Source organism: Nerophis lumbriciformis, linkage group LG24, assembly GCF_033978685.3.
Source record: "Nerophis lumbriciformis linkage group LG24, RoL_Nlum_v2.1, whole genome shotgun sequence".
Lineage (NCBI taxonomy): Eukaryota > Metazoa > Chordata > Actinopteri > Syngnathiformes > Syngnathidae > Nerophis > Nerophis lumbriciformis.
This window is the reverse complement of record NC_084571.2, coordinates 10,205,240-10,277,328: the sequence shown is the minus strand read 5'-3', so window position 1 is coordinate 10,277,328 and position 72,089 is coordinate 10,205,240. Positions and strand designations below refer to the sequence as shown.

At 39.8% G+C, this 72,089-nt stretch overlaps 4 protein-coding genes across 5 annotated transcripts in view; all 4 read right to left on the bottom strand.

Annotated features, from left to right (window-relative positions):
- Positions 1–678, bottom strand: part of LOC133620247 (rho GDP-dissociation inhibitor 1-like) — a 34,443-nt gene extending 33,765 nt beyond the window's left edge. The window contains exon 1 of the mRNA XM_061981569.2: positions 514–678. The gene's annotated coding sequence lies outside the window, so the exon portion shown is untranslated. The remainder of the gene's footprint in view (positions 1–513) is intronic.
- A 652-nt stretch (positions 679–1,330) lies between these two features.
- On the bottom strand, positions 1,331–8,365 carry alyref (Aly/REF export factor). The gene is made up of 6 exons (XM_061981560.2): positions 7,943–8,365; positions 6,668–6,823; positions 6,445–6,592; positions 1,971–2,034; positions 1,706–1,892; positions 1,331–1,630 (listed from the first exon to the last, which is right to left on the bottom strand). Exons 1-6 carry the CDS (start codon positions 8,189–8,191, stop codon positions 1,616–1,618), a joined length of 819 nt encoding a protein of 272 aa, XP_061837544.1. The 5' UTR covers positions 8,192–8,365; the 3' UTR covers positions 1,331–1,615.
- A 5,090-nt stretch (positions 8,366–13,455) lies between these two features.
- On the bottom strand, positions 13,456–20,533 carry mcrip1 (MAPK regulated corepressor interacting protein 1). 2 transcript variants are annotated; one of them, XM_061982177.2, is made up of 5 exons: positions 20,394–20,533; positions 19,687–19,781; positions 19,460–19,578; positions 14,214–14,318; positions 13,456–14,111 (listed from the first exon to the last, which is right to left on the bottom strand). In XM_061982177.2, the coding sequence occupies exons 2-5, from the start codon at positions 19,692–19,694 to the stop codon at positions 14,047–14,049; spliced, it is 297 nt and encodes a 98-aa protein (XP_061838161.1). In that variant the 5' UTR covers positions 19,695–19,781; positions 20,394–20,533; the 3' UTR covers positions 13,456–14,046. The 2 variants fall into 2 exon arrangements, with proteins under 2 accessions (XP_061838161.1, XP_061838162.1); XM_061982178.2 differs by having other exon boundaries at positions 19,460–19,563.
- Positions 20,534–25,849: 5,316 nt separating this feature from the next.
- ppp1r27a (protein phosphatase 1, regulatory subunit 27a) lies at positions 25,850–43,661 on the bottom strand. Its single transcript, XM_061982176.2, has 3 exons — positions 43,124–43,661; positions 35,895–36,045; positions 25,850–26,380 (listed from the first exon to the last, which is right to left on the bottom strand). The coding sequence occupies exons 1-3, from the start codon at positions 43,542–43,544 to the stop codon at positions 26,260–26,262; spliced, it is 693 nt and encodes a 230-aa protein (XP_061838160.2). The 5' UTR covers positions 43,545–43,661; the 3' UTR covers positions 25,850–26,259.
- Positions 43,662–72,089: the final 28,428 nt, after the last annotated feature.

The window sequence follows — 72,089 nt, the reverse complement described above, 5'->3', positions numbered from 1 at the left end:
GTTTGGGTGTGAGGAAAAAGTTGAGATCCAGGAAGTGACATATTACACCTAATACAATACAATGGTCGACTTATTCAACTTGAATTAACTAATTACTTGTTATATTAAAAAAATAAAAACAAGCGTATTATTGTGAAAAAACAATAAAAGGTGGTCGCCATGATTCCTTCTAGAACTTTCTAGACCAGTTTTTACACCCGGAAATGAAAAAAGGTAGGGTTTACGCAAAACACGCTGCTTAATGAATAATTCAAGAGAAGACTTCATCAAGTTTGGTGAACAAATATCACAAAAAACACATTAAACGTCTCTATATTGGCAGTAATGGTTATTGTAAAACTCCCTCGCAACAGGAAGTTGATCTTTGCCCAACTAAAATGGGTCATTATTTCTCGGGTAGAGCGGGCAGACATTCCCCTACAAAAACTCGCTAAATGCACCAAAGCAACATTGACTAGTGATAAAACAAAGCGACTTTCGCGAGAGTTTATCGAATGTTTCATTGAATCTTACCGTGTATACCTCCGGAAGGCTGGAAACTGTTGAGTACGTCGGCGAGAGAGAGGTGAAGTGGAGTGACACAGGAAAATGTGAGCGTTCCCGCGGACGGGCGAAACAACGTCCGGTGGATTAACTTCAAAATAAAAGTAACGCTCCTTGGTCAAGAAAAAAGTGTGGTTTCCACAGGCCATGACGACCTACTGAGATTTGTTGTTTCATGTTTTTTTTCTTCACAAAAATGATTTACTGTAGTAGAAAGTGATATACGCTTAGCACAATTGCATGGATGCTACAACCGGAAGTACTATACCATTTACACGACAACACTTAGGAAAACTATACATATTGTAGTGTACACGTAACTATGAAGCAAAATGTAAGAACACGTCATAAGTTGAGGGGATAGTATGTGATTTAGGCTTTTGTTCGTATTTATTGAGCCTTACGTGGTACTATTTTGCGGAAACGTTTATTTTTAGTTACATCTAATTTCCCTTCCGCAAACGATTGACCACGTGGGGATATCTAGTGGCCAATCTGTATTACTGCATGGACGTATAACAATCTAGTGTACCTATTGTGTGCATGTTTGTACTAATACTTTACTAAAAACTGCACTGCAACCAAATCTCAAATGCGTGATAAATTAATGTTCCTTCAGTATATACTGTATGTCTATAATCATCAAATATTGCGTGGCATTCTATAGCATTACAATCCAATATTGAACCTTGCACATCCCCTAAAAAGTACAATTAGACTAAATAAGTAAATATTAATGACTATATTCTAGTTTTCATCACACAGAAATGACACAAATGAAACATGATCTGGTTAATATACACTGCAGGTTTTATTACAAGTTTCATTTACTACAAGTTTGGAGGAATGGACTTGGAAATGTCAACTTTCAATCTACAGACAAAACCATTTTCATCAGAAAAGGAGGAGAAAAAAAAAAGTATAAAACACTTCAGAGCAGTTAAAAGAGGCTGGAGCAATCAATGACCAAAATCACATCAGGACAACCATGTGTAAAACAATCTGCACTATTGTAACAGACATCCTTCTGTGCAGCCAGGATAGGATGACCACGGGACAGCAGCAAGACGTCTTAGCTGGTGTCCATCTGAGAAACACAGAAACAATATGAATACATGTATTTTTTTTTTAAATCAAGCAGCACATAAACTGATGCACTCACTCTAGCATTGTAGGCGTCTAACTGGGCGTCGAGTTCTTCTGCCGAGAGCGACTGCTTGTTACCGGCACCTCGGCCGCCTCGCCCTCGTCCTCTGAAGCTACCGCCAGCCCCGCGTCCACCACGACCCCTCTGCATGCCGCCATAGTTGCCCCCGCGGGTTCTGTTCATTCCGCCGCCTCTGTTCATGCTGGAAAGATTAAAAACAATTAAATACAATTCTCATACACTAAGGCTTGGGGGGTCTTGACAAAAAAACTAAACTTACCCCTGCATCGGCCGCCTCTGTGTGTCGATCTGTGATGTGACGAGCTGTATGTTCATGGGCCTCCCTGCACAGACAAAACATGGAGGTTTACCGCTAGGAAACTGGCATACGCGGAGTGTCAATCTTTGGACACCCAATGATTCGGTACAGAATTAATTCTCACAATTCATTATTTGGTATAATAATTAAAATAAAACATTTTTTAGAACAGGTTCGAAAAACTTCTGGATGCATGAATAGGTCCTAAAAATGTATTTTCAATAAGGAATCTGCATATACAAATGTCTTTAAAAAATTATTCCTAGAAAATAGATTTTTTTCTAAATCAAAATATGGATTGTTTTATAATCGGAATAAATAGGAATTGCGATTCGGGAGTGAATTGACTTTGTTCACCCCTGGTCCGTGTATGTCACAGCCATTTGTTTTGTTTGGAAAAGAAAAATGTTGAACATAAATATCAATTTATCCCCCTTTTTGGTTGATAAAAAAAAAACGGCAAGTGGATGGATAGCCATTATCCTAAAATGGTAATTAAAACGAGTGGAAAACTATTTTCTCTATTCCCCGTTTGGACATAAAGGTAGATGCGGGGAAGGGAGCACCCTTTGAGAAAAAAAAAGAAGATTTCTATAAACATGAAGTGCTTTCACACCAACCCAAAAGAAAATGTTGAAAAACAAGAGTACATTTTCTGAAATTGTGTGCATATCTACATTATATTTTACCTTTAGTTTTATTCTCATCCACCAACCTTCTTTGGCTGTCTTTCATAATGTACCAGTGAATCTTCAGGCTTTTTAGTCGATCATTTACTAACATTACTGAAAACGTAACGCAAAAGTCTAAAACAGGCAGGCAAAGAACTCAAAACATTTCCCATTTGGCCACGCCCCCTCAAAACTTCCGGTGTTGGGACCTCAGTTTACAGTCACATCAAAAATATACCTTGTCCCTGGCTACTAATAACATCTCTAAAACAGTGGTTTTCTAACTTTTTTCAACAAAGCACCACCTCAGAAAAAACTTTGCTCTCCAAGTACCACCATAATGACCAACATTAAAATACAGTAGCGTAGTAAACCAAAATACTCATTGAAAACAAGGCAGGTTTATTTTATTTTAAGTATATTTTTGGCCACGATAACATTACACAGTTTGAACAGTAACACTGTCAATATCAGAAAGTAAAACATTAATCACTTAAGTGATTCTTTGGCATACCAATGGATGGAGCCCACGTACCACAGTTTGAGAATCACAAAAAACCTGGAAGTGATATTTTTGACAAGAATATCCATGTTTAAAAATGCTGCTTCCCGCGTTTTTGCGAAATTTTACATGCCTTTAGGTTGCACATGTGCAGTGTCTCTTGTCAGTGTCCTCATCTGTGAATGACGCAGAGCAAAAACAGAAGAGTGACTGACGTACACCAACCGGTTTGCCTGCTCGATAGAGCCAATAAAAAGTGTCACTTTTAGGGCCGGCCGATATAGCAGTATTATGAGTTCTACAGCTATTTATAGAAAGTGATAAGTATTTAAGTACAATATTGTCAGTGATCTTTTAATAATGCTTTTTTTATGGCCATTTACTCTTCTCTGCGCCGCAAGTGGACAAAACTCAACATGTCTGACAACAAAGGTATGTTAATGGCATTAGCCCCGTAACACTAGTAGCTTTGTAATGTGGTTAGCTTTTAATATAAATGTGGCCAATTAAAACCCTTGCTAGGTATCTTATGTGGATGCAATGTTCGGGTTGCATATGTCACAATTTTCTATTTTCTCAATAACTAATTAATCTAAATCTAAACTTCACAATTGCTCCACTCTCATCCTGATAATGTTGCTTTTATCGTCAAAGCTGGCGTCTTTTTTTATGCGTGTCAAATAACTGTTCGGTTGGCTTGCTCGCTGCGCTGAGATCAACACAAATAGCATGAAAGTCACACTTACCTACATGTCAACAATCATAAATATTCCTTCTAAATCAGACATTAACACAAACATTTTTAAAGGCTATAATTGTGTGCATTCCAATAAGATTTGTTTTGTTATTTGCACAGGTCTTTATTAAACCTATTTTCATGTACCGTATTTTCCGCACCATAAGGCGCCCTGGGTTAAAAGCCGCGCCTTCAATGAACGGCATATTTCAAAACTTTGTCCACCTATAAGCCGCCCGGTGTTGTAAGCCGCATCTAACTGCGCTAAAGGAATGTCAAAAAAAACAGTCAGATAGGTCAGTCAAACTTTAATAATATATTAAAAACCAGCGTTCTAACAACTCTGTTCACTCCCAAAATGTACGCAAATGTGCAATCACAAACATAGTAAAATTCAAAATAGTGCAGAGCAATAGCAACATAATGTTGCTCGAACGTTAATGTCACAACACACAAAATAAACATAACGCTCACTTTCTGAAGTTATTCTTCATTCATAAATCCCTCGAATTATTCTCCTTCGTGTCCGAATTGAAAAGTTGGGCGAATGTGGGATCCAAAATGTCGTCTGGCGCTGTCTCCCTGCCTCCCTGTCTTGGTGAACGTCACGTGTGTTCGCCTTCTGTCATCCACTGTTCCCACGCAGTTAGCAGTCTAGCTTCGAATGCCCTGTTGACACCAATATCTAGCGGCTGGAGGTCTTTTGTCAATCCACCCGGAATGACGGCGAGTATTGAATTAAGCGCGTAAGCGTGTCTCTTAATGTGATGTTATGAGCTAGCAAATATAACAACTACACTACCCAGCATGCAACGATAGTGACGAGCATGCGCGGTAGCCCTGAGAAGCGTTGTTGTATGCTGGGAGTTAGAATGTGGTTATGAGCACGCTGTTAGTAAACGTTGAGAACTCAGTTAACACGCCTCGTCTGCATTATTTATAATTAGACAGACAACACACTTAATAGGAGCCATTTTGGGGTCTTTACATAAACACACAAATGGAAATGAAACGTCACATATCCCAGCATGCACCGCGCGCTTCTTCTACGGGGAAAAAAGATGGCGGCTGTTTACCGAAGTTGCGAGACCGAAACTTTATGAAAATGAATCTTAATATTTATCCATATATAAAGCGCACCGGGTTATAAGGCGCACTGTCAGCTTTTGAGAAAATTTGTGGTTTTTAGGTGCGCCTTATAGTGCGGAAAATACGGTAATACTATGAAGTTGTAGGTCTAGGTTTCCTGCCAGAGTAAGCATGTTTTTCTTTACATTAGTTATTTGCACAGCTGTAGGTTTTGTTTTTAAATGTAGGCTATTTGTGTAACAGATTTCATAAATGTTCAAATAATACTGTACACTTGTTTATAATTCTGTTACCTGCACAGTTGTGCTTTGTTGAGCAGAAAGTGGAACATGTGGTGTTGAGTTTAAACTAAACACTTTGCACATTTTGTTTCAGATACAGATACATATCGTTTATTGCCATTCGGTCTAAAAATACAGAGATATCAGTTTTGGTCCATATCGCCCCCGCCTTTGTCACTTTCCAGGTCCCTGGGGATTAAAACAGCAGAAGGGAACTCTTGTCCGTGACACGTTTGTTTTCTGTTGTGGTTTCAGGTCACTTACTAGCTGTGTTCTCATTACCCCTAGAAAATATGCAAGACCTAAATATTGCAATAAGAAACTGGTAATAGGATAGGATGGACTTTTATTTATACCACAACGGGGGAATTTATGCGGGATAATGGAATCACATGTTTTGAAAAACCTCTCAAATATGGCTAAAACACAAGGTGGTTTTTTAAACGTTTCGATATTAAAGTGTTTCGCAAAAGCATGATGGAAACACTTTTCATCACTATGCAGGTAAATTAGGGCAGACTTGGTCTCGCTTCCAAGTCGGCCGGAGGAAGCGGCACCGAACAACGTCGAGGGGGCCCTTGAACCCACTATTTGTTAATCCTTCATTCACAACTCTCCTTTAAAAATGCCTTATTCGTGGCCACTGCCATACGCGAGGATGTTGCCTTTGAGCGATCACCCGCTGCCTCCGTCACCTAATGACTTCACGGCTGCAATATCTTCCTCAAAATGGATTTTACGAGAATTACGGCTCATGGCGCAAAAAACACTTTTAATGGAAACACCTACAAGTCGCAAATGTAGTTTATCAAAATTATAGAAATAGTGCTTTAATTTTGCTAAAAACTACAATAGAAACAAGGATACTGGCAAGAGACACTGAGCATGTGCAATCTACATTTATGTCCAAATGACACTGGGTAACAATTATTTAATTATTTGTCAATTTATGAATGTTTGTTTATGTAAAACGGTTTATTTTGTTGACCACTGACCGAAGAAATAACTAACACCGGATAACAATCTGTTTACCGTTTTTGTTTTTGAATTATCCCACCAAAAAAACGCCCGCAGAAAATAGTTTGTTAAATCACTTTTGCATTCCTAATGAAGAACGAATACACGGACCATAATACAAACTGAAGAAAGTTCTTACCATCCAGCGGGATGCCATTGTACTGTTTCATGGCTTTGAGCGCATCTGCCCTTCTTTCAAAGTGGACATCGGCCGTCCCAAGACTTCTTCCCGAGCGATCGTAATGGACCGCTGCCTTTTTCAACGTCCCAAACTCGGCAAAGAGTTCCTGGAAAAGCAAAGACAAAAAAACTCAGCCTTTTTCTTTTTTTAACACAAACGCAACCCGGGGAGACAAGTGTACCTGAATGTCCGCGTCTGAAACGCCAAAGTCAAGGTTAGAGACGAGGAGCTTCCCTCCGGTTTCCACGCCGGCTCCGCCGCCGCCCGCCGTGCCGTTGAAGCTGCTGTAGCCGTTGTCGAACATGTCGTGTTGCCACTTATCTGGGAGCTGTTTGGGCTGCAACAGACGAGAGAACGCACCTGCTGACTTCAGGAATCCCGCTTGCCTGTCAATCACCGAGTCCACACGGCTGGGTGTTGGGGCAAGCAGACGCTCCACTTCCAACAGGGCCGGGGGTCCCGCCATTATCCCCTTGCCCACCCCGTCACGACAAGCAATGTATTCATATATCTCTGGGCTGTATCGCTTTAACACATGCATAAGCTAGCAAAGATGCATTTTATACATATCGTCCCCAACTCACACTATCTCTATGCTACAGGCTAACATCAACTCCTCCACCCCAGGCTATCCAGAAATGATCTTCTGGGTGGGCTCCTCCTGAAGTTGCCTCCTGCTGTGGCCAAATGTTTCCAGGCCTGATCAAAAGTTCTTTAAAAGCCAAGGGGACGGCTTTTATTGGATGGGGGGGGGGATATGTCATAAGTCCATGATGCATGTGGATGGATCAGAAAACAACCAGAGGCAATTATGGCATCCATTTTGAGAACACGCCATTTTGAACCAGGGCTTTGTCTGCGGTGTTTCTACAGAAATACAAGACGATGGTGGCGGTTAGCTTTATTGGGACACTATAGAGGGGGTTGAAGTCCTCGGATCCATCCACCACACCGGGGAAAGACGAAAGGGGGCCTCGACGTGGAGCCCGCCAGCCAATCCCGGGACAAAGGACGTCCTGGTCACTGATAAAGAACGGTGCTCCTTTCGCGATGACAAAAATCATTACTGGGTGCTCTCTTGATGAATTGGAAGATTTCCCACTCCGCCGAAAAGAAACTTTGGACAAAAAGCACAGATACTGGCCCTGGACGAAAAATAGATTGTCGTCGTTGATTCAAAATGGCGACGACAAGCCCTTCCACGAGCCACCTGGAGCTAACAGGCTAGCACATTAGCTCTTTAAAAAAAGAGGGCATCTTCTTGTGGGGGGAAAAAAACAATTTAAGGGTGTTTCGGGGAGGGACAGATAAACTATGCAAACACTTTCCGTTAATGCTCAAGCGCTCGTGTAAACGGCTCTCCACGGAGAGAATTGTGGCGACCATTTTATTGGCTGTTAGCTAGCTAGCTAGGTGGAGCGCTAGCAAGCTGGCTGGAGTATACGCAGCTTCATACCCTGCTGTACGGCGTCGGTCTGCCTCTTGCGCGGTTCAGGTTTTGACGGCTCCTCATGGGGCCAGATCCTCCGCCTCGGCCTCCATATCCACCGCCGCCTACTCCTCCAAGGCGCCCAGCGCCACCTCCTCCTCCTCGGCCGCCGCCAGAGCCTCCGCGGCCTCGGCCTCTTCCGCCCCTGCCGCCACCTCTCTGCTGCCTGTTCTGCTTGATAATGTCGTCTAAAGACATATCCATTTTGTCGGTCATAATGCTCTTTCAAAAAGGTCTAACTGTTGAAGAAATTATTTGTCTTTTAAAAAAAAAAATAACACCCACGCCCTACGCTGTTTCGTCTTGCTGTACTGCCTTCACACAACCGAAGCCAACTGGTCCTGGTTAACACAAAGGACTTAAGAGGTTTGTGGACATGACGTCATTACGCAACGTACGTAATTACGCCACACACACGGTGACTCTTCTTCACGTACTGTACTGTATTTACTCATTTATCGCTATCTCATAATTTTGACTTTCCTATCTCACAATTATGATTTTTTTATCTCATAATTAAAATTTATCTAAAGATGTAACTATTTGTTATCACATAATTATGACTTTTTAATCCCATAATTTCGACGTTTTATCTCACAATTACTTATTATCACATTTCGACATTTCATCACATATTTATGACTTTCTATATCATAATTTTATCTCAAAATTATTCATTTTAATTCATAATTATGATTTATGTAATAATTATGACTTTTTATCTAATTATTTCGGCTTTTTCAGATTTTAATGACTTCTTATCTCATAATTCCGACTCTATTCATAATTATTAGTTTTTATCTCAAAATTTCGATTTATCTTAGATTTTTTTTAATCTCACAACTATGGCTTTTTACCTTATACCGGTAATTTCAATTTGATCTCAAATTTTCGATATATGCTTTTTAAAAATCTCATAATTATGACTTTTGTCTCATAATTATGACTTTGTATCTCATAATTGAAATTTTTTGTCTCATAATTAAAACATTTTTGTCTCATAATTGACTTTTTATCTCAAAATTTCAACGTTTATCTCACAAATATGACTTTTGAATCTCATAATTTCAATTTCCTCATCTCAAAATTTAGATTTTTTTAATCTAGTTTCGACGTTATATCTCAAAATTATGACTTTTTATAGCATAATTTCCATTTTTTAATTTATAATCCGCCCCTGCCGCCACCTCTCTGCTGCCTGTTCTGCTTGATAATGTCATCTAAGGAATCTGAAAATGCTTTTCAAAAAGGTCTAACTGGTGAAGAAATAATTTGTCTTTTTAAAAAAATAAAAAAACACCCACGCCCTACGCTGATTTGTCTTGCTGTACTGCCCTCACACAACCGAAGCCAACTAGTCCTGGTTAACACAAAGAGGTTTGTCGATATGACGTCATCACGAAACGTACGTAATTACGTCACACACCCTTCTTCACGTACTGTACTACATATCCTCATTTATCGATATCTCATAATTTTGACTTTCCTATCTCACAATTATGAATTTGTATCTCATAATTTAAATTTATCTAAAGATTTAACTATTTCGTGTCACACAATTATAACTTTTCAATCTCAAAATTCATACATTTTATTTCACGATTTTTTTTGACTAATCTCATAATTATTACTTTTAGCTCATAATTATTACTTTTTTCCCCACAAAATTTCGACATTTCATCACATATTTGACTTTCTATATCATAATTCCGACATCTTATCTCAAAATGATTCATTTAAATTCATAATTATGACTTTTTATGTAATAATTATGAATTTTAATCTCATTATTTCGGCTTTCTCAGATTTTCGAATTTTTAATTTCCATTTTTTTCAATCTCATAATGATTTATCAATGATTTGTTTTTAATCTCATAACTATGGCTATTTACCTTGTAATTTCGACTTTATCTCAAATTTTCGATTTTAGAAAAAAAATCTCATAATTATGACTTTTCACTTTAATCGATTGACTTTTTTCTCATAATTATGACTTATCTCAGAATTTATTTATTTTTTGTCTCATAGTTATGACCTTATCAAAAATTTCAAATTTTTGTCTCATAATTATGACTTATCTCCTATTTATCACTATTTAATCTCATAATTAAAACATTTTTATCTCATATTTATTACCTTTTATCTCATAATTTCTATTTTTTAAATTTATAACTATGACTTTTCATCTCATAATTTCAATTTTTTTTAAATCTCATGTTTATTACCTTTTATCTCAAAATTTCAACTTCAATCTGATATGAAAAGTCATAATTGACGTATAATCTCATAACCATGACTTTTTATCTCATAATTATGACATTTTGTTACATCATTTTGATTTTTTAATCTCACAATTTCAACTTTATCTCAAAATGTCGACTCTATATCACATAATTATTACTTTCCATTGGAGTTTTTTTTATTTTGTTAGTGGCAAAAACTGGCTTCCATAAAAAATATCAAAATGGCCGAAGCATTTTTTTTATTGTGCGCTCCTCAGAGAAAAAGGTTAAGACTACGGATTAAATCATTCATTGAATTATAAAAAATATTCATATTCTGTTGCTCCGCAATCATTTTGAGTATAACTAATATAAATTCATAAAATGCGGCCTGCATGGAGTGCCTGGAACTTGAAATAAGTGGAAACCGTTTCTGTACACACATTGTGATCTGTGGGGCAGCAATTGGCAGTTTCTTTTTTTAAATAATACATGCACACCTGTTTAAAGGGCAATGTCAATGTTGATGATGTGTATTTATTAGGTGGAAAAGGAGATTATGGAAAGCAGAAAGGTCGTTTTCCTTTTACTATACATTGAAACTATAAGCTGTGTTGTCCGATTAATCGATTACTAAAATGATCGATAGCTGCAGCAAACCCCTGCTGTACAGTACAGTAGTCATGACAGTATTATTACTCCTCTGCATTCACTCATTATTATCACGCTTGATAGCTGAAGATTTGATGAAATCCTTTTAAAAAATCAGGATGGGTGACTATTGTCAACATTAAAATTACTGGACTTTTTATATTTGACTTTACCTTAAAGATCATTGATGATGTTAATATGGTCAGTGACATGCTATACCAGCGCTTCAGTCATTTTCTATTATAAAAAAAAAAAAAGTATTTAAACTGTAAAAAATTTTTTGACCGACTTGAACTTTTTGAAACGCAGTAAATAATAATACATTAAAATTGTTCAGGAACATTAAGTCAGGAGCACAATATAAAAACACTGTAATCTACGAATCAAAACTTAATAAAACAATTTGTGCTCGTTTTGTTTGAACAAAAAGAAGACGTCAGTATTAATGGCTACAATGACCACGTTTTGTCGTTCATTTTTTCAAATCATGATACTGATAAAGTATATTAATCAAGGTTATACGCCCTCCGTCCCATTTGAGAACAAAACACACTTTTTAGGCTCGATGTGATTTTTCGGCTTGCCATAACCTTCACTCACCTTTACCGTCTGCATAAATAAAATGAGACTTAGGGCACCCAAACACCACCGCTCTCATGACCCATCTGTGTATTTAAAATTCCAGGCAAACCATGCGGTCACAATTGCATTAATTAACCGATTAATCAAATCGATTAATTGTTGCAGCCCTACCTCAATTAATTTCTTTGGCATTAAAGCACAGGTGTCAAACGCAAGGCCTTGGGATGGTTGATGTTTTTACCGTATTACTGTAAATGGAAAAAACGTACATTTATTTTACTCTAAAAAAAACGGCCGCAGTTGCCAGTATTATTACAAACAGCTGTTATTCCATTTACAGTAATACTACATGGTAAAAATCTACTGTAGTTTATACAGTAAAAAAACTGGCAACTCAGTCACCAGAATTCTACTGAAAAATATACAGAAAAAAACAGTACATTTCACAGTAAAATTGTGGCAACCGAGTCGCCAGTGCGGCCATTTTTTACGGAAAAAGCTGGCAGCTTAGTCGCCGGAATTTTACTGTAAAAATTAGCGGTTTTACTATATTTTACAGTAGAATTCTGGTGCCTGTGTTCAGTTTTTTACTGTTAAATCGAGAGTAGATTTTTTTTTAAGTGTACTTAAAAAATACTTAATCAGGGCTGTCAGAAATAACACAAAAATATTATATTAATAATTTATATATGCAGATTAATAATGAAATTTATTTTGACTCTACCGTTATTATAGGTCAGTGATTAGGTGAATGTATAAATTTAAATAAAAATTAAACAAATTATAAAAACATAAATAAAATTAAAAAAACTAACATATAAATATAATTTAATTTTTTTTTAACTATGATAAAAAATAAAATACATTTGATGCATACATCAGTGCAATGATGAATGCTGGCAGATTTTACTCCCAAATGCACCGACTGGACTTTTATAAAGTTTTGAACAAATAAATGACGTACATTGAAGTAAAACATTTAAATAGATGTTCCTGTATGACATTCTGATTTTAAAAAATGGCATCTGTGTCCAAATATTGGTGTCTTTTTAAACTTATGTCAAATTACGCATTCAAGTGATAACCTGTGATTAATCATTATTAATTAATTAATCCCAATTCAAAAGTGTAATGAATCTGATTTTAAAAGAAATTATAATTTGACAGCACTAATAATAATCAAATGCAAATTCATAAATGATTCGCTATGATTGCGATGAGTTTGACACCTCTGCATTAAAGCTACAGTAAGGGTGTCCGAACTTTTTGTCTTGGGGGTCGCATTAGGCTAAACAAATCTGGTCGAGGGCTGAAAGCCGACTGCATGTAAAGTAACTGTAATATATATATATACACATATATATAACGGATATATAATAAATAATTAATATAATTGGGTATTAAGAGTATGTAAAAGTTTCACTTTTACCTTGTTTAATTCCGTGAAAACCTCCTTAAAGTTTTGTGATCAATCAGAAACAACAAGCAGCTAAAATGCGCCAAACATGGGTAAATGTGGAGAGTGTTTTGCATTTTGCATCATGCTTTGTAATGGATTTAAATGTGTGTCATTTTTTTACGGTGCATGGGCATTTTTTATAATGCCCACAACGTTCAGTGAGCAGGGTGTTATGTTTTACCATGTCTGTTGGATTGTTATTATTTTTTGCACAATGACTAGGGAAGGTTGTTTGCATTGGGTCATACATGTAAAGGCTGCACATCTATTTAATCAAAGATAATTTACCTGAATTACTGACATTGTCAGACTATTAAAAAGAATGCAATCTCCCCGTGGATAACATTTCTTGTTTAAACTCATGAAGCCTTGCGAGCCAGATTGAAGACGTTGGCAGACCGCACTTGGCTAGTGGGCCGTAGTTTGGATACCCCTGAGCTACAGCCTCCACATACTGTTTGGGAAAATAATGCGATTTCATGTTTAAAATGAATACACCTGAAATGGATGCAATCTGACCTGGAATGGGGGAAATGTCCACATCCTGGGTGGGTAAATACAAGAGGTAATGTAAAAATTTTATTCAGCATTGTTTCAAGGCTTTGGGAAGAGGTGTTAATTGAGGGGCAGCATACTTTGGGAGGATTCTTCTAAGCAATAAAAGTAAACACCAATTGGGTTAAGATTCTTGGCCTTGTGTATTTGGCTTCCACAATATGCTGATGAAATGCTTTACGAGACAATTTGCTGACTTCTACACTGGATCTAACTGCCTTCCTACGTAACAAAATATAAGTCAGCCCTTTCTCATTGTTCTCGCAGGTCGAAGTAGTAGTAGTAGTAGTAGTACTAGTAAAGACCGCAGTCTTCCGTGTCAACAGTTTGTCAGACGCCAGCGACAACTGAGGAAAGTGTATCAGTCCTCTTCATACAGCGTGGCCTTTAAAATGAACCCGGAGAGGGGGACTTAATTTAAACTTGGGGGAATCCAGCCTATCTTCCTCGCTGGGAAATGGCCCGCTGTGGCTCAACGTTCACAGAAAATCGCTTGGCATTCCGCCCTAGACTGGCAAAGTAAGGCTGACTTTGGAGGTCAGAGGAAAAGTTCTCGAGGGTGGGTGGAGAAAAGAAGAGTGCTTAGACCACCTCGAGGAGGACTAGGACTTCTTGGAGTCCTGTGTGTTACGTTTCTTGAGGTCGGTCAGGTCCACTGGCGTGAAAGCTGGAGGATCACAAGGAGGGAAAATGTCAGCTGTTGCATTCCGTATTATTATTCATCCTTTAGCAGCGACTAGGAAGTACATTTGATTGCAGTTCAACATACAATGCAGGTTGGGGTTTGGGTTCTTCTCCACGTATTCCTGTGGTCCACGGTCATTCCGTTCACTGTTTTGTGTTGATCGGATGTCTCTGAGCACACACTGCCATGCTGTAAAACATGCACAACAAGTATCTTACTTAAAGGGGATTCATGATTATTATAAATGTTATACACCGTATTTTCCGCACTATAAGCCGCACCGGGTTATAAGCCGCACCTTCAATGAATGGCATATTTCAAAACTTTGTTCACCTTTAAGCCGCACCGGGTTATAAGCCGCACCTACACTGCGCTAAAGGGAATGTCAAAAAAACAGTCCGATAGGTCAGTCAAACTTTAATAATATATTACAAACCAGCGTTCTAACAACTCTGTTCACTCCCAAAATGTAATGTGCAAATGTGCAATCACAAAAATAGTAACACTCAAAATAGTGCAGAGCAATAGCAACATCAATAACTCAACGTTGCTCGAACGTTAATGTTAAACAACACACAAAATAAACATTTAAAGCTCACTTTCTGAAGTTATTCCTCATCCATAAATCCCTCGAATTCTTCTTCTTCGGTGTCTGAATTAAAAAGTTGGGTTGAATTCTGCGTTGTACGCGTGTCTCTTAGTAGGAGCCATTTTGTGGTCTTTACAGAAACACACAAATGAAATGAAACGTAATATCCGCGCGCTTCTTCTATGGGGGCGGGTGCTTACCTTGGCGGTTGCTTACCGTAGAAGAAGAAGCGCTTCCTCTTCTACGGGGGCGGGTGTTTACCTTGGCGATTGCTTATCGTAGAAGAAGAAGCGCTTCCTCTTCTACGGGGAAAAAAGATGGCGGCTGTTTACCGTAGTTGCGAGACCTAAACTTTATGAAAATGAATATTAATCCATATATAAGGCGCACCGGGTTATAAGCCGCACTGTCAGCTTTTGAGAAAATTTGTGGTTTTTAGGTGCGGCTTATAGTGCGGAAAATACGGTATATATATATAATATATATTGTGATACAGACATGTTATCAATATCAATAAGAAATGTGTTTGATATTTTTTTCCCCCTTTGTCGGAAGAAAGCGGAAATATGGGAGCAAGGTTGGTTGCATGAAAAAAGGCGCTCGCTCTCTGGAGCAACACAGGAAGTGATCGCTGATCAATCGGAGTGACACGCTAACAGCCAATCAGGTAACAGTATCAACTGTCAAGTTTGGTTGTCTGGCGGTTGATCTTTGCATGTAGTGAGAAGAGAAAGTCAAAACGAAGAAATTGTGGATATAAGAGGAAAAGTCACCTGAACATAGGGCTGGGCGATATATCGAATATACTCGATATATCGTGGGTTTGTCTCTGTGCGATGTAGAAAATGACTATTTCGTGAGTATTCGAGTATACGTTCTCAGGCAGTTGCTTTTAGCTGCGGGTATAACACTACAGGCTCTTCTCACTCTTTCTTGTATCTCCTTCTCACAGAGACATAAAACAAGCGCACCTTCTTACATACGTCACATACTGTCACGCGTGCAACGTCATACGCCCTCGCGGAGCAGAGAGGTAGCGGCATGGGTAAGGTTAGCTGTGGCAGGTGGTGCAAGCAGAGCGGTGCGAGTGGTAATATGAGAGAGAGAAGGTGCGAATCTGGTAACAAATGAAGGAAGATTTCCCAAGAAAAACAGCACGGGGTCCATCGTCTGTCGGTGGTTTGGCTTCCAGCGGAAAGATGTTGAACAGACAACCGTAATATGTCAAGTATGCGGCAAAAGTGTTGCTACAAAAAGTAGCAGCACTACTAATTTGTAATATAATTTGAAAAGTCACCCGCTATAGAATGAAGAGTGCTTGAAACTCTGCATGTCAACATCTCCGGCCGGTGCCACACCCAACAAAATGCAGAAGCAACCAGCACTGACCCAATTGAGCCTGGCGTCTTCCATTTCCACATCAACACCTTATGAAAAAAATAGTCTACAACAGAAGGAGATAACGTCCGCAGTAACCTACCACATAGCAAAGGACATACACTATTTGATGTCCTATTATGCAGCTAATTTTTATTTGACAGTTATTGAAATATCTTGTGTGACATCATGCACAAAAGTGCACTTTATTTGTTTTAAAATATTGTAATGGCATTCTGTACAAAAAGTGCACTTTAATTTAGTGTTGTTTTGATATGTCATCTTAGTGACATCATGCACAAAAGTGCACTCATAGCTTGCTTTAAAATGTCTCTGACAATCTTGCACTTTCTGTTTTGGAATGACATGAATGTTTGTGCCACTGCTTAATAACTGTTTAATAAATACTGTTTTGGTAAATTGACCTAGTTGTGATTTCCCTCTCTACATGAAAGTTTCAAATGAGCATATATTAATGCAGTATGAACAATAATGTTTTAATGTAGACACACATAATCATCATACTGGTGTGATTATACTGTATGCATCAAGTGTTCATTCAAGGCTAAGGCAAATTATTGAGATATATGTTGTGTATCGTGACATGGCCTAAAAATATCGAGATATTGATAAAAGGACATACTGCCCAGTCCTACCTGAACAGTATACCACTTTTTTGGATTTTTCCAAAGGGACCGTAGTCACACCAATGTGGTCTTGAAATGATGCAAGGCACTCGTCCCCACCAAAACTGCTGATGCCACACCACCTTAGCCGCCCGCGCTCACCCATTAACTAACTTCCTTCCCGGCACTAAATCAACAGAAAATAGTACATTCTTTTGGGGGAATTTTGCCTATCATTCACAGTCATTATGAGAGACAAGAACACACATCTTTTTTTTTAATTAGAATTTTCTCAGGGCATTCAATCAATCGCAACTGGACTGTTTGATTTGTGTTAGAAGACGTTTCACCCCTCATCCGAGTAGGCTTCATCAGTTCATGTTCATAGACTCAGATTAGTCAGATCAAGTCTGACTAGATCTGACCAATCTAAACAGCAGCTTTAGTGTAGAATCTCAAATACTTTTCAGAGCACCATTCTGCTGGTTACTGTGCAGTTTGGTCTTTATCTTTAGCACAATGAACAGTGTCGAAGATGCTGTGATTACCTCGCAAAGTTGTGGCTACGTTGGGGCTGGAAGTCTTTCAAATCAGCATCCTTGCCTTGCGAGTTGGTAGCTCTGCTAGCATTAGCATCCCTAGCTCCCTAGCTAGTGTCTTCATGTCGTCACAACAGGTGGGTGCTCAAATTATAGCTGCTTTCCAAACATTACAAATAATAAAAAAAGAAAAAATCCTAACGTTTACCGCACTTAAGGTTGTGCATTGTTCGTAAAACTCTTTTGGTGCTGTCTGCCATGCTTTCAGTCGCAAACGAGAACATTACTCCCATATTACCTCATCAAAGAAGTCTTGCAAGATTAATGTGGCCATATTTTGCAGCAGAGCGCCAACCAACCGATTAATGACTTTCCAACCGGACATCGACCTATTCATACGAGATATAGATCGATCCAGAGGCTCGCCAACGATGTATTCATATCTCTAAAGTTAAAATCAGTTTTTGATTTGTACCGATCACTTTTTACACCCCTAATATACATACGTACATACATATATACAGTATACAGTGAGGTCCGCAAGTATTTGCACACCCTGCAATTTTGCAAGTTCTCCCACTTAGAAATTAGGGAGAGGTCTGAAATGTTCATCATAGATGTATTTCCACCGTTAGAGACATAATCTAAAAAGAAAAATCCAGAAATCACATTGTATGATTTTTTAATGATTTATTTGTATGTTACTGGGGTTCATAAGTATTTGCACACATGAGAATCAGCAATAATTATGACTCTCAAAGAGCTGTCAGTCTACCTTTAAAAAAGTTCACCTTTACCCCACAACTAATCACCCACCCACCACCCCTTTGAGCTCATTAAAGTCACCTGTGCAGCCCACAGTCAGTCAACGTCCAACTGCTACCATGGGCAAGAACAAAGAGCTGTCAAAAGAGATCAGAGACAAAATTGTAGAGCTCCACAAAGCTGGAAAAGGCTACGGGTTAATTGGGAAGCAGCTTGGTGAGAATAGATCAACTTTTGCAGCAATTGTTAGAAAATGAAAGTGGCTAAACATGACTGCTAATCTACCTCGGACTGGGGCTCCATGTAAGATCTTTCCTGGTGGGGCATCACTCATGGTAAGAAAAGTGAGGAATCAGGCCAGAACTACACGGCAGGAGCTGGTGAATGACCTGAAGAGAGTTGGGACCACTGTTTCCAAGGCTACTATCAGTGGTTTAAAATCATGCATCGCACGGAAGGTTCCCCTGCTTAAGTCAGCCCATGTCCAGGCCCGTCTGAAGTTTGCCAATGGCCATCTGGATGATCCAGATGGGAGAAAGTCATGTGGTCAGATGAGACCCAAATATAACTTTTTGGTATAAACTCCACTCGTCGGGTTTGGAGGAAAAAGAAGGATGAGTATCATCCCAAGAACACTCTCCCTACAGTGAAGAATTGGGGTGGAAACATCATGCTCTGGGGATGCTTTTCAGCAAAGGGGACAGGATGACTGCACTGTATTAAGGAGAGGATGAACGGGGCCATGTATTGTGAGATTTTGGCCAAAAACCTCCTTCCCTCAGTCAGAGCATTGAAGATGGGTCGTGGCTGGGTCTTCCAACATGACAATGACCCCCAAGCACACAGCCAGGGTAACTAATTAGTGGCTCCATACCAAGCATATCAAGGTTCTGAAGTGGCCTAGCCCGTCTCCAGACCTAAATCGAATAGAAAATATTTGGAGGGAGCTGAAACTTCGTGTTGCTCGGCGACAGCCCCAAAAACCTGACAGATCTAGAGAAGATTTGTGTGGAGGAGTGGGCCAAAATCCCTGCACTAAATATTAACACTGATGTTCTCATGTATGCAAATACTTATGAACCCCAGTAATATACAAATAAATCATTAAAAAATCATACAATGTGATTTCCGGATTTTTCTTTTTAGATTATGTCTCTGACAGTGGAAATACATCTATGATGAACATTTCAGACCTCTCCCTAATTTCTAAGTGGGAGAACTTGCAAAATTGCACCGTGTGCAAATACTTGTGGACCTCACTGTATACTATTCATGTTAAAAATGTTTTTACTGCAAATGAATATCGGTTATCGGCATACTAGATTACTAATAATCAGTATCAGATCTGAATAAAATGTATCGGTTGATCTCTAAATTGCTGATTGTCAATCAAGTTAACGATACAGTAACAACTCTGTATGAAATGATACTTACTATCGTGGATAAAACGCACATTTTCTTCATGAGCCGGGGTGAAGAGATCCCCACAGTTGGTCGGCGATCTGGGGCTGGAAGTCCGTTTGTAACTATTCACCATCCTGGGAGCAGATGAGCTTGAGAAACGTGCAAACAACCACATGAGTAGCATAAAACGACTAACCTACAGCACATTCTCAGAATGAATATTAATATATGATATGTATGCTCATAACTTTCCAGACCTTGTCATTCTGTTGTGCGGTCTTGCTCTCTTCTCACTCCTCTATGGTGAGTGCCTTGGGTTAACACAACACTTTCAAACTCCTCAGTCGGAATTCTTGCAACAACAAAAAAAACAGTGACAGTTTTAGTTGTACCAAGTAAAATTCCTTGTGTGTTACATACTTGGCCATAAAAGATTATTCTGATTCTGATGAAAACAAGTAGTTTCGGGGGGGTTATATACAGGAAATGCAAAATCGTAGGATTGATGATGTAGATTGAAATATAACATTATTTAATATGAAGTACTGGGTTTGCAAAGTGTTGCCGTATGTCAGCCAAGCTGAGGAAACATGTATGATCGCTGACAAAGGCGCTTTGTTTACGTTCTGACTTGCTTCGCCTCGGTAAAGTTGCCTTCACATATAGAGCTGCCAAAACTTCGAATATTGTTCATGTGTCGCTTCACAATATTAACCGGAATAAGAAAGGCGTGTCACCCTTTATTAAAAGTGGTGGACAGCTCCCACTTTAATAAATATTTGCTGACACAATAAATGTAGCTAACATTAGCACGCTAGCTAGCTATGGATTGTCTAGCCGTCATGTTAGCAGAGTAAAGACCAGATGTTTATCAACAATAGCTCTACTTAATATTACCGCAACGTAAAGTAGCTCAAGATTAAGGGGTCTTATTTATGAAATTATGTGAAAATCAACTACAAACCTTTTATTTATATATTTCTTTTAGATGTCTTTATGCTGTACACGACGCTGGCTTTAGCGAGAATGTTGCCAATGCCAACCAAGCACTTCCGGTAAGATACCCGGAAGTGCTCTTCTTCGTTGTCGTTTTCTTCTTCGTTTTTGCTTTATGCCAACAATGCGTTACATACCGATACTCGTGGTCATAGAATGTAATTATTAATAACAATATACATTTTCTCTATAGAAGAGATCAAATTCGGTATTTTTATAAACGACTGTAACATAGAAATGTTTGTCAACATTATTATGCTCCAGGCGAAAAATGTTGATTGATTGATTGATTGATTGATTGATTGATTGAAACTTTTATTAGTAGATTGCACAGTTCAGTACATATTCCGAAATGGTAATGGTAACACCCGAATACGTTTTTCAACTTGTCGGGGTCCACGTATTCAATTCTTGGTATCAATTCAGCTCTACATAAATGTCAATTTGTGAAAGGAAGGCCTACATTTTCTAATTGGCTTAATGGTTTACAATTATCAATCAAATCTTGGAGGATGATTAAGAGTACAAAATCCTTTAAATTGATATCTTTGTTAAAAACATTTGAAGTGATTTGGGTAGCCCTTTTTGTCTATTTTTTTTCTCCATATTTTTTTTAAATTATTATTTACTAATATTTAATACTCTATCTGTATTTGCTTTTGTTTTCTTCCCTTAACATGATATGCTGATGGCGTGATTTGCTCAACCTGATGTGTAGATTGTTGGTCATATTGAAAGTGCCTTGACTTTTGTGTGCATTATAAATGTATGTTTGTTGTTCAATAAAAATAAATAAATAACAATATACCTGATAAATAATAATACAAATAATTGAAAATTAAATTGATAAAGATACTAATATTAACAATGATAATACAAATAATAATAATGATGATAAACAAATAAATACATGGATGAATAGATAGATGGATAAATAAATGTTCATAATTAAGCGCTTCATGGTCTGGATGATATACTATGAATACGACTACTACCACTACTACTACTAATAATAATAATATTAATACTACAACTACTTCTAGCAATGACAACAATCCAAGTTCATTTTTGGGGCCCTTTTCTACCTATTGAATTCTATTTTTGATAAGGAATTGGCTACTTAAAAATGATATCTGGTGAAAGGCAAAACTCAAACACAATTTTACACAAATATGATTGCAATGAATATAATGATGCTTTATACACGAAAAAAGTTCTATATTCATGAAAATTAAAGTACAAAAATAACCATTGAGGACAAAATGATAAGACTTTAATTGCTGAGAAGAAATACTGGCAATAATGATAGTAGTAATAATAATAATACATTTTTGTAACTTTTATTTACTTATGTAATTCTATTGTTGATAAAGGATGACAAGGAATAAACACAGAAGTGTTCTTTTTCCCCCCCCATTTTATGAGACCAATGCGCTACATATCGGCACTCATGGTCATGGAATGTAATTAATAACAATAATACTAATAAATAGTAATATAAATAATATATATATATATATATATATATATATATATATATATATATATATATATATATATATATATATATATATATATATATATATATATATATATTTACATACACCATATGTAATTAATAAATATTATAATGTTAATACCAATAATAATACAAATTACAATAATGTTTAAATAAATAAATAAAGAGCTTAACAGGCTCCTAACACCTGTCCCAGCAGGCACAAGACATTGATACAACGTTGATTATACATACATGTCCTTTAAAACTGACTTTGAAACAACGTTGCAAAATAGTTGTATTTGTAAACTGAGACAATGTTGATGTCCAACATAGAATCCACGTTGTTGGTTGGGAAATGACCAAATTTCAATGGTCAAATCAACGTCAGAACTCGACGTTGATTAAACGTTGTCAAAAATCAAATCAAATCAAATCAACTTTATTTATAGAGCACATTTAAAATTTACCACAGGGGTAGCCAAAGTGCTGTACAATGAGCAGGTTAAAAGATAAAACGAGTACCGAGCAAACACAACACAACACAAACAGAACACGATAAAAAATAAATAATTAAAATAGAATTAATAAAAACATAAAAACAGGATCACAGCAGGTGTATTATGGGGCGCCATTGCAGGATGGATATCACTCAGTGTTAAAAGCCATGGAATAAAAGTATGTTTTTAAGAGAGATTTAAAAACAGGAAGAGAGGAGGCTTGTCTAACACTCAGGGGTAGGTCGTTCCAGAGCTTGGGAGCAGCAACGGCGAAAGCTCTGTCACCTCTAAGCTTCAGCCTTGTGTCAGGGACCGTCAACAGCAGCTGATCGGCTGATCTTAAGGATCGGGTGGGGCAGTAAGGCTGAAGGAGGTCGGAGAGATAGGTTGGCGCGAGGTTGTTTAGACATTTAAAAACAAATAAAAGGAGTTTAAAATGTATTCGGTAACGCACAGGGAGCCAGTGAAGGGACGCTAAAATAGGGGTGATGTGCTCACGTCTGCGGGTCTGTGTTAGCAGATGAGCAGCAGAGTTCTGCACGAGCTGCAGGCGGGCGAGGGAGGCCTGGCTAATGCCAACATACAGGGCATTACAATAATCAAGACGAGTCGAGATAAAAGCGTGGGTTAATTTCTCAAGATCATGTCTTGATAGAAGCGGTTTCACTTTCGCTATTTGGCGTAATTGATAAAAGCTTTTTTGAACGACGGTGCTGATTTGTTTTTTGAATTGAAAATCTGAGTCAAACTTTACCCCCAGGTAAAGCAGTAATGAAAAGCATGTTGTTTCAACATTACATTTGTGTTCTAAAATATTAGTTGGAAAATGACCGGATTTCAATTATCTAATCAAAGTCAGAACCCAACGTTGATTAAACGTAGTCAAAAAGCATGTTGTTTCAATGTTGTATTTGTGTTGTAGAATATTGGTTGGAAAATGACCAAATTTCAAAGATCTAATTAACGTCAGGACCCAACATTGATTAAACGTCATCAAAAAGCATGTTGTTTCAACGTTGTATTTGTGTTGCAGAATATTGGTTGGAAAATGACCGACTTTCAATTATCTAATTAACGTCAGAACCCAACATTGATTAAACGTCGTCAAAAAGCATGTTTCAACGTTGTATTTGTGTTGTAGAATATTGTTTGGAAAATGACCGAATTTCAAAGGTCAAATCAACGTCAGAACCCGACGTTGATTAAACGTTGTCAAAAAGCGTGTTGTTTCAACATTACATTTGTGTTCTAAAATATTAGTTGGAAAATGACCGGATTTCAATTATCTAATCAAAGTCAGAACCCAACGTTGATTAAACGTAGTCAAAAAGCATGTTGTTTCAACGTTGTATTTGTGTTGTAGAATATTGGTTGGAAAATGACCGAATTTCAATGATCTAATTAACGTCAGAACCCAACATTGATTTAACGTTGTCAAAAAGCATGTTGTTTCAACGTTGTATTTGTGTTGTAGAATATTGTTGGGAAAATGACAGAATTTCAACGGTCAAATAAAAATCAGGACCCAACATTGATTAAACGTCATCAAAAACTATGTTGTTTCAACGTTGTATTTGTGTTGTAGAATATTGGTTGGAAAATGATCAAATTTCAATGGTCAAATCAACATCAGAACCCGACATTGATTTAACGTTGTCAAAAAGCATGTTGTTTCAACGTTGTATTTGTGTTGTAGAATATTGGTTGGAAAATGACCGAATTTCAATGATCTAATTAACGTCAGAACCCAACATTGATTTAACGTTGTCAAAAAGCATGTTGTTTCAACGTATTTGTGTTGTAGAATATTGGTGGGAAAATAACAGAATTTCAACGGTCAAATCAATGTCAGGACCCAACATTGATTAAACGTCATCAAAAAGCATGTTGTTTCAACGTTGTATTTGTGTTGTAGAATATTGGTTGGAAAATTATCGAATTTCAATGATCTAATTGACGTCAGAACCCAACATTGATTAAACGTCATCAAAAAGCATGTTGTTTCAACGTTGTATTTGTGTTGCAGAATATTGGTTGGAAAATGACCGACTTTCAATTATCTAATTAACGTCAGAACCCAACATTGATTAAACGTCGTCAAAAAGCATGTTTCAACGTTGTATTTGTGTTGTAGAATATTGTTTGGAAAATGACAGAATTTCAAAGGTCAAATCAACGTCAGAACCCGACGTTGATTAAACGTTGTCAAAAAGCATGTTGTTTCAACATTATATTTGTGTTCTAAAATATTAGTTGGAAAATGACCGAATTTCAATTATCTAATCAAAGTCAGAACCCAACGTTGATTAAACGTCGTCAAAAAGCAAGTTGTTTCAACGTTGTATTTGTGTTGTAGAATATTGTTTGGAAAATGACCGAATTTCAAAGATCTAATTAACGTCAGAACCCAACATTGATTAAACATTGTCAAAAAGCATGTTTCAACCTTGTATTTATGTAGAATATTGGTTGGAAAATGACCGAATTTCAACGGTAAAATCAACGTCAGGACCCAACATTGATTAAACGTAATCAAAAAGCATGTTGTTTCAACATTGTATTTGTGTTGTAGAATATTGGTTGGAAAATGACCGAATTTCAATGATCTAATTAACGTCAGAACCCAACATTGATTTAACGTTGTCAAAAAGCATGTTGTTTCAACGTATTTGTGTTGTAGAATATTGGTGGGAAAATGACAGAATTTCAACGGTCAAATCAACGTCAGGACCCAACATTGATTAAACGTCATCAAAAAGCATGTTGATTCAACGTTGTATTTGTGTTGTAAAATATTGGTTGGAAAATGATCGAATTTCAATGATCTAATTGACGTCAGAACCCAACATTGATAAAACGTCGTCAAAAAGCATGTTGTTTCAACGTTGTATTTGTGTTGTAGAATATGGTTTGGAAAATGACCGACTTTCAATGATCTAATTAAAGTCAGAACCCAACATTGATTAAATGTCGTCAAAAAGCATGTTTTCAACGTTGTATTTGTTTTGTAGAATATTGTTTGGAAAATGACTGAATTTCAACGGTTAAATCAACGTCAGAACCCAACATTGATTAAACGTCGCCCAAAAGCATGTTGTTTCAACGTCATGTTTGAGTTGCTCAACGTCAGGACCTAATTCAACAAGTTCTCAACGTTGTTTCAATATCTTGTGCATTCTGGGGTAGGTCCTAAAACTGGGATCCAGTAGTTATTTGAATTACTGTGAAAAATGGATGATTATAATATTAATATCAATACTAATGCTGCTGCTACTACTACTAACAATGATAATAATAAAAGTTCACATTTGTGGCTTCTTTACGCATTAGATTCTACTTTTGATAAGGAATTGACTACTCACATATGATAACCAGTGTAAGACACACACAAATACGATTGCAATAAATACAATGCTTGTCTACATGTGTTATAAAAAAATAGTTTTTATTTATGAAAAAAAAAGTACAAAAATAATCAATGAGGAGAAAAAAATAAGACTTTCATTGCTGACATTGTTTTCGTCAGCACAGCCTGTACATAAATAGGAAAAAAAAACATCAATATGCTGGGGAAAAAACTAGTAATGTCATTTACAATGTTTCTGATCCCTTTTCTGCCCAGCAGTTGGGATTAACAAGATGATATACAAGCAGATCTCAATGTCTCCCGAGTAAATTCACGGCAGCAGCCTGGGTGAGGAAACATGGATTTCCTCCACTGTATCACACAAAAATATTTGCATAAAAAGAGCTGCAACAGTATGATCAATTCCCAACTTCAGTGTTTAGAAAACATGTTACAGCAATGTTTTCCACTTTGTGTGCGCGGTGCAAAGTTACAAGCATGCAGCCTCAAAGAGTTTGGCCAACTCGGTGCACTCGGGGTCGATGAGGTCTGCCGGCTTCTCCCCGCTCTCGTTTTCTGCTTCTGTGCTGGCTCCAATGGAAAGAAGATAGCTGGGTGGGAACAGAGAGAAGACTTTGAGCAATGCAGTGGTAACCAGCGTGCATTCATAAATGATTACATTTGATGTTTTTTCACATTGAGGAAACAACTAGAACACAGTTGTCTGTGTAAAGTGTGTACATGCATCTTTATTTATACGTGTGTGTGATAGTATAGTCTGTCCAAAGGTGTGGCCTGGAGGCCATTTGTGGACCGCAGCTAATTTTTTGGACGGCAAATATTCTGCAAATGTTATTAGAAAATATGAAAAATCCAAAATCTGGAATAAAAGCACAAACAGGTAAAATTGTAACGGGAAAAAATTGTAATGTTGACTCTAATAACACAAAGCTTTATATCTATCTACATACATACATACATACATACATATATAGAGAGAGAGCGAGAGAGAGAGAGAGAGAGAGAGAGAGAGAGAGAGAGAGAGAGAGAGAGAGAGAGAGAGAGAGAGAGAGAGAGAGAGAAAATAGAACAAGCACATTCTGAAAATGTACAAATCATAATGTTTTTTTTACACTTACATGTTGCGGTTAATAGTATTCTATCTTCATTTGTCGTTATTAATACTTTACGAATAAATTATATGATAAAAAGTGGAATTGAGTCTGGCAGAGTTTTAAAATGCTACCATTGGTGTTACGTTTTAATCTATCAGAAGATGAAATGAACAATAATATCAAAATCAAATTACAGGATGTTTTTAATGTACTTTACCTATTTTTCTCAACTGATGTACTACCATCATGTGGTGTATTCTGTACATATGTAGCATCATCTGCAACAAAACTTATCAATTTGGACTCATGTCATTAATCACACGTGAAGTTAGAAGGGGATATATATTATTTCAGCATATTTACAGTATGTGGGCCCAGAAAATGTGTCCCCAGTCATAAGTACAACACGAAATGTACATATTATCAAAATATTTTTTTTGGGTAAGTAAGTACCTGGTTTCCAAACACGGAAGTGTTGCCTCTATTCTCCTATCTTAACACGGCACGTAGCTCCGCCCCCTCTGAGGTCATGTGTAATTAAATAATTATTGAGACACCCAGTGGACACCTTCATAACAATATGTAATATGTACAATATACACACTGCAATTATATATATAATGTAGTAACAGACACCTTCATAACAATATGTAATATGTTTTATATACACACTAAGTATATATATAATGTAGTGACAGACACCTTCATAACAATATGTAATATGTTTTATTTACACACTGCAAGTATGTATATAATGTAGTAGCAGACTCCTTCATAACAATATGTAATATGTACAATATACACACTGTAAGTATATATATAATGTAGTAACAGACACCTTCATAACAATATGGAATATGTACAATATACTCACTTCAAGTATATATATAATGTAGTAACAGACACCTTCATAACAATATGTAATATGTACAATATACACACTGCAAGTATATGTATAATGTAGAAACAGACACCTTCATAACAATATGTAATATGTACAATATACACACTGTAAGTATATATATAATGTAGTAACAGACACCTTCATAACAATATGTAATATGTACAATATACACACTGTAAGTATATATATAATGTAGTAACAGACACCTTCATAACAATATGTAATATGTACAATATACACACTGTAAGTATATATATAATGTAGTAACAGACACCTTCATAACAATATGTAATATGTACAATATACACACTGCAAGTATATATATAATGTAGTAACAGACACCTTCATAACAATATGTAATATGTACAATATACACACTGCAAGTATATATATAATGTAGAAACAGACACCTTCATAACAATATGTAATATGTGCAATATACACACTGTAAGTATATATATAATGTAGTAACAGACAGAGGTGTGGACTCGAGTCACATGACTTGGACTCGAGTCAGACTCGAGTCATGAATTTGATGACTTTAGACTCGACTTGACAAAATGTAAAAAGACTTGCAACTCGACTTAGACTTTAACATCAATGACTTGTGACTTCACTTGGACTTGAGCCTTTTGAATTGACATGACTTGACATGACTTGCTACTTTCCCCAAAACCCAAAGATGAAAAAGTTATTCGGGAGCGCCCCGTATTTTTCATTGTGTACTTGTCTATCAGCGTTGCGTGTGTCAGCTGGTGTGGTCTCAGTACAACAGCCAATCAAATTAGATCTACTTTGTTTTCATCACACAGCATTCATCCAATCAAATTGCAGGACAACCAAGGAAGAAGACATGTCCAAACCACACGCCAGTGAACAAAAAATGATACCTAAAATAATTTTGTTTGGGGATAAAAATTACGAGGTGGTCAACACAAAACGGTTTGCAGTATGCAACACATGCGGTTCGAAAATTACTGATGGAGAGGCAACAACTTCCAACTTCGTCCGGCATTTGAAGTTGCACAAAGAACGGTAAGTTTTGAATGAAAGATAACGTTTATTGGCTAAGTAACGTGACTTTTATTTGCTGTGTAGTTAAATCAGTGAGGCTGTAAACTCACTGCTAACGTTATAACGTTATTGCAAACACGGGAATCTGTTGCAGTTCACTACCTTATTCATACTTTTTGTTCAGTGATTTTTTTCAAGCAGGGTTACGTTAGTCAATATATCACACGTAACGTTAGACGGCGGTCAGCAGCACCGCGTATTTTAGCCACCTAAAAAAAGACAAAAATAGTAAAATAAAGGTCAGTTAAAATGTATACTATATTATGAATATGTGTACCGTTTTAGCTAGCTTTCTGACATACTGTTGGTTGTTTACCTCAGTGGTCCCCAACCACCGGGCCGCGGCCCGGTACTGGTCCGTGGATCGATTGGTATCGGGCCGCACAAGATTTTTTTTTAATTTTTTTTTTTTTTTAATTAAATCAACATAAAAAACACAAGATACACTTACAAGTAGTGCACCAACCCAAAACAACTCTCTCCCCCCTTTTGTTCTGGGCATTGAACATGAAGACTCTTCCTTCACTGTTCCGAGTGGCCATGAGAGTCTTGGCAGTGCCTGCCTCCAGTGCTCCAGTGGAGCGAGTTTTCAGCCATGGTGGCATCATACTACGCCCCCATCGTGCACAAATGACTGACAGACTCTTGGCTAATTTGGTCTTTTGCAAATGCAATGCAGCATAGGGCCCTGACATAAAAAAAGTACAACTTTTTTGTTATGTTCACGTATATGTCATGTTTTTTCAATGTTAACACTTTTGTACAAATAAGTACATTTGCACTTTATTTTTCAATGTGTTTGTTCTGTAAAGGAATGAGTTAATGTTTAAAATGACTGGTTAATAGTGCTATTATAAAGTGCAATGTCAGCACAATTTTCTTTCCTGCAATTTAAAATGCACTTGTTTTAATAAATAAATACAGCGTTTGAAAAGCATACACAATCTGTGTTAATATATTAGTCTGTGGTTAAAAGGACTTGAAAGGACTCGAAACTCAAAATGCAGGACTTAGGACTTGACTTGAGACTTTCCAGTCTTGACTTTGGACTTGACTCGGGGCTTGCCTGTCTTGACTCGGGACTTGACTCGGACTTGAGGGCAAAGACTTGAGACTTACTTGTGACTTGCAAAACAATGACTTGGTCCCACCTCTGGTAACAGACACCTTCATAACAATATGTAATATGTACAATATTTACTGTAGTTTGGTAATTTTAATCATTGCCGGAACTAATTCCTCAGCGCATTTATTTCTGCTTCCATAGCAACGCACTTCCAACTTCTGGCAACAAATGTGTGTTCCTACTTCCAAAAACAAACGCGAGTGTATGTTTGAATCATGACAGACTCGGTAACAGACAACGAAGAGGACTATTTTTGGACAAATGAGGATTCACAACCTTATCTTTTTGAAGCTGAATATATGGAGGATGAACTACTGCTTCTAGAAGTCAGCACGAAGGAAGGATGAAACGTTGGCGCAGACGGAAGCCGAGAGAGTGAGGTGAAAGAGACTTTGACGCTCTAAATTTTAAGTAAGTAAAAAAACATTTTGACATAAATGGAGTGCTTACCCAAAATAAACCGGAAAAAACTTCCCCGGACCAGCTGGACCAAACAGACTAAACTGTCCATTCAGTAAGTCACTTTAATATTGATCATGATGCATACAGCACGCCATGCGGGTTATTACAACTACAGTACATACGCTGCCTGGCTAGCTGTGTACAAACAAAACACAAAATAATAATTTACAGATACTGTAATTGATTGTTCATGTTTTTCACTCAGTACAGATTGGTGTCTTATCACAGTGTTGTGCATTACAAACACAAACATGATTCTAGTGCTGACGTGGAAGCTAGCTTATCTCTTTCCGTAGTTAGCTTTTACGGCTAATACCGTAGCACGCCGATGTGTTATTACATTAGAAAAAAAGTACCTCAGTGTTTGCTCTTAAAATAACAATGTTGCTACAGTTTGGTTATTACACAGGTTACAGAACGTAAATGAAGTATTGTTGGTGGTTTTTCAATGCATTTTTAAAGTGATTTAGAGGTAGAATTGATTGTTTACCATCAGCTGCATTGCTAGCTACCAAGAACGAGACGATATTTGCATGTTAGAATGCAAAAAAAAAAATGTCTTCTTGTCCCTCACTATGATTGTGAAGGATAAGCAAAATTCCCCAAAAAGTGCACTTCCCCTTTAAGAGCTGTCTATTGGCTATTTGTTAGGCTGTAAGATGCAAGCAAAAATGTGAGTGATAAACATCCCTCGCTCCAACTAGTTGGCGTGGTGAATGTCACAGTCATACTTGCTAACCCTCCCGGATTTTCCGGGAGACTCCCGAAATTCAGCACCTCTCCCGAAAACCTCCCGGGACAAATTTTCTCCCGAAAATATCCCGAAATTCAGGCGGACCTGAGTGACGTGTCGACAGCCTGTTTTCACGTCTGCTTTCTCACAATATAAACAGCGTGCCTGCCCAATCACGTTATAACTGTAGAATGATCGAGGGCGAGTTCTTGGTTTCTTATGTGGGTTTATTGTTAGGCAGTTTCATTAACGTCCTCCCAGCGCGGTAACAACACACAACAACAGCAGTCACATTTTCGTCTACTGTAAAGCAGTTCGTCTGCCTTAACCAGCAATGTTGTGACACTCTTAAACAGGACAATACTGCCATCTACTGTACATGCATATGTGACAATAACATCTAGATGAATGAGAACATCCATCCATCCATCCATCTTCTTCCGCTTATCCGAGGTCGGGTCGCGGGGGCAACAGCCTAAGCAGGGAAGCCCAGACTTCCCTCTCCCCAGCCACTTCGTCTAGCTCTTCCTGTGGGACCCTGAGGCGTTCCCAGGCCAGCCGGGAGACATAGTCTTCCCAACGTGTCCTGGGTCTTCCCCGCGGCCTCCTACCGGTCGGACGTGCCCTAAACACCTCCCTAGCGAGGCGTTCGGGTGGCATCCTGACCAGATGCCCGAACCACCTCATCTGGCTCCTCTCGATGTGGAGGAGCAGCGGCTTTACTTTGAGCTCCTCCCGGATGGCAGAGCTTCTCACCCTATCTCTAAGGGAGAGCCCCGCCACCCGGCGGAGGAAACTCATTTCGGCCGCTTGTACCCGTGATCTTGTCCTTTCGGTCATAACCCAAAGCTCATGACCATAGGTGAGGATGGGAACGTAGATCGACCGGTAAATTGAGAGCTTTGCCTTCCGGCTCAGCTCCTTCTTCACCACAACGGTTCGATACAGCGTCCGCATTACTGAAGACGCCGCACCGATCCGCCTGTCGATCTCACGATCCACTCTTCCCTCACTCGTGAACAAGACTCCGAGGTACTTGAACTCCTCCACTTGGGGCAAGATCTCCTCCCCAACCCGGAGATGGCACTCCACCCTTTTCCGGGCGAGAACCATGGACTCGGACTTGGAGGTGCTGATTCTCATCCCAGTCGCTTCACACTCGGCTGCGAACCGATCCAGTGAGAGCTGAATATCCTGGCCAGATGAAGCCATCAGGACCACATCATCTGCAAAAAGCAGAGACCTAATCCTGCAGCCACCAAACCAGATCCCCTCAACGCCTTGACTGCGCCTAGAAATTCTGTCCATAAAAGTTATGAACAGAATCGGTGACAAAGGGCAGCCTTGGCGGAGTCCAACCCTCACTGGAAACGTGTCCGACTTACTACCGGCAATGCGGACCAAGCTCTGGCACTGATCATACAGGGAGCGGACTGCCACAATCAGACAGTCCGACACCCCGTACTCTCTGAGCACTACCCACAGGACTTCCCGAGGGACATGGTCGAATGCCTTCTCCAAGTCCACAAAACACATGTAGACTGGTTGGGCAAACTCCCATGCACCCTCAAGGACCCTGCCGAGAGTATAGAGCTGGTCCACAGTTCCACGACCAGGACGAAAACCACACTGTTCCTCCTGAATCCGAGGTTCGACTATCCGGCGTAGCCTCCTCTCCAGTACACCTGAATAGACCTTACCGGGAAGGCTGAGGAGTGTGATCCCACGATAGTTAGAACACACCCTCCGGTTCCCCTTCTTAAAGAGAGGAACCACCACCCCGGTCTGCCAATCCAGTTGTACCTCCCCCGATGTCCACGCGATGCTGCAGACTCTTGTCAACCAAGACAGCCCCACAGCATCCAGAGCCTTAAGGAACTCCGGGCGGATCTCATCTACCCCCGGGGCCTTGCCACCGAGGAGCTTTTTAACTACCTCAGCAACCTCAGCCCCACAAATAGGAGAGCCCACCACAGACTCCCCAGGCACTGCTTCCTCATAGGAAGACGTGTTGGTGGGATTGAGGAGGTCTTCGAAGTATTCCCTCCACCGATCCACAACATCCGCAGTCGAGGTCAGCAGAACACCATCCTCGCCATACACGGTGTTGATAGTGCACTGCTTCTCCTTCCTGAGGCGGCGGATGGTGGTCCAGAATTGCTTCGAAGCCGTCCGGAAGTCGTTTTCCATGGCCTCACCGAACTCCTCCCATGTCCGAGTTTTTGCCTCTGCGACCGCTGAAGCCGCACACCGCTTGGCCTGTCGGTACTTGTCCGCTGCCTCAGGAGTCCTATGAGCCAAAAGAACCCGATAGGACTCCTTCTTCAGCTTGACGGTATCCCTCACCGCCGGTGTCCACCAACGGGTTCTAGGATTACCGCCACGACAAGCACCAACTACCTTGCGGCCAAAGCTCCAATCAGCCGCCTCGACAATAGAGCCGCGGAACATGGTCCATTCGGACTCAATGTCCAGCACCTCCCTCGTGACATGTTCAAAGTTCTTCCGGAGGTGGGAATTGAAACTCTCTCTGACAGGAGACTCTGCCAGACGTTCCCAGCAAACCCTCACAATGCGTTTGGGCCTGCCAGGTCTGTCCGGCATCCTCCCCCACCATCGCAGCCAACTCACCACCAGGTGGTGATCGGTAGAAAGCTCCGCCCCTCTCTTCACCCGAGTGTCCAAAACATGAGGCCGCAAATCCGATGACACAACTACAAAGTCGATCATGGAACTGCGGCCTAGGGTGTCCTGGTGCCAAGTGCACATATGGACACTCTTATGTTTGAACATGGTGTTCGTTATGGACAATCTGTGACGGGCACAAAAGTCCAATAACAAAACACCGCTCGGGTTCAGATCCGGGCAGCCATTCTTCCCAATCACGCCTCTCCAGGTTTCACTGTCGCTGCCAACATGAGCATTGAAGTCCCCCAGTAGAACGAGGGAATCACCCGGGGGAGCACTCTCAAGTACTCCCTCGAGTGAATCCAAAAAGGGTGGGTACTCTGAGCTGCGGTTTGGCGCGTAAGCGCAAACCACAGTCAGGACCCGTCCCCCCACCCGAAGGCGGAGGGAAGCTACCCTCTCGTCCACCGGTTTGAACTCCAACGTACAGGCTCTGAGCCGGGGGGAAACAAGAATTGCCAATCCCAGCCCGTCGCCTCTCACTGCCGGCAACGCCAGAGTGGAAGAGAGTCCATCCCCTCTCGAGAGAACTGGTTCCAGAGCCCTTGCTGTGCGTCGAAGTGAGTCCGACTATATCTAGCCGGAACTTCTCCACTTCGCGCACTAGCTCAGGCTCCTTCCCCCCCAGCGAGGTGACGTTCCACGTCCCAAGAGCTAGCTTCTGTAGCCGAGGATCGGACCGCCAAGTGCCCTGCCTTCGGCTGCCGCCCAGCTCACATCACACCCGACCTCTATGACCCCTGCTATGGGTGGTGAGCCCATTGGAGGGGGGACCCACGTTGCCTCTTCGGGCTGTGCCCGGCCGGGCCCCATGGGGACAGGCCCGGCCAACTTTAAATAGTTAAGTAATTTATGGCTCACCTACGGCTTTTAGAGAGTGCACAACTGCGCACACAACAAGGAGACGAAGCAGAAGAACGAGGAAGATACAGCCATGGCGACGCCGACGACGAGTAAGATGAAGAAATACGCTTGTAAGTTCCAAGCCGCAACTGCGATTGGACCTGGATAGCCTCCGGGAAGAAGTAGTGGATAACCAAGTGCTTGGCAGTGAAGATCTTCCTCAGGAAGCAAAGATTGACCGGTTTTGGGCCATGCTAGGGAGAGATGGAAGATTCCAGACTCTAGTGCATTTGATGAATGCACTTTTGTGCGTGCCACACAGCAATGCATCATCAGAGAGGGTGTTCAGCATGGTTAGAAAAATAGTGACAGAGAATAGAACAAGGATGGACAATTCAACCCTTAACTCAACAATGAGTAGATGAGTGTTATGTGTGTGTATATGTGTAAATAAATGAACACTGAAATTTAAGTATTTCTTTTATTTATTTATATATATATATATATATATATATATATATATATATATATATATATATATATATATATATATATATATATATATATATATATATATATATAATAAAATAAATATATATATATATAGCTAGAATTCACTGAAAGTCAAGTATTTCTTATATATATATATATGAAATACTTGGTAAATTCTAGCTGTAAATACACTCCTCCCCTCTTAACCACGCCCCCAACCACGCCCCCCCCCCCCCCCCCGTTTTCCCATCATGCTTTGTAATGGATTTTAAATGGTGTAATTTAGATTTTTCTTTTGTGCATGGACGTTTTTGATAATATCAACTAATTGTGTTAAATTGTGTTGTGTGACCATGTCTGTTGGCATTTTTTGTTGGTAAGATTTTTTTCTTCCTCACACCCCCATGATTAGGGGAGGTTGTTTGCAATGGTTCCTACAAGTAAATGCAGCGCTTTACTCCTTTCAAAGTGTTATAATTGGTCATAGACCTGACTTGCTCATGATGACCACAAGATGGCAACAGATTATGATGCAACTTCAAAAATAAAATGAAATTTCCCTGCAACCAAAGTCCTGATTAAACTCACAACATCTCGCGAGCCAAATTGAAGACGCCGGCGAGTCGCGGTCCGGACACCCCCCGATTCAGCCATTTTTAGTTTTTCATTTTGGAATCATTTGACGTACCTCGCAATTTGGGGGAATCCGTCACTGCAGGCCATGTGCAGCGGCGTCCAGCCGTCCTCGTCCCTCTGATGGACGTCGGCGCCGTACTTGACCAATAGTTTGACCACGTCCAGGTTTCCCGTCAGCACCGCCTCGTGTAGCGCAGCCATACCTGCACGGAACACACCATGTGATTTTATAGCTCACATGCACCTCATGCCCAATAAAACGTGTCATACGGTAAAAACTACAGTGGTACTTTTTACAATATTACTTTACGGTAAATAACAGTGGTACCTGTTTGTCCATTTACAGTAATGTACTGTAAAAACAACAGACACTGATTTTACGCAACAAAACCAGCAGCTCAGTCGACAGAATTTTACCGTAAAAATATTACGGTAGCCTACCGTTTTTTCTTTAATTTACAGTATTGCTGTTACGGCTCAGGCTTCTGCCAACGCCGCTCATCCGTCTGTGCGCACCTCGGGACACGCCCACGGGTGCGCACATCCAGGGACGCGCCGTGCGCGTCCCCGCCCTTCAGCAGCCACCAGCTGCAATCACTCACCGGCAATCATCACACCTGGAACTGATGAGGGCGAGCTGGTTAAAAGACTAGTGGACCCTAGGATCGGCGCGGGAACTTAGTTTTTCTCATGGTGTACCTACCCTTCGTCACCTGGAAAGTGAGCTGTGCGTCTCACTTTTTCCCTGGATCTCCCTCTGGACTCTGACTGCCTCCTTCGTTCCTCGACCTCTTGCTCGCCCCTGGATTCTGACGTCTCTCTCTGCCCCCGGATCATCTGCCTGCCCCCTGGACTTCCTCGTATCTCGTTCAACACGTTGGTAACACTCACTTCAGTTAAATTCTACACATAGTCTTACACCATTCCCTTTTGGATATAGTTCACACTCCATTTCTGTTTGTTATTATTATTATTATTATATATATATATATATTGAATTATTATATTTATATATAAATAATTGTACATACTGCCCCCTGGTGTCTGTTTGCCGTCACCTCCCCTCAGTAAACACTACAGTAAGTTCCCGCCAAAAATTATTAAGGACCTGACGGCACAGTTCCTTAGCCCTGCCCCCAGTGACTTTAGTTCCGCCCCCTGTGAATTTTATTTATTTTATTTTTTTTTTTTCCTTCCTCTTTTTTCCCCATTCACCATGTCTTTTTCTTTTTTTCGCTCCACACGGGAGGATTTTTCTTGCCCTGTCGACATGTCTTGGAAGGGGATGTTTAGTAGCGATATGAGCAAGGAAGAATTTTCTCGTCGCCTGGACACCCTCCTCACACCCTTAGTGACTGTTCCTCAGCAAGAAAGAAGCGTCTGGCATCCGCTTTCGGAGAGGGGGGGTAGTACTGGTGGCTGTGCTGATGGGGTGGCGCAGCTGCACCAAGACAGGCTACCCCCTGCCAGACTAATTCCACCTGTCTTTTGCTTTTCCCAGCCGCAGCCACCAGTCCCCTGGCTAGCTTCCGAGCTAGCACCAGTTCCCAAGCTAGCGTCCGAGCTAGCACCAGTCCCCGGGCTAGCGTCCGAGCTAGCACCAGTCCCCAGGCTAGCGTCCGAGCTAGCACCAGTCCCCAGGCTAGCGTCCGAGCTAGCACCAGTCCCCCGGCTAGCGTCCGAGCTAGCACCAGTCCCCCGGCTAGCGTCCGAGCTAGCACCAGTCCCCCGGCTAGCGTCCGAGCTAGCACCAGTCCCCCGGCTAGCGTCCGAGCTAGCACCAGTCCCCCGGCTAGCGTCCGAGCTAGCACCAGTCCCTCGGCTAGCGTCCGAGCTAGCACCAGTCCCTCGGCTAGCGTCCGAGCTAGCACCAGTCCCTCGGCTAGCGTCCGAGCTAGCACCAGTCCCTCGGCTAGCGTCCGAGCTAGCACCAGTCCCTCGGCTAGCGTCCGAGCTAGCACCAGTCCCTCGGCTAGCGTCCGAGCTAGCACCAGCCCCTCGGCTAGCGTCCGAGCTAGCACCAGCCCCTCGGCTAGCGTCCGAGCTAGCACCAGCCCCTCGGCTAGCGTCCGAGCTAGCACCATCCCCTCGGCTAGCGTCCGAGCTAGCACCAGCCCCTCGGTTATCGTCCGAGCTAGCACCAGCCCCTCGGCTAGCCTCCGAGCTAGCACCAGCCCCTCGGCTAGCCTCCGAGCTAGCACCAGCCCCCCGGCTAGCCTCCGAGCTAGCACCAGTCCCCAGGTTAGTCTCCGAGCTAGCACCAGCTCCCAGACTGTCCCCCTTGTCTCCGCCAGCTCCCAGGCTGGCACCCTCGTCTCCGCCAGCTCCCAGGCTGGCACCCTCGTCTCCGCCAGCTCCCAGGCTGGTCCCCTCGTCTCCGCCAGCTCCCAGGCTGGTCCCCTCGTCTCCGCCTTTGACGTCCGCTGCTTCCACGCCTTTGACGTCCGCTGCTTCCACGCCTATGACTTCCGCTGCTGCTTCCACGCCGATGACTACTTCCGCTGCTGCTTCCACGCCTCAGACGTCTCCTCCTCGTTTCCGGCGAGACGCACCATTGCGCTACTCGCGTCTGCCTTCCCGACGGCCAAGATGGTGGCCGTTCCTTGGTCGCCCGCCTCGCCGGCCTCAGCGGCGTTCTACTCGCCGCCGCCACCAGACTCGTCCTCGGTGGATTCGGGGACATTTGGGTCGGCGACCCACCACCAATTCACCCCTCCGCCCTCCCTTGATTTTTTTTCCTGTGCCTTTTGTGGTACGACCTGTAGGACATCTGGGAGCTGTCCATAAGGAGGGGGGTACTGTTACGGCTCAAGCTTCTGCCAACGCCGCTCATCCGTCTGTGCGCACCTCGGGACACGCCCACGGGTGCGCACATCCAGGGACGCGCCGTGCGCGTCCCCGCCCTGCAGCAGCCACCAGCTGCAATCACTCACCGGCAATCATCACACCTGGAACTGATGAGTGCGAGCTGGTTAAAAGACCAGTGGACCCTAGGATCGGCGCGGGAACTTAGTTTTTCTCATGGTGTACCTACCCTTCGTCACCTGGAAAGTGAGCTGTGCGTCTCACTTTTTCCCTGGATCTCCCTCTGGACTCTGACTGCCTCCTTCGTTCCTCGACCTCTTGCTCGCACCTGGATTCTGACGTCTCTCTCTGCCCCCGGATCATCTGCCTGCCCCCTGGACTTCCTCGTATCTCGTTCAACACGTTGGTAACACTCACTTCAGTTAAATTCTACACATAGTCTTACACCATTCCCTTTTGGATATAGTTCACACTCCATTTCTGTTTGTTATTATTATTATTATTATATATATATATATATTGAATTATTATATTTATATATAAATAATTGTACATACCGCCCCCTGGTGTCTGTTTGCCGTCACCTCCCCTCAGTAAACACTACAATTGCACCGGAAAAAACAACAATTTTAGGGTCAAAATACTGACAGCTCAGTCGCAAAAATGTTACCTTAAAAATAACAGTGGTACCGTTTTTCCATTTACAGTAATTTGCTGTAAACAGATTTGCGTCAAAAAAACAAGAAAACCTGTCCGCTCAATTGCCAAAATTTTACCGTAAAAACAAAGGCTATTTTTCCATTTACCGTAGTATACTGTAAAAACAACAATTTTACAGTAAAAATACTGGCAGCTCAGTCACAACAATTGTATCTTAAAAATAACAGTGCTACCGTTTTTCCATTTACAGTAACGCACTGTGAAAACAATGGCTCTCAATTTTACGGTGAACAACAAAAACAGTACCACTAAAATTATTAGTGGTACTGTTTTTGTATTTACAGTAGTTGTAAAAACTGATTTTACCATTAAAAAAAAAATGGCAATAGCCTATCATTTTTCCATCCATCCATCCATCCATTTTCTACCGCTTATTCCCTTTGGGGTCGCGGGGGGCGCTGGAGCCTATCTCAGCTACAATCGGGCGGAAGGCGGGGTACACCCTGGACAAGTCGCCATCTCATCGCAGGGCCAACACAGATAGACAGACAACATTCACACTCACATCCACACACTAGGGCCAATTTAGTGTTGCCAATCAACTTATCCCCAGGTGCATGTCTTTGGAAGTGGGAGGAAGCCGGAGTACCCGGAGGGAACCCACGCAGTCACGGGGAGGACATGCAAACTCCACACAGAAAGATCCCGAGCCCGGGATTGAACCCAATTACAGTAATACACTGTAAAACACACTTAACCCTTAAAAAATGGTCTCCTCAATCACCTGAATTTGACCGTAGAAATAACAGCGGCTGCCTACCGTTTTACCATTTACAGTAATACACTGTAAAAACAATATTCACAGAGTTTAGGGTAAAAACTTGACAGCTCAATCGACAGAATTTTATCGCAAAAATATTAGTGATAATGTTTTTCTATTTATAGTAATGTACTGTAAAAAACAATGATGTTACGGTAAAATAACCCGCAAAACTGGCAGCTCAATGGCCAGAAGTTTACTGTAAAAAAAACAGTGGTATTTTTTTTCAATTTATAGTAATACACTATAAAACAATGGCGTACATTTTACAAAGGGGAAAAATGGTAGCTCTGTCGCCTGAATTTTACTGTGAAAAATGTTTTTCAATTTACAGTAAAGCACTGTAAAAACAACAGCCGTAGATTTTACGGTTAAACCTGGCAGCTCAGGCGGCGGAATTTTACAGTTAAACACTGCTAACGTTTTTTAATTTACAGTAACGCACTGTAAATACAATGATTTTACAGTAAAAGAAAACCTGGCAGCTCAATGGCCAGAATTTTACTGTAAAAAAAACAAAGATACCGTTTTTCAATTTACTGTAATGCACCGTAAAAACAACGGCTGTAGCTTTTCCGGTAAATGTTTGACAGCTCAGTCGCCAGAATAGTTTTGTAAAAATATAACTGCCAGCGTTCTTTCATTTACAGTAATGCACTGTGAAAACAATTATTCTATGGTAAAAAACAAACAAACAAGCAGCTCAGTGGCCAGAATGTTACTGTAAAAAACAGTGGTACCTTTTTTTCAACCTACAGTAATGTACTGTTAAAACAATGACATGAAAACAACAGCCCTAGATTTTACGGTAAAAATAGTCAGTTCAGTCGCAGGAATTTTACTGTAAAAATATTAGTGGTACCGGCATTAACACATTCTAAAAACAATGACTTGATTTTTAGGTAAAACCTGAGAGTTCAGTCGCTAGAACATTTTTATAAAAAATTGTACCGTTTTTCCATTTACAGAAACTCACTGTAAAAACAATGATTTTACAGTAAAGGAAAACCTGGCAGCTCAGTGCCCTGAATGTTACTGTAAAAACAGTGGCAACATTTCTTAATTTAGTCAGTCACTGTTAAAACAACGGCTGTCATTTTTTTTGATAAAAGCTGACACTACAGTTGCCAGAACATTTTTGTAAAAATATTAGTGGTACTGTTTTTTAGTTTACAGTAACGCACTGTAAAAACAACGGCCGTAGATTTTACGGTACAGAAATCCGACTGCTCAGTCACCAGAATTTTATCGTAAAAACAAACAAACAGTGGCAACATTTCTTAATTTACAGTGATGCACTGTTAAAACAACGGCTGTAGATTGTACGGTAAAAGCTGGCACTTCAGTCGCCAGAACAATTTTGTAAAAGTATTAGTGGTACTGTTTTCTCCTTTACAGTAACGCACTGTAAAAACAACGACCGTAGACTGTAAAGAAAGCCGACTGCTCAGTCGCCAGAATTTTACCGTAAAACAGTGGTACAATTTTTTCAATTCACAGTAATGCACTGTAAATCAATGATTCTACAGTAAAAAAAAAACAACAACAAACAAACTGGCAGCTCAGTGGCCAGAATTTTACTGTGAAAAAACAGTGGTAACTTTTTTCAATTTAAAGTAATGTACTGTAAAAACAATGACATACATTTTAGGGGAAACAATGGTAGCTCAGTTGTCATAATTTTACTGTAAAAGAACAGTGGTACCCTTTTTCAAATTACAGTTACACACTGTAAAGACAACGGCTGTAGATTTTACGGTAAACAAAAGCAGTCTGCTCAGTCACCAGGATTTTACCGTAAAAAAACAGGTACCATTTTTTGATTTACCGTAATGCACTGTAAAATCAATGATTTTACGGTAAAAAAAACAAACAAACAAAAAAACTGGCAACTCAGTGGCCAGAATTTTTCTACAAAAAAACAGTGGTAACTTTTTTCAATTTACAGTAATGCACAGTAAAATCAATGATATACATTTTACGGGGTAAAAATGGTACCTCAATTGTCATAATTTTACTGTAATAAAACAGTAGTACCGTTTTTCAATTTGCAGTTACACACTAAAAACAACGGCTCTAGATTTTACGGTAAAGAAAGCGGACTGCTCAGTCACCAGCATTTTACCGTAAAAAAACAGGTACCATTTTTGGATTTACCGTAATGCCCTGTAAAATCAATGATTTTACGGTAAAAAAAAACAACAACAAAAAACTGGCAACTCAGTGGCCAGAATTTTTCTATAAAAAAAACAGTGTTAACTTTTTTCCATTTACAGTAAGGCACTGTGAAATCAATGATATACATTTTACGGGATAAAAATGGTGCCTCAATTGTCATAATTTTACTGCAAAAAAAACAGTGGTACCGTTTTTCAATTTGCAGTTACACACTGTAAAAACAACGCCTCTAGATTTTACGGTAAAGAAAGCGGACTGCTCAGTCACCAGCATTTTACCATAAAAAAACAGGTACCATTTTTGGATTTACCGTAATGCACTGTAAAATCAATGATTTTACGGTAAAAAACTAACAAAAAACCTGGCAACTCAGTGGCCAGAATTTTACTGCAAAAAAACAGTGGTAACTTTTTTAAATTTACAGTAATGCATAGTAAAATTAATTGTATACATTTAACGGGATAAAAATGTCAGCTTGGTCGTCATAATTTTACTGTAAAAAACAGTGGTACTGTTTTTCAATTTACAGTAACGCGCTGTAAAAACAACGATTTTACGGTATAAAAAAACACCTGCAGCTCAGTAGCTAGAATTTTACTGAATAAAAAAGTGGTATCGTCTTTTAATTTACAGTAATGCACTGTAACACAATGATCATAAAACCTGGCAGTTCATTGGTCAGAACTTTACCGTAAAAATAGTTTTTTCCATTCACAGTAATTCGCCGTAAAAACCATGGTGAATTTTACGGTCGACTAAAATGGTAAAAATCGACATCCTCGCACGCCCAATGAAGTCAGAAATGGCGAGCTACTCACCCGAGGGAAAGAGCGCGTCCACACGAACCTTCCTCGTCCGGACGAAGCGAACGATCTGTTCCAGCTCGCCACGGCGCACCAGGTCCTGGAAGACGATGTCGTTGGGGAAGTGCACGCTCTTCTTCGCGGGCACGGCCGGGATCACCGGGGCCGGCTTGTCACGCGTTGGCGTGCGGCGTGTCGCGCCGTAGCGGGAAGACGTGTACGCGGGCGTGTTGTACGAGGGCGTGCAGTACGAGGGCGTGTTGTACGAGGGCGTGTTGTACGAGGGCGTGTTGTACGAGGGCACGCTGTGCGTACCGCTGTATTGACCTGACGCGTACCTTGAGGCGACGCTGTACTGACCGGACTGTGCGAGTGCGGGCGTGAAGTGGGGGCGGCGCGTGTACGTGGACGCTGGTACGTGGTAATTGTACTTCATCCCTGCACCCGTCTGGATCCCCCGCCCCTTGGCCAAGCAGGGGGGACTTTAGAGACCAGGAAAGTTCCCCAAAAATATCCTTTTGTCGTTCTTGTATCCTTCGCCTTCTTTCCCACCGACTTGATGCGCTTCCTTCTCTTGCACGGGCAGTCAGGACCTCGGTCTGATAGAAGGATCCAGACCAGGATCCCTTTATAGCCTCTGGAGGCTATTTCAGACCCACACCAGGTGACTTCACCACACGGTCTTGTCCAAGACCACCCCGCCCCCACCACCAAGACCACTCGTAAAACATGTTGACAGCCAAAATGATCCCTCCCAGTCTTGCAGAGGACGCAAACACCTCAAATCAAACACTTCCAAGAACGCTAACCGGGATTTATTCTCAGGGGTCTTTTGTTGGCGCTACGCTTTTTTACAAAAAAAAGTAACACTTTTGTGCCAAACAAGAATATTTTGATTACATCAACCCAACTTTCTGGCTCTAAGAAACACTTAAAGAAACCAAGAAAATAAATGGTGATAAAAAAAAAAGAAAAAAAAAGTCACTTCAGTCGGCAGAATTTTACTGTAAAAAACAGTGGAGCTCCATCCATCCATCCATTTGCTACCGCGTGTCCCTTTTGGGGTCGCGGGGGGGGGGTCGCTGGAGCCTATCTCAGCTACAATCGTGCGGAAGGCAGTGTACACTCTGGACAAGTCGCCACCTCATCACAGAAACAGTAGAACTGTTTTTCAAAATAACACTAATGCACTGTAAAAACAACGACGGTCAATTTACGTTAAAAAAACCCAAAAAAAACTGTCATCTAAGTTTATAGGAATTTTACTGTAAAAATAAAAGTGGTAGTTTAAATTTACAGTAATGCACTGTAAAAAATAACTATACATTTGTGGACAAAAACAAATAATGGCATCTCAGTCATCACAATTTTACAACTATTGATTTTAAGGTAAAAGAAACTGGGAGCTTAGGTGCCAAAATTTTACAGTAAAAAAAACAATGGTACCGTTTTTTAATTTACAGTAATGCATTGTAAAAACAACAACTACAGATTTTAAGGTAAAAACAAACTGGGAGCTTAGTTGCTAACATTTTACTGTTAAAAAAAAGCAATGGTACTGCTTTTCAATTTAATAGTAATGCACTGTAAAAACAACGACTGTCAATTTACAGTATAAAAAAACATTTAAAAAATAACTCACCTCAGTTGGCTGAATTTTACCGTAAAAAACAATGGTACTATTTTTCAACTTACAGTAATGCACAGTCCATTTACAGTAAAAAAATAAATAAACCCTGTCATCTAAGTTTCCAGGATTTTACTGTAAAAATAAAAGTGGTAGTGTTTTTTTAAATTACAGTAATGCACTGTAAAAACAACAACTATAGATTTTAAGGTAAAATAAACTGGGTGCTTAGTTGCCAAAATGTTACTGTAAAAAAACAATGGTACTGTTTTTCAACTTACAGTAATGCACTGTAAAAACGACAGTCCATTGACAGTAAAAAGAAAAAAAGAAAAAAAAGAACTGTCATCTAAGTTTCCAAGATTTTACTGTAAAAATAAAAGTGGTAGAGGTTTTTTTTTAATTACAGTAATGCACTGTAACAACAACTACAGATTTTAAGGTAAAACAAACTGGGAGTTTAGTTGCCAACATTTTACTGTAAAAAAAAACCAATTGTAATAAAAAACACAAAACAATGCTATGGGTTTTCCATTTACAGTAATGCACTGTAAAAAAAAAATGTACGTCGATTTACTCAAATAAAAAAGTAACCTCAGTTGACAGAATTTTACCGTAAAAAACAGTTGTAGCGGTTTTGTATTTACTGTGCACTGTAAAAAAAAGAAGAAAAAGGACCATATATTTTATGGTTAAAAAAAATGGCAGCCCAGTTGCCAACATTTTTCCACAAAAAAAACAAACCGTGGTACTATTTTTCAATTTATAGTAACCAACTGTAAAAAAAACAAAAAACATAAATTCACCTCAGTCGGCAGAACTTTACCGTGAAAAATAGTACTAGCATTCTTCTATCTACAATAATGCACTGTAGAAAAACGACCATTGATTTTACGGTTAAAAAAAATAAACTTCAGTCGGCAGAATTTTACCATAAAAAAACTGTTGTATCGTTTTCAATTTACAGTCACGCAACCTCATTTACAGCAAAAAAAACAAAAACAAATCCTGGTATCGAAGTTGACATACTTTTATTGTAAAAATAAAAGTGGTAGTATTTGTCTATTTACAGTACTGCACTGTAAAAAAATAACAACCACAGATTTTTCCGTAAACAACTGGAAGCTCAATCAACATAATTGTACTAATAATTTACAGTAATGCACTGTAAAAACAACGAAAACCAAACTGGTATCTCAGAGGCCAGAATTTTACCGTATAAATAATAGTGTTGCCATTTTTCCACTTGCAGCAATCTAACAAGCCCTGGCAAATACGACGACTCAGCAGACTTGGAGGATGTTCATTCAGTCGTCAGATTTTGTAGAAAAACAATCAGAAAACAGACGTGACACAAACTATCGACATGACAAATAACGTTTCTGTTTTAAAAAACAGTAAAATAAAGCAAGAAAATAAACGGTGGTAGTTTCAGTAAAAAAAACGATGGAATCACTCTGCAAATGTTTATTTCCAGAGCTAACACCTGCACCAGATGAAATGCGTTTGTTAAAAGGAGTGTCCACACCTTGGAGAGCTGTTGCAGCAGGTGCATTGACATGAATCATGGCTCCCACACGAGAGATGTCAATTGAGACAAAGTTGTCAGAGTTTTTCAAGAAGGGGAGATGTTGCACAATATGTTGACTGTTCACAGTCAGCTGTGTGTAAAGTATGAAGCGAGTACACACTACATGGGACACTTGTAAAATACTGGTAGGCCAAGGACAACGTCAGGAAACGGCAAACAAAATGTCTTGAAAAGAGAAAAAATGCTCGGCAAGACAAATGAAGAACAAAACTGGAGTCAGAAAACTGTAAGAAAGTGTCTAAAATGGGATTCAAACAGAAAATGTAAAGGAAAACCGCCATAAACATCGAAACCAGGAGTGTGACCCAACTTTTTGTCCCGTGGGCCACATTGCTCTAGGAAAACTATGTGAAAGTTTGACTCCTACTTTGTTTACTTCCGAGACGACCTTCTTAAAGTTGTGTAATCAATCAGAACTATCAAGCAGCTAAAATGCGCCAAACATGGATAAGTGTTTGGATGTGGTGGGAAAGTGTTTTGCATTTTTTCCCCATCATGCACTCTAATGGATTTACATGGATGCTATTTTATTCTTTTATGGTGTTTAGGCGGTTTTTTTAGGTTTTTTTTTTAAATAATATCCACAAAGTTCAGTAAGCAGGTTGTGTTATGTGTGACCATGGGTGTTGATTTTTATGTAAGTTGCATTTTTTTTTGCACCATGACTGGGGAAGGTTGTTTGGATTCTGTCATATAAGTAAATGCTGTGCTATGTGTCTCAACTAAATTCAAGGTTCATTAACCTGATGCCTGACAATCTCATAACTCACATTGTTGACAAGATGGCAGCAATTTGTAGGTTTTTACAAAACATTATTTGAAGATGACGCACTATTGATCTCATGACGTCTCGCGGGCAAAAATTGCATAGCGTCCGTAGTTTGGACACCCCAAATCTAAACATGAAAACCAAGGTTCTATTGGACTAAAAGCAATGAAGTACTATGGATGACTGCATGAAAGTCACATTCAGTGATGAATGGTGAATCTGCATTGGGCAAGGTGATGATGCCGAAACTTTTAGTTTTGGTTCCAATGAAATTTATGAACACAATAAAATGTGTGTATTTGCGAGGGGAAGACACACATTCATTCAAGTTGCGTCCTCAACATCATCTCATGTACTCTGTCCAAAGGTGGGAAATATTCCTCTAGCACAGCGGTGTCCAAACTTTTTGACCGGTTGGGGCCGCATTGGGCTAAAAAAATTTGGCCGGGGGCCAAAATCTGACTGCATGCAAAGTAACTGTATATATATATATATATATATATATATATATATATATATATATATATAAAATATACATATATACCTATTACCTACACATATGCATATTTACACATATATATATATAAAATATATATACATACACATTCATACATACATATATATGTATACATACATACACATTCATACATACATACATATGTATACATACATACACATTCATACATACATACATATATATATACACACACATACAGTATATATAATGTGTATATAGATATATGTTTGTGTGTGTGTGTGTGTGTGTGTGTGTGTGTGTGTGTGTGTATTACTATAATTGTCAGGCTTGTCCCTGACAGTTTGACTGTGTTTTAGTTTTTTCTCTGAGTTTGTCTTAGTTTTCTGTCCAGCACTTTTATTTTGTCTTTATTTCCTACTTGTCTCCCTGAGTGCTGTGTCCCCTCAGCTGTGGCTGATTGGCACCTGGCCACACCTGGTGTCAATCAGCCAGCTGCTATTTATACCTGCCCTACCCTCCAGTCACTGCTGGATCATTGTCATCACTACCTGATTGTCATTGCCGATGTCATTGTAGTGTCTACCTGTCCTTGTCGCTGTCATCATAGCGGTAAGCTGTTCCTTATAGCTATTTACGGTTGGTTTCTCCTAGCTTCTTGTTTTCCTGTTAGCCAGATCCTGTTAGCCGTTTGCTATTTCCAGTTTTTCTGTTTTCTGGTTCCTGTTTCCATTTTGCCTGTTCCTAGTTTGTGTTTTTACTTTATTTCGAACATTAAATCATGTTTTCCCGTATAACGCCTTCCGCCTTCTCTGCATCTTGGGGTTCGCCTCCTACAAACTCTGACATAATGATCCAGCCAAATTCGAACCTCGCAGACATGTCCATAGCGGAGAGGATGAACAAGGCTTTGGAATTAATGGATAAATTAAAGAAAAGTTCGGCCTCATTCCAAGCCCTCTCCCACCCACCCCTGTCGTCTGTGGGCCTATCTGGTGATGTCTGGGATCCGTCCCTTGAGGGGGGGGCTATGAGTGGCTGTGCAGCTAGGGAGGCACAGCTACTTCTCGCCCCAGTGGGTCTGCAAAAGACAACGCCATCATCTCAGGTGGGTCTGCAACAAACGCCACCATCATTTCCGGTGGGCCGGCAGACGCCACCATCATCTCTGGTGGGTCTGCAACCTACGGCGCCACCATGCACTCCGGTGGGCCGGCAGACGCCACCATGCACTCCGGTGGGCCGGCAGACGCCACCATGCACTCCGGTGGGCCGGCAGACGCCACCATGCAGTCCGGTGGGCCGGCAGACGCCACCATGCAGTCCGGTGGGCCGGCAGACGCCACCATGCAGTCCGGTGGGCCGGCAGACGCCACCATGCAGTCCGGTGGGCCGGCAGACGCCACCATGCACTCCGGTGGGCCGGCAGACGCTGCTGGCCCACCGGAGTGGGCCAGCAGCAGACGGCACCACCATCCTCCTCTCCGGTGGGCCAGCAGCAGACGGCGCCACCATCCTCCTCTCCGGTGGGCCAGCAGCAGACGGCGCCACCATCCTCCTCTCCGGTGGGCCAGCAGCAGACGGCGCCACCATCCTCCTCTCCGGTGGGCCAGCAGCAGACGGCGCCACCATCCTCCTCTCCGGTGGGCCAGCAGCAGACGGCGCCACCATCCTCCTCTCCGGTGGGCCAGCAGCAGACGGCGCCACCATCCTCCTCTCCGGTGGGCCAGCAGCAGACGGCGCCACCATCCTCCTCTCCGGTGGGCCAGCAGCAGAGGGCGCCACCCTCCTCTTCTCCGGTGGGCCAGCAGCAGAGGGCGCCACCATCCTCTTCTCCGGTGGGCCAGCAGCAGAGGGCGCCACCATCCTCCTCTCCGGTGAGCCAACAGACGCCGCCACCATGCACTCCGGTGGGCCAGCAGAGGGCGCCACCGCCATCCTCCCCGGTGGGCCAGCAGAGGGCGCCACCGCCATCCTCCCCGGTGGGCCAGCAGAGTGCGCCACCGCCATCCTCCCCGGTGGGCCAGCAGAGGGCGCCACCGCCATCTTCTCCGGTGGGCCAGCAGAGGGCGCCACCATCGTCTCCGGTGGGTTCTCCCACACCGGCGGACGAGCCGCCTCGCCAATTGCGGCGGCGTTCAACTCGCCGTCGCCACCTAACTCTTCCCCGCTGGTTGCGGGGACACTTAGCCTGGTGGCCCACCTCCTTGTCCTCCCTCCACCCTCCCGTGACTTTGGACTTTTTTGGGGCGGGGGGGGGGGTTCTAGAACGTCTGGTATCCGTTATAGGAAGGGGGGCTACTGTCAGGCTTGTCCCTGACAGTTTGACTGTGTTTTAGTTTTTTCTCTGAGTTTGTCTTAGTTTTCTGTCCAGCACTTTTATTTTGTCTTTATTTCCTACTTGTCTCCCTGAGTGCTGTGTCCCCTCAGCTGTGGCTGATTGGCACCTGGCCACACCTGGTGTCAATCAGCCAGCTGCTATTTATACCTGCCCTACCCTCCAGTCACTGCTGGATCATTGTCATCACTACCTGATTGTCATTGTAGTGTCTACCTGTCCTTGTCGCTGTCATCATAGCGGTAAGCTGTTCCTTATAGCTATTTACGGTTGGTTTCTCCTAGCTTCTTGTTTTCCTGTTAGCCAGATCCTGTTAGCCGTTTGCTATTTCCAGTTTTTCTGTTTTCTGGTTCCTGTTTCCATTTTGCCTGTTCCTAGTTTGTGTTTTTACTTTATTTCGAACATTAAATCATGTTTTTCCGTATAACGCCTTCCGCCTTCTCTGCATCTTGGGGTTCGCCTCCTACAAACTCTGACAATAATAATATCATGGATATATGAATAATAATTAGTATAATTGGATATTAAGAGTATGTGAGAGTTCGACTCCTACTTTGTGTACTTCCGTGACAACCTCAAAGTTTTGTGTCATGTGTGACCATGTTTTTTTTTTCCTGCACCATGACTAGGGAAGGTTGTTTTGGATTGAGTCATATAAGTGAATGCTGTGCACGACATACAATCAATAATGTCTGACTTTCAACAAAGTGGTAATTATCAGACCACTGGCTGTTCGTATCCACGCCCGAACAAATTGAAGACGCCAGTGGCCCGCACTTCACCCGCTTTGTAGTTTGGACACCCCTGCTCCAACAGATTGATTCCTCTTGTGTAAACATTTTATACAAAAATAACATAAAAGAAACAACGGAGAATCTATTTTTGTTGTCAACACCGTGAGTGAAGTGGATGAAAGGTCCAAGTCCCTCCTCCTTTAAAGCAGTTGCAACCAGCTCAGTGTGTGTGTGTGTGTGTGTGTGTGAGACAGCTGGTGCCACCGTCACAATGTTGCAGCGTTATTGACACTCATTGCATGTGAACATTCAGTGATATGAAGCCCATAGTCCAAACGACACGCACGCTTCTTGCAGTTTTTTATATTGTTTATTCTAAAACACTATAAATGTATGCCATCTTTGTTAAAGAAACCCTGTACCCCCCAAAAAAAAATCAGAGGGGAAAGTGTGTCGTTAAGTTATTAAATAAGTCAAAAATTCATAACTACATTAATTTTGATTTATTATTTTTAGAGAGGTTTTGGGGGAAAAAAATCCACTAAAAGTCAGAAATGTAAAAAAATATTCATATAAGTCTAATAAAGTCATAATTAATTTTCAGCGTCACATTTATCCGTTGATTATACGTTTTTATTATTTTGTACACGTTTTTGTCATAGAAACCTTTTTTGTTATGCCAAACACAAAATATGCAATATTTCCCCCCCCCCCAAAATATTTAAAAGTGTAATATTTTATGTGAAGTAACTAGCTTTGAAAAGGTCACTAGTTCATAACATTGATTTTGATTCATTATTATTTTTTGAGCGATTACAGTTAAAAAAAAAATCCTCTAAAATTCAGGAATAAAAAAAAAAAAAATTAAGGGATCCAAAAGAGCCCCTATTCATAAAAGTTTAAAAAAAAAAAAAAAAAGAAGTCATACTTCATTTTTTTTTTTACTTTCAACACAATTCTCTAGATCAACTTCAGATCTATCCGCAAATACGTTTTTATTATTATTATTATTATTTTTTTTTTTGCTTGTTTTGTCATAGAAAACTTTTTTCTTATGACAAACACACAATATGCAATATTTTACCTCCAAAATATTTCAAAGTGGAAAATTTGATGTGAAGTAATTAAATAGGTCAATAACTCATAACATTGATTTTGATTCATTATTTTTTGAGCAATGACAGTTAAAAAAAAAAAAGCCCCCAAAATTTAGGGGATCCAACAGGCCCCATTCATAGAAGTTTTAAAAATAAGTCATACTTTATTTTTATTTTTTGTTGTTTCAACCCATAAATCTGTAGATCAACTGTCGATTATAAGTTTATTATTTTTTATGCCCTTTTTGTCACACAAAACGTTGCTTTTTTATGGCAAATGCGCAATATTTCCCCCAAAAAATATTTCAAAGTGTAATATTTGATATGAAGTAATTGGAGCCTTAAATAGGTCAATATTTCATAACTACAAGGATTTTGATTTGTTATTATTTTTTAGCAATGACACTTAAACACACAAAATATACAACATTTTCCCCTAAAATAATTTCAAAGTGTAATATTTCATATGAAGTAATTAATCAGGTCAATAATTCATAACTACATTGATTTTATTACATTATTATCTTGAGCGATGACTGTTTTTAAAAAAACTAATCAACTAAAATTCAGGGATTCAAAAAAAATAATTTAAGGAATCCAAAAGCTCCACATTCATTAAAGTGTTAAAAATAAGTCATACTATTTTTTTTTTTAAACTTTCAACTCATAAATCTCTAAATCAAAGACAGATCTATCAGTCGATTATACGTTTTTATAATTTTTTTTAATGTTTTTGGTTTGTTTTATGCCCTTTGTGTCAAAGAAAACTTTGTTTTTTTTATGGCAAACACACAACATATGCAGTATTTTTCTAACAAAATATTTTTTTAAAGTGGAATATTGAATGTGAAGTATCTGATAAGATCAATAATTCATGACGACATTGATTGTAATTCATTTTTAGTTTTTGAGCGATAATTTAAAAAACAAAAAAATCCACAAAAATTCAGGGATTCAAAAAACATAAAGGGGTCCAAAAAGGCCCCATTCATAAACGTGTTAAAAATAAGTCAAGCTTTATTTTAATATTTTTTACTTTCAACTCAGAAATCTCTTGATCAACGTCAGATCTCTCCAATGATTATACGTTTGTATTATTTTTTAACGTTTTTTGTTTGTTTTATGGCTTTTTTGTCATAGAAAACTATGTTTTTGGTTATGACAAAAACACAAAATATACGATATTAAATTTTGTCAATAATTCATAACAACATTTTGCCTCAATTATTATTTTTCAAAACAGCCTGCATGGCAGCTTTGTGTAATTAGAGTCAACAAATTGCAACTTTTTCTCGCTACATTTCACCCTGGCGACCCCCCGTTATAATACTGCAAGTAAATCCGATGGCAGTTTGGCTCTGCGTGCTGACGCTCGCCCCGCACGTCGTGCAAAGCCTGGCCAACGTTGTAAATAGCTGCAATTCTGGAAACCTTGTGACTTTTGAGTGCCATTTATGCCGCCGACCGTGGCCTATCAGTCACGACCACCCGGATGACCTGGATTTTACTGCCTGCGAGGGGAGGGGTGCAAAGGTCAGGCGTGGGGAGCCCGAGAAAAACCAGCACGAAGGGCACGTACTCAGCATCCTCAAAGTATTCACTGGCTTTACTTTACTTTTTTCACATTTTTCGAACAGTTTAAGAACAACATTTCTCAACCAGCTATTGCAAGGAATTTAGGGATTTCCCCATCTATGGTCCGTAATATTATCAAAAGGTTCAGAGAATCTGGAGAAATCACTGCACCTATGCGATGATATTACGGACCTTCGATCCCTCAGGTGGTACTGCATCAAAAAGCGACATCAGTGTGTAAAGGATATCACCACATGGGCTCAGGAACACTTCAGAAAACCACTGTCAGTAACTACATTTGGTCGCGACATCTGTAAGTGCAAGTTAAAACTTTACTATGCAAAGCGAAAGCCATTTATCAACAACACCCAGAAACGCCGCCGGTTTCGCTGGGCCCGAGCTCATTTAAGATGGACTGATGCAAAGTGGAAAAGTGTTCTGTGGTCTGACGAGTCCACATTTCAAATTGTTTTTGGAAACTGTGGACGTCGTGTCCTCCGGACCAAAGAGAAAAAGAACCATCCGAATTGTTATAGGCGCAAAGTTGAAAAGCCAGCACCTGTGATGGTGTGGGGGTGTATTAGTGCCCAAGGCATGGGTAACTTACACATCTGTGAAGGCACCATTAATGCTGAAAGGTACATACAGGTTTTGGAGCAACATATGTTGCCATCCAAGCAACATTATCATGGACGGCCCTGCTTATTTCAGCAAGACAATGCCAAGCCACGTGTTACAACAGCGTGGCTTCAGAGTAAAAGAGTGTGGGTACTAGACTGGCCTGCCTGTAGTCCAGACCTGTCTCCCATTGAAAATGTGTGGCGCATTATGAAGCCTAAAATACCATAACGGAGACCCCGGACTGTTGAACAACTTAAGTTGTACATCAAGCAAGAATTGGAAATAATTACACCTGAAACGCTTCAAAAATTGCTCTCCTCAGTTCCCAAATGTTTACTGAGTGTTGTTAAAAGGAAAGGCCATGTAACACAGTGGTAAAAATGCCCCTGTGACAACTTTTTTGCAATGTGTCGCTGCCATTAAATTCTAAGCTAATGATTATTTGCCAAAAAAAATAAGTTTCTCAATTTGAACATTAAATATCTTGTCTTTGCAGTCTATTCAAGTGAACATATGTTGAAAAGGATTTGCAAATCATTGTATTCTGTTTTTATTTACGATTTCAGGCCTTGAATTTGAACTTTTTAAGGTCAAGGCAAGTGTTGCCTTAAAGGAAGGCTCATATTTTAGGGCACTCAGGCAAGTTAGAAGGGCACCAAGGCAAACATTATTTTCTTTCGAGGCAGTAATAGTTAAGATTATTGTTATCAATATTGAAATCATGATTACTGATTGTTAGGTAAAGCAGTGTTGGGGTGTGTACGTAATACCATCATGTCATTTGTAATGTGTAATAAAAAGACTAGATAAATGTTATCCATATATTTATAGACAAATATTAGGGTTTATTTATTATTTAATAACATCAACTTGTCAGCTTTTTGTCATTACATGATGCCTTTATCTCTATTTTTACATTTTGATAGAAAGTTTTTATTCATTTATTTTTTTTAAGTTATGTACATTTATATGTAGATGTAGATGCTGTATCGGGGCAGATCCATTAGGAGTTTGAGCAGAATTATGTCATATAGGAATTAACTATACACCAGTTTTGTAACGATACCGATATTTTGGTACCAGTACTAAAAAAATGTCGGTACTTTTCTGAATAAAGGGGACCACAAAAAAAATTGCATTATTAGCTTTATTTTAACAAAAAATCTTAGGCTACATTAAACATAAGTTTCTTATTGCAGTTAAGTCCTTAAATAAAATAGTGAACATACAAGACAACTTGTCTTTTAGTAGTAAGTAAACAAACAAAGGCTCCTAATTAGTCTCCTGACGTATGCAGTAACATATTGTGTCATTTATCATTCTATTATTTTGTCAAAATTATTAAGGACAAGTGGTAGAAAATTAATTATTAATCTACTTGTTCATTTACTGTTAATATCTGCTTACTTTCTCTTTCAACATGTTCTATCTACACTTCTGTTAAAATGTAATAATCACTTATTCTTCTGTTGTTTGATACTTTACATTAGTTTTGGATGATACCACAAATTTGGGTATCAATCCGATACCAAGTAGTTACCGAATCATACATTGGTCATATTCAAAGTCCTCATGTGTCCAGGGACATATTTCCTGACTTTATAAACATAATATACTTTTTTTTTTTTTAAACGAAAGAAGATGTTGTGATGCCAAAAAATAGTAGTGTCGACTAGATACGCTCCTGTACTTGGTATCATTACAGTGAATGTTAGGTGTAGATCCACCAATGGCGTTTGTTTACATTTTGATGCCGGTGAGTTACGGTGTGTAGTGAAGCATGTTTAGCTATTCCTCGTCCTGCAGGGATGATACTTGTAAGAAACTTACTTTATTTGTCGCCATGGAGGCAAGGATTAGTGATTTAGAAGTAGCTAAAACACTGCCTACGGCGGATGGACGTTAGCCGCTAGCTAGCTAGCCATGTCTTAAATTAACTCTTCCTGAGGGCGTTTCAGTGTTATAACTTCACCTTTATCTTTAGTTTTTAGGCCAAAATTCGTCCACTCTCCCTTTTCTGTCTACACACTGTATCTGCTTGTAAGTACTCTGTGATTGTGCGCTGCCGAACATGTAAACCAGAAATGTCACGACGTGACATCGACGCAGGCGCGGAACCGGTACATTTCAGAGACGATATCGTACCGAAAATGATTCATTAGTATCGCGGTGCTATACTAATACCGGTATACCGTACAACCCTACTATACACAATAAAACATTAACAAAATGCTGTGTTACATGAATTATTTTTGAAATAACACCTTAGTGACATGAAAAAAACACTGTAAAAAAAACTGGTGTTTACTTTTTGATATCGAAATAAAACACAAAGCAGTTGGGCTAATGAAGATGAAGTCTAATAAACAAGCCTTGTTCTTCTCCAACGCCTCCCAAGTGTTTCAGTACAACAGTTTGGCCAACAAAAAAAGTGATCCCTCTCGCGTCGAATAAACAATCTTCACAGCCTGCGTTCAATTCGATGAGATGACAAAACATTTGAACAAGTATTGATGTTATTTGAACACTGATACAGTTTGCAGTCAAATAAAGGAGGGGTGAATATCCCAGTCAACAAAAAAATACTTTATAAACAAGTTGTGACAACGTTCACGACACATCGCCTGCTGCAAAACATCAAACAGTTTTCTCCTTCGCTGTACACTTTTAGTGTGGGGACAAGTGCGTATGTCTCCAATATTGTCCACACCTGTCTCCATCTAAACACAGCAGTGCACTCTTAAACGCATGGCGGGAAGCTTGGCTCCGTTTACTCCGAGGGGAAATCTCCGCAGCAAAGTTGGTGTCGTTGGTCCGCCATGATCATCCAGCCAAACACCGCTAGTGCGCCGAAAATGCATTAATAAATGACGGTTTTGTAGTAATTAAAAAATTAAGCGGTATTACTAACCATCGCAAATCATCATTATACCGTTAACTGTTACATCCCTCGTCCATTAACAAGTAAAAAGTCAAGGGCGGTCACGGCATGTTCTTGCCGCAAATATTGGTCAATTTTTGGGGCATTACAGCGAAAGACGAGGCGGTCGCGGCACCTGTCGTGGTTGCCGCGGTAAAATATGAGCCCTGCGATTTACACAACGTGCCAACTTCACTGGTTTGGGGTTTTGTATATACATATACACACACAGTATGTATATATATATATATATATATATATATATATATATATATATATATATATACATATATATGTATATATATATATATGCCAAATTTTTTTAGCCCTTGAGTCAAAAAGTTTGTTGACCCCTGATCTATACAGTATATCGCACTGGTTTTGATGGTGAAAACTACCAAAATGACGCCCTTTGATCTGTCAGTCTGTGGACCTCAGTAAAACTACTCTGGGCACCCCTGCGTTAAAGCAACACTGCACAGAAGCTAACGACGACAATCCAACAGATTTCTTGACCATGCCGAGGAGGAGCCCGTCTCAGGAAAACGACATTTTGACCACGAAAAGAAACCGTGAGTGCAGGAAAAGGTTTGTTTGCCGGCCTCGTTTTGGCGTGCGCCTGACGGAGGTATCACACGTTCCATGGGATTCTATACATAGGCGCATGGTGCCCTCCCCCCCACCCGCTGCTCGGGGTGCAAATGACCAACCAGTCACAGTTGACATTGGAATGTACGTAACGCCACATTTAGTGTCCGCTGCAATCTGTCTTTCTAAAAACTGGTTATTTTTTTAAAACCTAGTTAGTTGATCTTTATTTACTGAGTGACTCCAACTCCCAGCGTGACTTAACACATGAGCACCAAGCTAATGTGTCAAGGCCAGGGACTTGAGTCCACTTCTCAGTAGTCCGTGACCCCTTCAGAGGATTATATCTGATACCTTATTTATAGTTTCATCCCAGTATGATGCAACTCATCCTGATAACTAATTCACAGATCTCTAGCAATTATCTCCCCCAAGGTAAAAGCACCGGGGTTATATAACAAATATCCTCCATATGTCGTAATAATAATAATAGCAATGTTATATCATTATGTGCGATACAAGCAGTCCTGCAGCATGTTTACTTGTGTGTGACATCATGTGTGATACAAGCAGTCCTGCAGCATCTTTACTTGTGTATGATATCATGTGCGATACAAGCAGTCCTGCAGTGTTCACTTGTAGGCGATATCATGTGCGATAAAAGCAGTCCTGTAGAGTGTTTGTGTGCGATATTATGTGTGATACAAGCATTACTGCAGAGTGTTTATGTGTGTGTGACGTCATTTGCGATACAAGCAGTCATGCCTGCATGTGTACTTGTGTGTGATTTAATGTGCGATACAAGCAGTCCTCCAGAATGTTTATTTGTGTGATATATCATGTGCGATACAAGCAGTCCTGCAGCGTGTTTACTTGTGTGTGATATAATGTGCGATACAAGCAGTCCTGCAGAGTTCTTACTTGGGTGTGATATCATGTGCGATACAAGCAGTCCTCCAGAATGTTTGTCTGTTATAACATGTGCGATACAAGCAGTCCTGCAGAGTGTTTACTTGTGTGTGATATCATGTGTGATACAAGCAGTCCTGCAGAGTTCTTACTTGTGTGTGATATCATGTGCGATACAAGCAGTCCTGCAGCATATTTAAGGTGTGTGATATAATGTGCGATACAAGCATTACTGCAGAGTGTTTACTTGTGTGTGACGTCATTTGCGATACAAGCAGTCATGCCTGCATGTGTACTTGTGTGTGATTTAATGTGCGATACAAGCAGTCCTGCAGCATGTTTATCTGTGTGTTATATCATGTGCGATACAAGCAGTCCTGCAGAGTGTTTACTTGTGTGTGATATCATGTGTGATACAAGCAGTCCTGCAGAGTTCTTACTTGTGTGTGATATCATGTGCGGTACAAGCAGTCCTACAGCATGTTTATTCATCTGTTATATCATGTGCGATACAAGCAGTCCTGCAGAGTTCTTACTTGTGTGTGATATAATGTGCGATATAAGCAGTCCTGCAGTGTGTTTACTTGTGTGTGATATCATGTGCGATCCAAGCAGTCCAGCAGAGTGTTTACTTGTGCAAAACTGGACAGCCAGTTAACATCTAAAAGTCCAATAGGCACACAATTTCTTCTATTTTACCAAGGCAGACGCGTATTAGAAAAGTATCCAGTAACAAATGTGTGCGCATCACTTCCTGCGTCATGCCCTCTGATCAATGATTATCACTATGACCACGAGGTGTGGCCAAAACACAAATAAACACTTGACTTCAAAAGCATATAATCTGCCTTAAGGTTAGTATTTTCATACCTATACATGAATATAATTGATATACAATTAAATATTAAGAGTATGTTCGACTCCTACACTGTTTACTTCCGTGACGACCTCCTTAAAGTTTTATCATCACTCAGAACCATCAAGCATATAAAATGCGTGAAACATGGATAAGTGTAGAGAGAATGTTTTGCATTTTTCCCATCATACACTGTAATGGATTTAAATGGATGTAATTCAAAAGAATATTTGTGGCGCTGGGACGGTTTTTGTTGTAAAAAAAAAAAAACAACATCCACAAAGTTGAGTCAGCAGGTTGTGTTATGCTTGACCATGTGTGTTGACTTTTTGTGTTGGTTGCATTTAATCTTTTCCACTATGTGAAGGGAAGTTGTTTGGATTGGGTCATATAAGTAAATACTGTGCTGTAATCACTTGAACATACAATTCATGGTTACTGACCAGACTTTCTCACATTGTCCACAAGATGGCGGCAATTAAAACATTATTTAGGAGAGCGCGGACCACTATTGGACACCCTTGGAAATATAAAACCGAAAACCAGTGAAGTTGGCACGTTGTGTAAATGGTAAATAAAAACAGAATACAATGATTTGCAAATTCTTTTCAACTTATATTCAATTGAAAAGACTGCAAAAACAAGATATTTAACATTCAAACTGGAAAACTTTAGTTTTTGCAAATATTAGCTCATTTGGAATTTGATGCCTGCAATATGTTTCAAAAAAGCTGGCACAAGTGGCAAAAAAGACTGAGAAAGTTGAGGAATGCTCATCAAACACTTATTTGGAACATCCCACAGGTGAACAGGCTAACTGGAAACAGGTGGGTGCCATGATTGGGTATAAAAGCAGCTTCCATGAAATGCTCAGTCATTCACAAACAAGGATGGGGCGAGGGTCACCATTTTGTGAACAAATGCGTGAGCAAATTGTCCAACAGTTTAAGAACAACATTTCTCAACCAACTATTGCAAGGAATTTAGGGATTTCACCATCTACGGTCCATAATATAATCAAAAGGTTCAGAGAATCTGGAGAAATCACTGCACGTAAGCGGTAATATTATGGGCTTCAAATCCTTCAGGGGGTACTGCATCAAAAAGCGACAGTGTGTAAAGGATATCACCACATTGGCTCAGGAACACTTCAGAAAACCCCTGTCAGTAACTACAGTTCGTTGGTACATCTGTAAGTGCAAGTTAAAACTCTACTATGCAAAGCCAAAGCCATTTATCAACAACACCCAGAAAGGCCGCCGGTTTCGCAGGGCCTGAGCTCATCTAAGATGGACTGATGCAAAGTGGAAAAGTGTTCTGTGGTCTGACGAGTCCACGTTCCAATTTTTTGGGGAAATTTTGGACGTTGTGTCCTCCGGACCAAAGAGGAAAAGAACCATTGAATTGTTATAGGCGCAAAGTTTAAAATCCAGCATCTGTGATGGTATGGGGGTGTATTAGTGCCCAAGACATGGGTAACTTACACATCTGTGAAGGCGCCATTAATGCTGAAAGGTACATACAGGTTTTGGAGCAACATACCTGTATGTTGCCATCCAAGCAACGTTATCATGGACGCCCCTGCTTATTTCAGCAAGACAATGCCAAGCCACGTGTTACAACAGCGTGGCTTCATAGTAAAAGAGTGCGGGTACTAGACTGGCCTGCCTGTAGTCCAGACCTGTCTCCTATTGAAAATGTGTGGCGCATTATGAAGCCTAAAATACCGCAACGGAGACCCCGGACTGTTGAACAACTTAAGCTGTACATCAAGCAAGAATGGGAAAGAATTCCACCTAAAAAGCTTCAAAAATTGGTCTCCTCAGATCCCAAACGTTTACTGAGTGTTGTTAAAAGGAAAGGCCATGTAACACAGTGGTAGAAATGCCCCTGTGACAACTTTTTTGCAATTTGCTGCTGCCATTAAATTCTAAGTTAAGGATTATTGGCCCAAAAAAAAGAAGTTTCTCAGTTGGAACATTAAATATCTTGTCTTTGCAGTCTATTCAATTGAATATAAGTTGAAAAGGATTTGCAAATCATTGTATTCTGTTTTTATTTACCATTTACACAACATGCCAACTTCACTGGTTTTGGGTTTTGTATAATAAATACATTTATTGTGATTTATCAAGACTGAAAGTGTTTTGCGGCCGCTGCTGCTACTGAATGACTTCAGGGCTGATTTGAAAGACATTGGCATTCATATATCATTAACATCTCTCCTATATGAAAAACACTTATTGCAACATACATTTTCCTGTGTCTGGATCATTCCAATGCACCACTGCAGTTATCTTGCTAAAATATGTCCAGAATGCATTTGTATATTGTGGAAAAGGTGGCAGAGATTATAAATAGTTTGATGGATGGACATAACGGTCTCCCTGGTGACAGCCAGGGGTACACACAACATCCTCATTTCAACATGGTCGTCTGCACCACTTTTGCACTCGTTACTTTTACAGTTATTCAAAATGAAAATATAGTTTTTATTATTAACGTGCTATTATAAACGCTTCAGAAGCTGTGCCAAGCAGCAGACTGAGCCGTTCGCTGTTGAAAACTGGCCTGACAGCCATGTGGTCTTGGCATACCCGGGCCGGGTCCTCATAGTTCCCGTGCCTCGGGATACTTAAGTTGCTGACCCAGTCTGGTCATGCACACATAGTTTCCATGAGAATCGGAACCAAATTCCCCACGAAAGCTAAATCAAGCTACTTGTGTTATGCACTTTAAATCAAGCCTTTCCAAAGCCAAGCTAACACAAGTTGTGATAATGTGTTACAATAACAACTATAAAGTTCACCATGCCTCCAAATTAGCACTGCACCTATTGATTTATTTAGTAATCGAGTCATCTATCGATTAGTTTGATCGATTAATCGAGAAATCGTGTATTGACGTTCTGAGCACCTAACGCGGTTCGGCTTTTTATAAATTGCTACTAGAAAATATGATTTTGGTAGGAATTGCACGCATATGCCGAAAAGCTGAAGCCGAATGCTAACAGTTAGCTTGGGAGGCAGATAGCGTCAAGTAGTAACAAATATGACCCTAAGCTGCATAGCTGCAAAATTAGACGAAAAAGCTTACTTGCTAAGGTTAGCATGCACTAATTACCAAAATACTGTATATGTCTGAGGTGTATACTTGCAAAGTTAGCATGTTAGCATACAAACATTAGCATGCCAACAGTTACCAGGGGTCCAGTAACAAAATATATGACTTGGAGGTCTATAACTGCAAAATTAGCTAAAAAGCTGGCATCCTGGTAATATTAGCATGCTAACAGTTAGTCAAGCAACAAAAATGTGACTGAGGAGTATACTAGCAAAATTTGCTCAAAAAGTTGGCTCGCTAACATTAGCAAGCTAACAGTTAGCATGGGTCAAGTAGCAAAATATGTGACTTGAAGTTTTATACCTGCAAAATGTTTAAAAAAAGATGGGTCGCTAATGTTAGCGTGCTAACAGTTATCATGTGTCAAGTACCAAAATGTATGACCGGCAAAATTAGCTAAAAAGCTAGTGTCCTGGTAATATTAGCATGCTAACAGTTAGCATGGCTCTTGCAACAAAATATGTGACTAGGAGGAGTATACTTGCAAAAAAAATTTCAAAAAGTTGGCTCGCTAACGTTAGCATGCTAACAGTTAACATGGGTCAAGTAGCAAAATATGTGACTTGAAGTTGTATACCTGCAAAATGTTTTAAAAAGATGGGTCACTAATGTTAGCGTGCTAACAGTTATCATGTGTCAAGTACCAAAATGTATGACTGGCAAAATTAGCTAAAAAGCTAGCGTCCTGGTAATATTAGCATGCTAACAGTTAGCATGACTCTTGTAACAAAACATGTAACTAGGAGGAGTATACTTGCAAACATTTTTTTCAAAATGTTGGCTCGCTAACGTTAGCATGCTAACAGTTAACGTGGGTCAAGTAGCAAAATATGTGACTTGAAGTTGTATACCTGCAAAATGTTTTAAAAAGTTAGGTTGCTTATGTCAGCGTGCTAACAGTTCATCATGTACTAAAATATATGAGCAGCAAAAATTAGCTAAAAAGCTAGCATGCTAATATTTATATATTAACATTTAGTTAGTGGAGTGGCTCTGTGTTGTGTTGCTGATCTTCCCATACTGGCACCACTTCGAGCAGGGTGCGAATTCACGTCACCCGATTGAGAGGTATGTGTGCCAGCTATTGGGCTAAAAGCCCAAGCTACTAACCCAGTGGCTAGAACACTCTTTGAAGTTGTCAGGGAGTGAGGTTTATGAACGTACACATGGCGCAGTTACCCTGGCTGGCCGCCTTGACATTAGCATGGGTGAAATAACAAAACATGTGACTCGAAGGTGTACATCTGCAAAATGTGATAGCTTGCCAACAGTTAGCATGCGTCAAGTACCAAAATATATGACCGGCAAAATTAGATTAAAAGTTGGCATGCTAATGTTAGTTATCATGCTAACGATTGGTATGCATCAAGTACCAAAATATAAGACTGGCAAAATTAGCTAAAAAGCTAGCATGGTAACATTTACATGCCAACTGTTAGCATGGGTCAAGTAAAAAAACATGTGACTCGGAGGACTACACCCGCAAAATTAGCTACAAAAGTTTTCATGCTAACGTTAACATGCATCATGTACCAATATATGAAGGCTTTGCCAAAAAGCTAACACGTTAATTTTGACATGCTAATATTGGCATGTTAACACTTAGCATGAGTCAAGTTACAAAATATTCCATCCATCCATCCATTTTCTACCGCTTGTCCCTTCCGGGGTGGCGGTGGATGCTGGAGCCTAGTTTCAAAATATTTTACCTCCAAAATTTGCAAAAAAAAATTGGCTCGTTAATGTTAGCATGCTAACAGTTAGCAAGGGTCAAGTAACAAAATATGTACCTTGGAGTTGTATACCTGCAAAATGTTCTAAAAAAGTTGGATTCCTAATGATAGCATCCTAAAAGTTATCATGTGTCAAGTACTAAAATATATCCATCCATTTCCTACCGCTTGTCCCTTTCGGGGTCGCGGGGAGGTGCTGGAGCATATCTCAGCTGCATTCGGGCGGAAGGCGGGGTACACCCTGGACAAGTCGCCACCTCATCACAGGGCCAACACAGATAGAGACAGACAACATTCACATGACAGGCAAAATTAGCTAAAAAGTTAGCATTATATAGCTACATGCCAACTGTAAGCTAGGTTATTGTAAAAAAAAAAGTGACTCAGGAGAATACCTTCAAAAATGGCTTAAAAAGTTGTCATGCTAACGTTAGCATGCATTGTGTACTAAAATATATGACTGGCATAAATTAGCTAAAAAGCTAGCATACTAATGTTTACATGCTAATTGTTAACATGTTTGCAGTAACAAAATATGAGACTCAGATGTGTACGCCTACAAAATTTGCTAAAAAAAAAAAAAGTTGGCACGTTAATGTTAGCATGTTAAAAGTTATCATGCATCATGTACCAACATATATGAAGGCTTAAATTTGCTTTAAAAAAATGCTAACATGCTAATATTTAAATGCCAACAGTTAGCATGGGTGGAGTAACAAAATATGTCACTCGAAGGTGTGTATCTGCAAATTTTGCAAAAATGCTAACAGTTAGCATGCATCAAATACCAAAATATATGACTGGCATAAATTAGCTAAAAAGCTAGCATACTAATATTTACATGCTCATTGTTTACATGGTTGAAGTAACAAAATATGAGACTCGGATGTGTACGCCTACAAAATTTGCTAAAAAAAAAAAAGTTGGCACGTTAATGTTAGCATGTTAAAAGTTACCATGCATCATGTACCAACATATATGAAGTCTTAAATTTGCTAAAAAGCTAACATGCTAATATCTAAATGCCAACAGTTAGCATGGGTGGAGTAACAAAATATGAGACTCAGATGTGTACGCCTACAAAATTTGCTAAAAAAAAAAAAAGTTGGCACGTTAATGTTAGCATGTTAAAAGTTATCATGCATCATGTACCAACATATATGAAGGCTTAAATTTGCTTTAAAAAAATGCTAACATGCTAATATTTAAATGCCAACAGTTAGCATGGGTGGAGTAACAAAATATGTCACTCGAAGGTGTGTATCTGCAAATTTTGCAAAAATGCTAACAGTTAGCATGCATCAAATACCAAAATATATGACTGGCATAAATTAGCTAAAAAGCTAGCATACTAATATTTACATGCTCATTGTTTACATGGTTGAAGTAACAAAATATGAGACTCGGATGTGTACGCCTACAAAATTTGCTAAAAAAAAAAAAGTTGGCACGTTAATGTTAGCATGTTAAAAGTTACCATGCATCATGTACCAACATATATGAAGTCTTAAATTTGCTAAAAAGCTAACATGCTAATATCTAAATGCCAACAGTTAGCATGGGTGGAGTAACAAAATATGTCACTCGAAGGTGTGTATCTGCAAATTTTGCAAAAATGCTAACAGTTAGCATGCATCAAATACCAAAATATATGACTGGCATAAATTAGCTAAAAAGCTAGCATACTAATATTTACATGCTCATTGTTTACATGGTTGAAGTAACAAAATATGAGACTCGGATGTGTACGCCTACAAAATTTGCTAAAAAAAAAAAGTTGGCACGTTAATGTTAGCATGTTAAAAGTTACCATGCATCATGTACCAACATATATGAAGTCTTAAATTTGCTAAAAAGCTAACATGCTAATATCTAAATGCCAACAGTTAGCATGGGTGGAGTAACAAAATATGTCACTCGGAGGTGTGTATCTGCAAATTTTGCTAAAATGCTAACAGTTAGCATGCGTCAAGTACCGAAATAAAACTAAAAACCTAGTGCTAATATATATGAGTCTGAGGTACAGTATATACCGGTAGAGACCTACTGAATTAGCTAAACACAAAACTGCTCAGATTGTAAAAATGCAACAATATTAATAATAATTAAAGCTGCAAGCAGCATTTGTCGGGCCCGCGTATTTGGCAGGTGGTAGTCCTAAGTGTCCCAATACTTTTGTCTACTTTTAGTCTGAAGTGTCCCAAGACTTTAGTCTAGTGTACCTACCTTGTCTGCATTGTGTGGGCACATTGGTGCTTCCTGCTTTTAAGCAGCCATATTAAAAAAACAGCAGTGCAGCAGCATCAGCGCAGCGGGTCTTTGAAGGGTCATAAAATCAAAACCGGAGCAGGTATTAAAAATCCCATCTATACTTTTAATCACAAGGGTTTTATCTCTCACCTGTGTTAGTTTGAAGGCGAAACGACAAACGCGCTCAGAGGAGATAGATTTTGAAGGAAGGTAACCGGTTTTTACAAAAATTTTGTTTTGAAGGGGGAATAGCAAACTTCCTGTTGATTTTTGCTGGGGGTTTGTTAATTTATGAAATGTAGGTCTAAGTGAGACCTACATAGAGGTATTTTTTTCATGTCTCTCCGACCTTCCCAGTGGGAGTTACAGGCAGTTTTGTAATTTTTTTCTTCCGAGGAGCAGTTTTTTATCAGTTTTATTCAAAAATTGCTGTAGAGCGCAATTTTTGAATTTGGGGTTAGGTTTTTTTATTAAATCACAGTTTTTGCCAGTCCTGATGTGTGTGTTCAGTTCGGTGAGTTTTGAAGCATGTTAAGGTGGTCAAATTACAGCGCAAAGAGGCAAAAGTGACTGTTTTTAGTACTTTTTTGTCTTGAAGGGGGAATTGCCAACATCCTGTTGATTTTAGCCCGAGGATATACAATTATGAGAACTAGGTCTAAGTCAGACCTACATAGAGGTTTTTGTTTCATGTCTCTCCGACCTTCCTAGTGGGAGTTACAGGCATTCTGTTTTTTTTTTTTCCTAGGGGGCGCTAGAGCGCCATTTTGATTTTTGCGGTTTGGTTTTTTTATTAAAAGACAATTTTCGCAGGTCCTGATGTGTGGGTCAAATATGGTGAGTTTTGAAGCATGTTAAGTGGGTCAAATTAGTGCTCGAAGAGGCGGCGGAAGAATAAAGAAAGAATAAAGAATAAATAAAACCTTAGAATAACAATAGGTCCTTATGTCCCATTGCATAAGGACTCCCTGTGGGAGTCCTTTTGCAATGGGCCGTGCGGGCCCTAAATATGTACCAATAAATAGCAACAAAATGCTGAGGTCAGCAAAGAAAACAATGCAGGTGTGTTATGTTCCAAGAGGAATAATGGCAGATTGAAATGTTGGCAAACAAGATGGAGGCTTTAAGGCACTTATTATATCTTCTTGTAAACACTAAAATACTTTCCAATGATCCCCGTAACCCAGAATGAAAAGAAGACTAAAGTGTAAAGGGTTCAACTTTTGAGTCGTGCTGTTCCAGATTGCAAAAAAAGCTTCCCTGCAAAGCTCCAAAGGTAAAAGGATCCAGCAGCTGTCCAGGACTGGAAGGCTGAGTATTAGCACGGTGCTTAATGGAAGCAGCGTCCATCACGCCGATCAAGTTACCCAGGCCAGGCCTGCGTCCGTGAAAACAAGGCCGAGATTAAACATCGTGCATACGTCCGATGTTAGCATAGTGCTGCTAGCGTGCTACCGATTTTGCCAGCTATTTGCCGAATGCTTACGTTCGTATGCTAGGGTTTTTTTAAGCTAGGAATTCACCTCAGCGTCAAATATTTTGTCACTTGGTGAATGATATCTGTTAGAATGTTTTTTTGCTAATTTTTTAGGTATACATCCCAGTCATATTTTTCTTAACAGCATTTTAAACTACTTTTTTCAGGTACACACCTCAGAGTAATATATTTTGGTAAGTGACGCACATTACCATTAGCCTTTTAGCATGCTAACATTAACATGCTAGCTTTTTATTTTTAGATAATTTACCTGGTACACACCTCAATGTCATGTCTATTTTGGTATTTCACTAATGCTAACTGTAAGCATGATATTGTTAGCATCGTAGCATAGACTTGGACAAACTTTAATGATCCACCAGGGAAATTGTAGTAGTACGTGAGCATGCTATCTTTATTGCTAATTTTGCAGGTATACACCTCTGCGTCAAATATTTTGGTACTGGACGCACGCTAACGTTAGCATGCTAGCATTTTAAACTCATTTATCAGGTACACACCTCAGATATTTTGGTACCACCCGAATGCAGCTGAGATAGGCTCCAGCACCTCCCGTGACCCCGAGAAGGACAAGCGATAGAAAATGGATGGATGGATGACATTACCATTTGCATTTTAGCATGCTAACAGTAGCATGTTAGCTTTTTTTTAATTTAGATAACTTACCTGGTCCACACCTCAGTGTCATGTTTATTATGGTATTTCACTAATGCTAACTGTGAGGATGATATTGTTATCATAGTAGCATAGTATTTTGGCATGCTATCTTTTTTGCTAATTTTGCAGGTATACACCTGCGTCAAATATTTTGCTACTGGATGCACGCTAATGTTATAGCATGCTAGCTATTTATACTAGGTTTTCAAGTACACACCTCAGAGTAATATATATCGGTACTTGACGCACATTACCATTAGCATTTTAGTATGCTAACATTAACATGCTAGCTTATTTTTAATTTACCTGGTACACATCTCAAGGTCATGTTTATCTTGGTATTTCACTAATGCTAACTGTAAGCATGATATTGTTATCATAGTAGCATAGTATTTTGGCATGGTATCTTTTTTGCTAATTCTGCAGGTATACACCTCTGCGTCAAATATTTTGTTACTGGATTCACGCTAACATTAGCATACAAGCTTTTTAAACTATTTTTTTGAGGCACACACACCTCAGAGTAATATATTTAGGTGCTTGACGCATATTACCATTAGCCTTTTAGCATGCTAACATTAACATGCTAACTTTTTTTTTTTTTTTTTTTTTAGATAATTTACCTGGTACACCCCTTAGTGTCATATTTATTTCAGTATTTCACTAATGCTAACTGTAAGCATTATACTGTTATCATAGCATAGTATTTTGGCATGCAATCTTTTTTGCTAATTTTGCAGGTATACACCTGCGTCAAATATTTTGTTACTGGATCCCGCTAACATTAGCATGCTAGCATTTTAAACACATTTTTCAGGTACACACCTCAGAGTAATATATTTTGGTACTTGACGCACATTACCATTAGCATTTTATTATGCTAACATTAACATGCTAGCTTTTTTTTGTGGATAATTTACCTGGTACACACCTCAAGATCATGTTTATCTTGGTATTTCACTCATGCTAACTGTAAGCATGATATTGTTATCATAGCAGCATGGTATTTTGGCATGCTATCTTTTTTGCTAATTTTGCAGTCAAATATTTTGCTACTGGATGCACGCTAACGTTAGCATGCTCTCATTTTATAATCCATCCATCCATGTTCTACTAATACATTTAATTTCATAGCGCCTTTCAGGAAACTCAAGTTCGCTTTACAACAATATAAAATACAATAAAACCAAGGCATATAAACTAATTAAACTATTTTTTCAGGTACACACACCTCAGAATAATATATTTTGGCACTTGACGCACATTACCATTAGCCTTTTAGCATGCCAACATTAACATGCTAACTTTTTTTTTTTTTTTTTTTTGATAATTTACCTGGTATACACCTCAGTGTCATATGTATTTTGGTATTTCACTATTGCCAAATGTAAGCATGATATTATCATAGTAGCATAGAATTTTGGCATGCTATCTTTTTTGCTAATTTTGCAGATATACACCTCTGCGTCAAATATTTTGGTACTGAATACACACTAACATTAACATGTCGGCTTTTTAATTTTTTAGAAAATCTATCTGGTGCACACCTCAATGTCATGTGAATTATGGTATTTCACTCATGCTAACTGTAAGCATGATATTGTTATCATAGTAGCATAGTATTTTGGCATGCTATCTTTTTTTGCTAATTTTGCAGGTCTACACCTCTGCGTCAAATATTTTGCTACTGGATGCACGCTAACATTAGCATGCTCTCATTTTATAATAATAATACATTTAATTTCATAGCGCCTTTCAGGAAACTCGAGGTCGCTTTACAACAATATAAAATACAATAAAACCAAGGAATATAAACTAATTTTTCAGGTACACACTTCAGAGTAATATATTTCGGTACTTGACGCACATTACCATTAGCCTTTTAGCATGCTAACATTAACGTGCTAACTTTTTTAGATAATTTACCTGGTACACACCTTCGTGTCATATTTATTTTGGGGTTTCACTAATGCTAACTGTAAGCATGATATTATCATAGTAGCATAGTATTTTTGGCATGCTATCTTTTGTGCTAATTTTGCAGGTATACACCTCTGCGTCAAATATTTTGCTACTGGATGCACGCTAAAATTAGCATGCTAGCATTTTAAACTCATTTTTCAGGCACACACCTCGGAGTAATGTATTTTGGTACAGTATTCAACGCATGTTACAGTTAGCATTTTAACCTATTAACTTATATGACACCTCTGTGTCATATAGTTTGGTATTTCCTTCATGCCAATTTTCTTTTTTTTCCTTAATTAGCTCATTTTGCTCATATTTTTTGGGGACTTGACGCTATCTGGCCAGCATGCTAACTGTTAGAATTTCAGTTTAGCTTTGGCTTATCAGCAAAATTGCATTTCCTAGTTCTTTGAAAAAAATCTATATCATGTACTGGTTTTGAAGGTGACAAAATGGCCCTCAGTGAAAAAAGTTTGCGCACATGTCTGATGTGTGCAAAGTTACACAACTGTGTGCGTTACACAATGTTGCATCGATCACGGACACGGCTGTGACCGGGATGCTCAAGGTTGTGACGACTCCAACCCTGCTTCTATGAAAGCTTATACAATTAATTAAATATGGAAGACAGGTGCGCACCCCGAGTCCAACCTTCGCTCTACCTTTGCAAACGAAGGGATGGAATATCACCCTTTCACACAAGGAGACGGTTGTATAACACAACCACGTGTCTGTTAGGTGGCCATGGCAGCCATATTGTCAACACCATCAACCTTATATCAACTATAAAGACAGAAAGTAGAGCACAAACTGGGGGGTGCGATACTGGGAAGTATCATTAGTTTATTGTTTTATGTATTATTTCTTGTCCAGCGCTCTTCTTTTTACACTTTCTTTCGGTTTCACTCCATTTCATACCCCTTTTTGCAATTGTTCACCTTCTTAACCTGCCTTTTCCCTTAAAAGTGGGCTTCTTTCCTGCGCTTGCCTGCCGTCTCTGCTTCCTGGGTTCCAGGACAAACACCCATCCATCCATTTCCTACCGCTTATTCTCTTTGGGGGTGCTGGAGCCTATCTCAGCTACAATCGGGCGGAAGGCGGGGTACACCCTGGACAAGTCGCCACCTCATCGCAGGGCCAACACAGATAGACAGACAACATTCACACTCACATTCACACATTAGGGCCAATTTAGTGTTGCCAATCAACCTATCCCCAGGTGCATGTTTTTGGAGGTGGGAGGAAGCCGGAGTACCCGGAGGGAACCCACGCAGTCACGGGGAGAACATGCAAACTCCACACAGAAAGATCCCGAGCTCGGGATTGAACCCAAGACTACTCAGGACCTTCGTATTGTGAGGCAGATGCACTAACCCCTCTTTCACCGTGCTGCCCTCCAGGACAAACAACATCACAAAAATCATTGAATAATCTCGTGAACTTGCCTCTAGATAGTTGATTATGACTTTGGTCGCACCGGAAAACAATATAAAATGTTTTTTATGTAACTAAATGCAACTATACAAAACAATGTGTTGTGTGTGATGTCATGTGCGATACAAGCAGTCCTGCAGGGTGTTCACTAGTGTGTGATATCATAGGCGACACAAGCAGTCCTGCAGGGTGTTTACTTATGTGTGATATAATGTGCG

What these genes read in the sequence shown, in the direction of transcription:
- ppp1r27a (XM_061982176.2), bottom strand. Translation starts at nt 43,544, where the DNA reads ATGAAGTACAATTACCACGTACCAGCGTCCACGTACACGCGCCGCCCC. An exon ending in GGACGCGCTCTTTCCCTCGG is followed by an intron (nt 36,046 to 43,123) that starts GTGAGTAGCTCG and finishes TGTTCCGTGCAG; the next exon opens with GTATGGCTGCGCTACACGAG. An exon ending in GGATTCCCCCAAATTGCGAG is followed by an intron (nt 26,381 to 35,894) that starts GTACGTCAAATG and finishes GTTCCCACCCAG; the next exon opens with CTATCTTCTTTCCATTGGAG.
- alyref (XM_061981560.2), bottom strand. Translation starts at nt 8,191, where the DNA reads ATGACCGACAAAATGGATATGTCTTTAGACGACATTATCAAGCAGAAC. An exon ending in GACCGACGCCGTACAGCAGG is followed by an intron (nt 6,824 to 7,942) that starts GTATGAAGCTGC and finishes CGTCTGTTGCAG; the next exon opens with CCCAAACAGCTCCCAGATAA. An exon ending in CAATGGCATCCCGCTGGATG is followed by an intron (nt 2,035 to 6,444) that starts GTAAGAACTTTC and finishes TTGTCTGTGCAG; the next exon opens with GGAGGCCCATGAACATACAG.
- mcrip1 (XM_061982177.2), bottom strand. An exon ending in TGTGCGTTTTATCCACGATA is followed by an intron (nt 14,319 to 19,459) that starts GTAAGTATCATT and finishes CATGTTTTACAG; the next exon opens with CATGGCAGTGTGTGCTCAGA. An exon ending in CCCAAACCCCAACCTGCATT is followed by an intron (nt 14,112 to 14,213) that starts GTATGTTGAACT and finishes GTGATCCTCCAG; the next exon opens with CTTTCACGCCAGTGGACCTG.